The following is a 71794-nucleotide window of genomic DNA, read 5'->3' as shown; positions in this document are numbered from 1 at the left end:
ATCTTACGGAAGATCAAATAAAACTTGTTTTCCCTTCACTTTAGCTAAAGAAATGACATGTCTAAAATTGATCTTAATCCAAAATGTACATTCCAGGGATAAGTCTTGCCCATTTTAAAGTGTTTTCTGGTGCAATTAAGAGACATACTTAAGATAGGGATTAATCCTGATGGTTCAGTTTAGTGTTCTTTTTTAAAGAGAGTACACAGAAGAAACCATAATGTTCCCCAGCACCATCGCCGTCACTGCCTCGCTCCTTCCAGCAAGTGATAATGTAAGGCTAAAAGGAGTTCCAATATGCGATGGACTGAATGTTTGTGTCCTCCAAAAATTCGTATCCTGAAGTCCTATCCTCCAGGGAGATTGTACCTGGAGGTGGGGCCTTTGGGAGGTAATTAGATTTAGATGAGGTCATGAGGATGGGGCCCCCATGATGTGGTCAGTGTCCTTAAAAGAAGAGGAAGAGAGACTGGTACTCTGATTCACTGGCACTCTCTCTCTCTCTCTCCCCCTCCACCCTGCCACCTCTCTCCCTGCCATGTGAGGACACAGCAAGAAGGTGGCCATCTGAAAGCCAGAAAGTGGACCTTGACCAGGAACTGAATCTGCCTTGATCTTGGACTTCCCAGCCTCCAGAACTGTAAGAAAAGAGATGTTTTCTCTTTAAGCCATCCAGTCTATGGTATTTTGTTATGGCAGCCTGAGCTGACTAAGACACAAGGTCTCCAAATCAAGTTTTGGTTCTTAATGGGCACTTTGCCAGTAGGCCACAATTTCTTCTTATGTTGACATGAAGAAGATATCAGTGTCTGGAGCCAAGAGGCTAGAGATGTCCTGTCTCATCCAGAAGGACAGGAGCTGGTCGCTCTTCATCATCCCAGAGGGCGAAGCATCCATTGCATCACCTCTGGGCTGTGCCCTCGGCTCTAGCGACCACTAGTTGTTACTTTGGTAGGCCCAATAGCTCTTGGACTAATACAGTGGCAGTCAGTCTAAACAAAAAGTATCAAGGCCTCTGCTCTGCCCTCGGTAATATACAAATAGAACAGCCATAGTCTCACCTTCAGTCATTTTAGAGACTCGCTGGGGAGAGTGAGGGCATCCTTAGGCTATTAGGCCTGGCTCAGGCCCCCACAGTACCTAGCCCTCTGATCCACCAGATCTACTTGCTCATCAGCATGGAGCATGAGAAAAATCCAACCATTTCTGCCCTTAATGTGAATGTCCTCGGTAACTCTGCCATGGTGACAGAAGGATCCCAGATGGGGTGGATGAAGAATGTTTCCCCAGCAGTCCCTGTTGGCTGTTTTTCATGGAGCTCTGTCAGCTGTGGCCCATCCCAGTGGTTCCTCCATTCTCCTGTGTGCAGCTGTCCTCAGCTGCAGTGCCCAAGAGCTGGCAGCAACTCCTGGCAATGAGGTCTGTTCTCCCGAGAGTCCTGTCCTATTCATCCTCATGCCTCTGGTCCCTGGAACCACTTCAATGTCTTGGAACTGGGCTTCACTGAATGCTGTTAGCATGCCACCAATGGGTAGCTCCCAGTGGGGTCCCCACGGAAACTCCATGGAGGGAGCTGGGCTGTCACCTTCAGTCTCCCACCAGCACCAAGCACAATTCACTAGCTCAACCCTCCAACCGGTTCAGCAATCTCCTCCAGTGCTCACTGCTTCAAGTAATGGCAGCACTAAGCCAGCAGCTGGTCCAGAGACTTCTCCTCTCTTCCTTCATATTCAACTGAACCAAGACTTCTGTTCTATTGTAGGTCGAAATTCCACCTTCTTTCCATTCTCACTGGCCTTAATTAGACTATTGGTCTATATTCTAACTGTCCTCTCTGACTCCAGCCTTTAGCATCACTAATTTGTCTTCTACCTTATTTATCAGTTCCTCCCCATGCTCAACAATTTTTGGTGGTTCCCTGTTATCAACCGTTTTAAGCCCAAACATCTTAGTAAGACACTTAAGACACCACACCATCAGGACCCGACCCAACATTCCTGAGTCACCTGTCACTGTACTCAACCTTACACCTTGCATTCAGATCTCACTGAAATATTCATTATATGTATTCTGGAATTCACCACGTACGTCCCTGCAGGGTTCCCTCTCCTGGGAAGGCTCAATCTTACAACTATGAACATATTTATTTAAGTTCCAGCTAAAAAGCTACATCTTTTCGTTAGCCTTTCCACCATCTTCTCAATCCGAATTCATACTCTGTTTTCCAAGTTCCTGTGACATTTTATTAATTAATAGGATGACCCTATATTCCAGTTTGCTTGGGATGGTCCCAGTTTATACCTGATGTTCCTGCTTGTATATTAATTGTTCCCTCATTTTGCTCTCAAAAATGTCCAGATTAGGACAATAAATTATGCAGTCATTCCACGTATATAATCCTTGTATTCTAAAACCTTGTATTCTAATTACTTATTTACTCATTTGTGTCCCTGCCTCCTTGTCTTTAGGTCTGAAGTCAGGGATAGCACCTCTCTCAAAGTTGCCTTTCCCCAGGGTTCAGCAGTGCTTATCACGTAGTAGATGCTCAATGTTATTTATTTAAAGTGCATCTTAGTTCTGCCTCAAAGGATGAGGATGCTTTGAAAAGGCAGAGAGTAGAGACATTTTTAAGATGATTATAGTGATATTAGGGATAATGTTAAGAGATTCCATTGCAGAAAATATTAGTTAATTCCAAGCCCATCCCATATGTGACAGGTGGATTTTCTGAGCTGCTGAACACAGAATTCATGGCAAGTTTTCAAATGTGAAAGCAGGGCTGTGGCTGCAGTTGCTCCTAAGAGCTGAGCATCCCCAGAGAGGAGGCTGAGTGGTATGCATGCAGATTTACCCAAGGGTGCGCCTGTAGAGTTAAGTAGACTCGGTGAATCCGAGGCTATGAAACAGCACTTCCAGACTACTCTTATCCCACACTAAATCCATCAGGAAGTGAGCATCATTGGACCAGATGTCCATTTGGTATGGATATTTGAAAAGTTAAGTCTGAAATGTCCCCAAACCAGTTATTTCCAACTTAGAATAGCTCTGAAGGGTCATCCCAGCTTCAGAACTTTCCACAGCGTTGGCAACGGCTTCTTTTAGGACTGCATCACCCCTGGCTGTCTCCCCCTGCCTAATCTCATGCTTCCTGCCCTCCGAAGCACTGCCTAATAAATCTCCTTCACACTAACCATTTCAGCATCTGCTTCCAAGGAACCCAACTTACAACACTGGTCAAATAAACAAAAGACAAGATCCGTGATTTCAAGACACCGTTTAGCCAAAACGATCAAATATACCCACAGAAATGAATAACAGTTTAAGACAGATTGTAGCTCATAAGACCCTTCAAGGTAAACACAGTGTCCCATTCTTATGTCCAATGCCCAGCAGCAGTCATGGATCCAAATGCTGTTTGCTGAACAGATAGACAGATGGCGGGATGGCAAATGAAAAACATAATTACCATACATGTGAAAGTCTGTGAGTTCAGAGGAGCACAGGTCGCTGTGGAGTTTGGTTCCTGGGAAAGTCTTCACTAAGGAAGGGCCATGTAAGTAAGGTATGGATACACAGCAGGGAGACAGAAACACAACCTGATACCCAGGAGAGAGATAACATAGAATCAAGACCAGATGAAGAAGAAGAAAATCTGGGTGGCTGCCTGGATTGCCTATTGTAAGAGGCACTATAATATCATCAGAGATATAACCAGCTGTGCATGTCCATACTTCTCTCCAGGGTGGTATTAGATGTGATTGGAAGTAAAACTCTTATGAACTATGAGGAGGAAACCCCAAAGGTGCACTCTCAAATAACAACCCATGGCCACCTAACTTCCTTCTGAGAAGGCAGGGCTGGGTGAGCACAGGTTTGTGGTGAGAATGGAACTGCTGATGTTAAAGATGTTAAAAGAGGATGGGGGCACCCCCGGTGTTCCTCTTCTCTGATCTTCCCCTAGTCAGCCGTCAGCCTCTCCCATAAATATAAATGTTAAACAGACATTTCAAGAATAATGGTGTAACAGGATGTCAATTAATGGGCCTGCTCTGGGCACCGACATGTCTCAGCTCAGCCCTGCATCTAGAGATAAGCAGTAAGGAGGAAAAAAAGAGAAAGATATTCCAGGTTTTTGTGATGGCATCCGTTAATGTAACTAAATGCTATTAGAAGCTATTTGCATTTTTGCAAGTTCCTTAAGTGTACAACTGCTGCAGTTGTGTGTGTGAGTGTGTGTGTCTGTGTGGTTGTGTGTGTGTGTGTGTGTGTGTGTGTGTGTGTGTGCCTGTGCTGGAGAGACAGAGGGAAGGCTCTCACTGTAAATCCAGTGATGTTGAGACACCATGGGAAGCAGGTCAATGACCCCTGAGCCTGGCTCCCAACCCTCAGGAGCAAGACTCTTAAACCTTCTAGAGGAATGGATAAAGAAGATGCGGTACATATATACAATGGAATATTACACAGCCATAAAAAAGAATGAAATAATGACATTTGCAGTAACATGGATGGACCTAGAGACTATCATACTAAGTGAAGTAAGTCAGAAAGAGAAAGACAAATATAATATGATATCGTTTGTATGTGGAATCTAAAAAATGGGTACAAATGAACTTATCTACAAAACAGAAATAGAGTTACAGATATATAAAACAAACTTATGGTTACCAGGGGGTAAGAGGAGGAGGGATAAATTGGGGGATTGGGATTGACATGTACACACTACTATAACTAAAATAGATAACTAATAAGGACCTACTGTATAGCACAGGGCACTCTACTCAATACTCTGTAATGGCCTATATGGGAAAAGAATCTAAAAAAGAGTGGAAATATGTATATGTATAACAGATTCACTTTGTTGTACACCTGAAACTCATGCAACATTGTAAATCAACTATACTCCAATAAAAATTTTAAATAAAAATAACAAATGAAAGTCTCCCTTTGACTCACCTGGCAGGCAAATGGATAAAAATGGAAATCATCAGGGCAGGGGCGTGTTTAGGTGAGGATCACAGCACTCTCTGGGGAAAATGGCTGACAATGGGGGATGGGTAGTTTTAAATACAGCAAGACATGCACTGGGATTGTTCTCTTGACTAGTCTCTAGAGGTTGATGCTGGTGGCCTGGGGTTGCTCCGAGTCTCAGTGCTCACAAAGAGCACAGAGCTTTTCAGTCCCCTTAGTTCAAGGCTGTAAAGGTAGAAGGCAGTTTCCACTCTTGCCTTCACCTGCTGGAGCACAGAATGAAAGTGTAACGAGGCCACAAGAACGCAGAGGTCATAGGTAGCTCCTTGTGACCCGGAGCCCCAGTGTCACCGCAGGACTCTGGGGACAGGATTATCACAGAGACAATAAAACTGCTTGATGAGGTTAGGGCCACTGTGGACGAGAACAAGATGGGCAAATCCAGATGGACATTATTGAGCTCATATGAGACCCCAGGAGCTCCAAAGGACAGAAGGAAGGTGTGAGGGGTTGGAATACCCAAAGTTTTGAGGAGAAGATTAAGTCAAAGAAATACTGCTTTGGGGCTTCCCTGGTGGCGCAGTGGTTAAGAATCCGCCTGCCAATGCAGGGGACACGGGTTCCAGCCCAGGTCCGGGAAGATCCCACATACCACGGAGCAGCTAAGCCTGCGCACCACAGCTACTGAAGCCCGTGCACTCTAGGGCCCACATGCCGCAACTACTGAGTCTGCGTGCTGCAACTACTGAAGCCTGCGTGCCTAGAGCCCGTGCTCCGCAACAAAAGAAGCCACCGCAATGAGAAGCCTGCGAACCGCAACGAGAAGCCTGCGCACCGCAACAAAGAGTAGCCCCTGCTCGCCACAACTAGAGAAAGCCCACGCACAGCAATGAAGACCCAAAGTAGCCAAGAAAAACCAAAGAGAAATACTGCTTTGTTTCAAATAAGATGACTCTACCGTACACACCCAACACCAGATGGTGGTTCTTGGGAAACACAGGTGTGTGTACATGACTGGACTTACTGAGCTTACAAGGAGGACACATTCATATCTGCACAGCTGGCAATCCCAGATGACTGCTCATGGCTTGAGGGGCTTCTTAGAGAGAAGTAGACGGCTGGCTCGTTGTGGGTCTGCTCATCAGCAAGGCTTGGAGAGGCATTTCGTTGCTTTTCCCATCCTGGGGTTTCTGGTCCTGATGGCATCTGGAATAACTGGCCTGATGCAGAAGTGAAAGTAGAAACTTTCTACTTTCTAAGAAGGCAGAGTAAATGGGTGTTGATGTGATCAGAGATTCTGTGGATTAAGGGAAAGTCCCAGGACATAAAAACATTTCTTCCACATGAGCCTGTGCCAGATATCTGAGAACGTGCCATTAGAGCCATGCTCTGTTGGTCTTTAACGTTGTTGGTGACACACTGGCGTATTTTTCTGGGTGAAGGGTTGCTTCTTAGATACACTTGAGCTTATTTTTCCATTTAATTATTAAAATAGATACTGCAACCACATGGTGCGACATTAAATACATAACTTTTTAGTTCAGTTATGTACATAAAATGTCACCCTCCTACTCCTGTCCTTCATCGTTCAGTTGCTGCCTATATCCTTGTACCACCATGTTATTAGTGTTCTGTGTATCCTTCTAGAGTTACTTTTTGCACAGATGAGCAATATATTGATAAGTAAATATTCTCACCTCCCCTTTTCACCCAAAAGTAACATATTATAAAACTTTGCTTTGTCTTCTTTTGGGGGTTTTGTTTGTTTAATTTTTTGTTTTATTTTTGTGTGTTGTTTTTAAGTTAAAAATTTTTTACTTAAAAAGTGATTGTCTTTGACATCCTTCCATATCAGAAGTTTTCTTATTATTTAAACAGTTGGATGGTATTCAATTGTATGCATATACCATCATTTTTAAAGTAGTTCCTTATCACTGTAATTTAGGTTGTACAGAATATTTTGCTATTGCAAATAACTTGGCAAGAATTCTATTTTTTCTCTCTTTTCTACACCACTGCAGTGACAGCAGTGGTATGGACACATAAAACTGGAGAAAAAAGCTCGTGTGATCCTAAAATCAGCACAAAAATGGTGGGGACAATTCTCAGTATTTTTTCTCTTGCCACTTTGCCCCTAGGGAGGCCCCATCACATGGAACTGTGTGACAACATGGGGGTATACGAAAACTCTTAGAAAACCTATATTTCTTGTCAAAGGAAACAAGGCAAGAAGCGCATCAAATTGGGGGCTGGGGTAATTTTATAGAGAAGAGAGCTGGAGAAGCAGCCACCATAATTCTGTGTAGGAACCATTACAAACCCCAAGCTCACTTTTGAACGGCACACATGTGGAACCGATCCAAAGAAGCATAGTGAAGACTTTGAGAAATGAACTATGATATAAAGACTGACTAAGTCCCAGACTAAACTCTGAGTGGTACATGCCTGCACAGATTCATCAAACTGATGTTGGATCTACCACCGCTAAGTAGGTAACACTGAACCTGCAGTCTGAACACAATCAGGTTGATTGCCTGTTAAAACAAAAAATAAATAAATAAACATTCTCCAGAGGATTTTAACAGGACTCAGATTTTCACAACATACTATTCAATGTGTTCACGGGATACAATCTAAAATTACTCAACATGCCAACAATGAGGAAAATATGGCCAAGGCTCAAGAAAAGACAATTTGTCTATGCCAACCCTGGGAATACCTAGATATTGGAATGATCAGACAGAAACATTAAAGCAATATTATAACCACACTCCATGAGATATGGATATATACTTTTGACAAGAATATAAAGACAGACATTCTCATCAGAGAAAAACTACTTTTTAGTGTACAACTAAAAGATATTATATCTGAAATAAAGAATTCACTCAATAGCAGAGTGAAGATGACAAAGGAAAAAGTGAGTGAATCTGAAGGAGATCAATAGTGATTTTCCAATCTGAAGAAGAGAGAAAAAACAAATTTTCAAACAAATAAATTTAGCTTTAGGAACTTGTGAGATGATATCAAAAGTTTAACATTCATGTCACTGGAGTCCCAAAATGAGAAGAGACATATTGGTACAGAAACAATATTTGAAGAAATAAGGGTGAAAACTTTCCAAATTTTGTGGAAGATATAGATTTACAAATCAAAAGTATCAGTGAACCTCAATCAAGAGAAAATCAATGAAAACCAGCAAATCATAACCAAATTGATGAAAAACACATGGTAAGAAAAAAATCTTGAAAACAGCCAGAGAAAAATGACATATTAAGTACAAGAGATGTTAGTCAAATAACTGCAGATTTCTCATCAGGCACCATGGAGACCAGAAGACAATGGAACAGAACCTCTAACGATCTGAAAGAGTTGTCAACTCACCCTTTAAACCCATTGACTATAACCTTCAAGGCAAATAAAAGACATTTTCAGCTTAAGGAAAAGTAAGAATTTGTTAGCAGAGGATCTGCTCTAAAAGAAATGCTGAAGGATGTTCTTCAGCCTAAAAGGAAATGATACCAAAGGGAAACTTAGAACTTCAGGAATGAGGAAAGATAAAGAATAACAGAAATTCTAAAACTCCGGATAAAAATCATGGGCTATTTTTCTTGTCTTAAGTTCTTGAAAATATGTGTTATCATTAAGAGCAAAAATTATGTCATATTGTTTAGTGCCACTGGAATTCTCATACATTGCTGGTAAGAATACAAACAATACAGCCATTTTAGAAAGCCATTTCGCAGTTCCTTATAAAGATAAACATACACTTACCATATAACCCAGCAATCCCATTCCTAAATATTTACCTTAGAGAAATGAAAACTTATGTTTATACAAAAACTTGTATGTAGATGCTTAGAGCAGTTTTATTCATAATCACCAAACTAGAAACAATCCAAATATCCTTCAGTTAGTGAATGGATAAACAGAGTTACATCCACACAATAGAAAATAGTCTACAATTTGTATGACCTTCTGAAAAAGGCAAAACTATACAGATGGAGAACAGTGTGTCAAGGGTCAGGGGTTGAGAAAAAATTTGACCATAAAAGGGCAGCTCAAGGGAATTTGGGGGAGTGATAGAAATATTCTGTACCTTGATCATGGTGGTGATTACATGACTTTATACATTTCTCAAAACTCAGAACTGAACACCAAACAAGTTCATTATTCTCGATGTAAATTTATAAATATTTTTTTTAAATTTAGCAGTCTGTTAATTTCTTCAATTCCACATGTCCCTTCCTTAGGTAAACATACATATTTCTAAAAGCTGAATGCAAATGGGATTCTTGCATATTTCAATATTTACAAATTCACCAAGCAGGCTTACTTTTAAAAAGAATCTTAGTGTGTATTCTTTCGTGAGGTAAACTCATTGCATCTGATATGCACTATTATCTACGTAAACCAGAGTTTTGAATTTCATCATCTGCTTAAAGTGAGGTGAATCTGCAACTGTGATGATCTCCCAGGATATTCTTTTTTTCTATACAGTTCTAATCAAGAACAGGTGGGTTAAGTTATTCTCACAGCCTTTCCAATACCACGACAGGAAGAAAAAAAAAAGAGAGCAGTCCTAGGCAGTTCGAGTCCCCAGGACCAGCCACTTGAGAAACCCACATTCTCTGCCTTAATGAAGAGGACACCAGGAGACAGGGCTCCGGTGCCTGGTTGCACCAGGACTTGCCCTTTCTTAGACTGTGCTCACAGCTAAAAGTCACTGGGTCTTGAGCCCCTTTGAGCTGGATCACGGTCACATCCCTCCTCTCATCCTGCCAGTCCTAATGTCAAGTGCAAACAGCAACACCATGAGAAGGAAGAAGTCGTCTTTGTCTCAGCCTGGCTTAATGATGTATGACAGAGATGACACCTGTTCAACAAACCAGGTAAACTTTGTGCACCTCGTTCTGGCTCCCTCCTCCTCCACAGTTAGCTCAGGTGCTCTGCTCATCAGTTTGCACATCCTGGTCACATTTCCTCAGGCCCCACTTTCCTGAGCTGTGTTTCAGGTTCAGTAGTCTTTCAAAAAATCACAGACAACTCTGGCTTTGCCCTTCTAGGATGGGGTTCCTCACTTTGCTCAGTAACTTTCTGGAAAAACAACGGATGCAAATCTTATCAATCACAGAGCATAACAGGTGCCTGGGAATATAGGCATCCTCTATAACGCAAACCAGTGTGGCTTCTTCTACACACTGAAGTCTCCTTTTGCAAAGAAGCTAATCCACCCCTCTCGCTACACACCGATTTCTCTGGCAACTAAATCCTTATTGGCATATAGTGGAGGTTTTGTCAGGCGAGCAGTCTAAGCAGTCTAGCAGTCACTCTCCTGGGTTCCTAAAATTCCCTGTGCTTTTAATGCAGTGACTCTGGGAGACTGTAAGCTTGAACTTAATTGCTGGGTATCAAAACCAGTCCTGGGAGCTCCACGCTCCTGACGCACCATTTCCTCCTCTTTCTATAGCATACAGATGCTTCTGCTTATCTCCCAGCTTCATCCAGCACTCCCCACCTTTACAGAAGGTGAAGGTAGTGCCATAGCTCAACCCAAGGGGAGGATGTTCTTACATAAAGCGTGCATTTAGTAACTAAGAAGAAATAGACTGTGATATGAGTGTCCTCTCATATTACCAACATACACCAAGAGTTTTTCTTTTTCTGGGGCGCTCACTGCAACTTGAAAAGATCCATGGATACGGCTAGATTTTTAAAATAAAGTTTAAGTCAAATTTAAATTGTTAATTTCCTGATTACTGAGAAGCCAAAGAGTATCCACTAATGAGAAAGAATCCACAGAACACTTTTTCCAATCCATTCTTCATCCTCTGCCAGGCTCACCCTCTGTCAGCTCACCACAACTACTGATCTAGCTGTTGAAGGAAAGTAACAGGTCGGGAGGACTGATAAGCCCCCAGGCCCTGTCTCATTTGGCATGGCAAGCCAGCTCGTCCTTAAGGATTCCATGACTGTACCAGCCATAGGAGTGGAACTGTTTTAAGAACTTTATAGGCCTGTGTCCCTAAGTCTTCATCCCACATCAAATCAAAAAGCTTTAATTTACTCACATCCCACGTTAAATATAATTTCTACGTGGCTATATAAGAGCTAGAAGCAGTTAACTAACTGATATAATGTTTAATAGACATTTAATTAAATGTTCATTAATTTTGATTTTTCCATTTTCTTTTCATATTTTGAAATCAGTACATTTCTTTTTGGTTTCCAAACATTCCCACTGTTCCCTGTACAGCTGGTACTCCTAAGGCACTGACTCTATAGTGCTTAATGGACACAACAGTTTTGCACACGGGAACGCGGGAATGGTGTCTCTGGGCCAAATCCTTGCGACATCCAGCTCAAGATGATTTTACATGTTTGAAAAGAGAAGAAACGCAGGGCCCTAATACCCACTGGCAGTTGGTTTCATTTATATTATTCACTCAATCTTTACAACAGTCTTTTGAGGTTTTAATTATCATCCTCACATAACAGAGGAAAAATAGAGCACAAACCATCTTAGTGACTTGTTCAAGGTCCTACTGCTAGCAAGCGGGCTTTTGAACCCAGGTCTCAGGGCCCCAAAGTCCACAGTTTTCAGCTGAGTCATGACCCCTGCAGGTACTGTGCAAGGTGCTAGAAACACAATGGTGAACCCAATCAGACTTGATCCCTTCCCTTAATGATCTAGAGACCTTACTCATACAAATGGTCTTCAATTTAGCCAATTTGCCTTGGGAAATTTTCCTTCAGGGTTGTTTCATGCATATATCTTGTATAGACCCAGCTTGCAACCTAGATTTTTGAGTAAAGGCTTCTCTGTACTGTCTCACTCCCAAGCAAAATAGCACGTGGCATATAATAAGCATATGTCAAAATAATTCATGCCTCCACTCTTGGGCGTAAGGCAAAGAAACACAAGGGAAAAGTTCCCAAACTATGAAGGATCTGCAACGCAATGATCAATTAAAAAAATGTAAAATGCACGAGCATGCCTTGATACAGATCTGAGTTACAGATACAAAAGATTTAGTTCAAGACTCCTAGAGGAACCCAAGGTAAAGCAATATCCTTTGGAAATGCTGTCATTTGAAAAAATTGTGGTACTCTAAGCATCCAGAGGTTGAGACAGATGTGGGCTTCCAGTTTGAGTGGTGAGAGATGAAGTGTGTCTCGGATATTAATGAAAATCAGATGCCACCCTGTGGCAAGAAATAGAAATTCAGCAAAAAAAAAAAAAAAGAATTTGATTGCTCTGAGAATCAAATACTACTATAGAATTGTGTCCATAAGTAACACAGTCCATCCAAGTGGAGACAGTGTATTCACACGTTAATCCTCAAAACACTTTTTTTTCTCTAATCTATGACATCCTTGCAGACATAATTCTTCACACACACACACACACACACACACACACACACAAACACACAGGACATTTACAAACCTCCTGAACACCCCCCTCCTCCACTCTAATCTACAGGGCCGGTTGTCACCTCCCTAAATCCAGTGCTGATTAACCCCTAAGGCATTGCAAACTCAGTGGGACTCCAGACGTTTGCTAAAAACAATTAACAGTGATTGTTGCTTGAGATGGGAATGCAAAAATAGTAGGAATGCAAAATGGGACGGCCACTTTGGAAAACAGTTTGGTGGTTTCTTACAAAACTAAAATAATCTTACCATATAATTCAGTAATCACTTTTCTTTCAATCCAAAGGAGTTGAAAACTATGTCCGCACAAAAACCTGCACATAGATGTTTATAACAGCTTTATTCATAATTGTCAAAACTTGGAAGCAACCAAGATGTCCTTCAGTAAGTGAATGGACCAAAACAAAACAAAACAAAACAAAACGAAAAAACTGTGGTACAACCCGGCAATGGAATATAATTCAGTGCTAAAAAGAAATGAGCCATTGGGGCTTCCCTGGTGGCGCAGTGGTTGAGAATCTGCCTGCCAATGCAGGGGAAACGGGTTCGAGCCCTGGTCTGGGAAGATCCCACATGCCACAGAGCGACTGGGCCCGTGAGCCGCAACTACTGAGCCTACGCATCTGGAGCCTGTGCTCCGCAACAAGAGAGGCCGCGACAGTGAGAGGCCCGTGCACCGCGATGAAGAGTGCCCCCCCCCCCGCCGCAACTTGAGAAAGCCCTCGCACAGAAACGAAGACCCAACACAACCAAAAATAAATAAATAATCTTAGGAAAAAAAAAAAAAAAGGAATGAGCCATCAAGCCATGAAAAGACATAGAGGAAACTTAAAATGCATATTACTATGTGAAAGCCACTCTGAAAAGATGAAATACTGTATGATTCCAAATATATGACATTCTGGAAAAGTCAGAACTATGGAGAGAGCAAATCGATCAATGGTTGCAGGGGTTAGGAGGAAGTAGGGATGAATAGCAGAGCACATAGGATTTTTAGAGCAGTGAAATGACCCTGCATGACACTATAATGGTGGACACATGTCATTACACGTTTGTTCAAACCCATAAAATGTACAACACCAAGAGTGAACCCCAAGGTAAACTATGATCTTTGAGTGATTATGATGTGTCAATGTAGGTTTATCAATAGTAACAAATGTACCACCCTGGTCAGGGATGTTGATAATGGAGGAGGCTATGTATGTGTAGGGTCAGAAGGTATATGGGAACTCTCTGTACCTCAATTTTACTGTGAACCAAAAACTGTTCTAAAAATTGAAGTATGTATTTTTTAAAAGTTCAGACATACAGACCCTACAATTTTTTTAAATGCCACAGAAAAACCTCATTGTGTCTTCCTATAATTATGTACAATGTGAAAATGAGGGCCTTGCTGCTATCACGTTCCCCAGACTGCAGGCTCTCAATGTGACCTATTTTGTTTCAGGCACTGGACCTGGAGTTCAACACAGACAACAGTCGTCACTCAGAATTTAGAATGACATAGGCAAATTATTTAATTACCATTGCATAGAGATGCAGCAATTAAACACATGTTAAAGACAAGGATGTGAAATACATTTACATGCATCATTTTCCTATACTGAGTTCCTGGATTTTTATATTTTATTTGTAGAGTAGTTTAGGAAGTGAGAAGTAAATATCAGTAAAGCAAAATGATAATGAATGATTCCTTCTGGCAGGTACGCTAAAAGGCCTGTGAAGAGTCTCCTTCTCATCTCATATAAAAGCATGTAACCATACTTTAATTACAGACTTGGAGACTGGATAGAGCCTGTATTAAACAAACATAGACTATTGCAGTTGGAGTAACTATTACAGGTCATCTGACCCAACCCTTTCATTTTCCAGATGAGGAAACTAGACCAGAGAGAGTAAATGATATGTCCAAGATCACTCAAGTTTACCCCACTAGTTAGTGACCACCAGGACTAGTGTCCAAGCCTTTGGACTGCACCCATCTGATATGGTTTAATGGTTAAAATTAACCAGAGCAAATAAATTACTTCATTATATCAACAATAAAAAAATTATTCTAATATTAGTATTCACTATAAGGTAATTATACACTTTTCAAATTTGGCTTTTAGAAACTTGCTGATCTTAGAAACAAAAGAATTATAGAGGCCAAGGTTGAAATACAAGATAGCATCAATAAACAAAGATTTTCGACCTAAGTCAAATCAGCAAAAATAGTCTCTTCAGAATAGGAAGCGGGATCAAATGAAGCATGACAGTAGGAATCTAAGAACATTTGCAAATGAGTGCTCTTGGCAACCCTAGCTCACTGGAACACCAAGAGGCTTAGAACCCCATGTTCCATGCTGTGTGAAGGGAGTTTTTCTATGATGAATAACAGGATCAGGGTTTGGTCCAGTATTACCATCTAGAACATCCCAGCTGTTCTTCCCAGTACAGTTATCATCTCAGTGTCATTAATCATAATCTTCTTAATGTGTAATTTACCCAGATCTCATTCGTATCATGAGTTTGAGGGGAAACATGAGAGGGAGACATACAACAGGCCCTCAGCCCCAGGCCCCTGCCTAAAGACTGTGAACTGACCATAGAGGTTAATTATTATGGACATAAAGTAATCCATAGATAAGACCACTGGAAGTGCTAGAAAATAAGCAAGAACCAAAGGAAGCTGCTAGCACTTGGGTCTTATCAGCTTCCAGGCTGGTGAAGTTCTTTTAGTCCTGGGCCAAGGCAGTTGAAATTTGGGCACTGCTTTGAGTCCCCAGATACTTCTGTTGTCAAGGACTTTCACTACTGAAAGTGGTTTCTACCAAAAGCAATCTACAGATTCAATGCAATCCCTATCAAATTACCAATGGCATTTCTCACAGAATTAGAACAAAAAATTTTACAATTTATATGGAAACACAAAAGACACCAAATAGCCAAAGCAATCTTGAGAAAGAAACACGGAGTTGGAGGAATCAGTTTCCCTGACTTCAGACTATACTACAAAGCTACAGTAATGAAGACAGTATGGTACTGGCACAAAAACAGAAATATAGATCAATGGAACAGGATAGAAAGCCCAGAGATAAGCCCACACACCTATGGTCACGTAATACATGACAAATGGGGCATGAATATACAATGGAGAAAAAACAGTCCCTTCAATAAGTGGTGCTGGGAAAACTGGACAGCTACATGTAAAAGAATGAAGTTAGAACACTACCTAACACCATACACAAAAATAAACTCAAAATGGATTAAAGACCTAAATGTAAGGCCAGACACTATAAAACTCTTAGAGGAAAACATAGGCAGAACACTCTTTGACATAAACCGCAGCAAGATCTTTTTTGATCCACCTCCCAGAGTAATGAAAATAAAAACAAAAATAAACAAATGGGATCTAATTAAACTTAAAAGCTTTTGCACAGCAAAGGAAACCATAAACAAAACAAAAAGACAGCCCTCAGAATGGGAGAAAATATTAGCAAACGAAGCAACTGACAAGGGATTAATCTCCAAAATATACAAACAGCTCATGCAGCTCAATATCAAAAAAACCAAATAACCCAAACAAAAAATGGGAGGAAGATCTAAATAGACATTTCTCCAAAGAAAACATACAGATAGCCAAGAGGAACATGAAAAGATGCTCAACATTGTTAATTATTAGAGAAATGCAAATCAAACCTACAATGAGGTTATCACCTCACACCAGTCAGAATAGCCATCACCAAAAATGTCTACAAATAATAAATGCTGGAGAGGGTGTGGAGAAAACGTAACCCTCCTACAGTGTTGGTGGGAATGTAAACTGGTACAGCCACTGTGGAGAACAATATGAAGGTCCCTTAAAAAACTAAAAATAGACCTACCATATGACCCAGCAATCCCACTCCTAGGCATATTTCCAGAGAAAACCATAATTCGAAAGGATGCATGCACCCTGGTGTTCACTGCAGTGTTATTTACAATAACCAGGACATGGAAGCAACCTAAATGTCCATCAACAGAGGAATGGATAAAGAAGATGTGGTACATATATACAATGGAATATTACTCAACCATAAAAATGAACAAAATAGTGTCATTTGCAGAGACGTGGGTGGACCTAGAGATTGTCATTCAGAGTGAAGTAAGTCAGAAATAGAAAAACAAATATCGTATAGTATCGCTTATATGTGAAATCTAGAAAAATGGTACAGATGAACTTATTGGCAAAGCAGAAATAAAGTCATAGATGTAGACAACAAACGTATGGTTACCAAGGGGGGAAGGGGGGGTGGGACGAATTGGGAGATTGGGATTGACATATATACACTACTATATATAAAATAGATAACTAATGAGAACTTACTGTTTAGCACAGGGAACTCTACTCAATGATCTGTGGTGACCAAATGGGAAGGAAATCTAAAAAAGAGCGGATATATGTATACGTATAACTGATTCACTTTGCTGTGCAGCAGAAACTAACACATTGTAAAGCAACTATACTCCAATTTATAAAAGTGGTTTCTATAAAGCAACACCCACTAAAACTTTGTGAAGCCCAGCATTACAGAAAAAAAAATGGCATATGGGTGGTATCCATAATTATTTTCATTAAAATTTGTACATTATTTTATTCCAAACTTTACACAGATACAATCAGGCAAAGGGAGAAGATTTGCTGCAGTATTTCACTCACCTGATTGCATGAAGTTCAAAATATGAATGTTGAGATATATGTTTGTCACCTGTCAACCCAACTAGAGGCATCCTCTAAAAGCATATTCTCACTACTCAGCAGAAGCCAGAATCTATATCTACACGCCCACAGACAATAGGAGCAAAGGCTCCCAAGACCACTCTTCATTTATTCTTTTTTTTTTTTCCTTCATTGACTATAGATTTATTGTTTTCCAAGTCCTGGCAAGTTAAATGTCTGAGTTTTAAAATTATGTATGTATGTATTTAAATTTTTATTTTGAACCAAAACAAAATTATGCAGAATAATGTAATAGACATCTATGTAGTCACTGTCAAAACTGAACATATGTTAACAGTTTACCTTATTTGTTTCACACTTTTTAAAAAAGATGAAAAAAATCACAAATATTTGGAAAGACTTCCCTCATTCCTTCATTTCCAGTTGCTTTTAAAAACTTAATTCTGTCTCTGAGATTATCCATGTTAATCTACATGGCTCAAATGCTTTCATTTAAATTGTTGTATAGTATCCCAGTGTATGAGTAAATCAGTTTATTATTTATTCTCCCAACAAGCTCAATTTTTTGTGTTATTATCAAGGCTGAAGTGAATATACTTGTATGTATTGCCTTATGCCCAAAGTGAGTTTCTTTAGTGTAGAATTCTAGGCGTGATATTGTTGGATTTCCAAGATGAAGATCTATACCTTTTCTGTTTGGTTTATTTCTAAATTTCATGTAGTCTTCGTTGCTAGTGAAAATATCTTTTAAAGACTGTATTTTTAGATTGGTAAAAAGGGAATAATAGGAATGTTGGAATAATAACTGATTTCTGTTTATTAATCTTGTATCTAACAACATTTCTCAACTCATTATTATTATTATTATCTTATTATTATTTTTTTTTGCGGTACGTGGGCCTTTCACTGTTGTGGCCTCTCGTGTTGCGGAGCACAGGCTCCGGACGCGTAGGCTCAACGGCCATAGCTCACAGACCCAGCCGCTCCACGGCATGTGGGATCTTCCCGGACCGCGGCACGAACCCACTTCCCCCGCATCGGCAGGCGGACTCTCAACCACTGCGCCACCAGGGAAGCCCTCAACTCATTATTTTAACAGTTTATCTAATAGTTCTGACTTTTCTATGTGATTTTCATCTGTAAATAATTTTTATTTCTTGGCTGTACGTATACTGTTTTCTTGTACTGGCTAGTGCAAGAAACTCTGGTACAGTGTCTAATAGGAACAGTGTAGAAGCATTCTTGTTTTGTTCCTGATTTTATGAGAATGTTTCTTACACTTAACCATTTGGTAAGATGTTGGTTATCATTTCTTGGTATATTTCTTATATCGGGTTAAGACAGTCCTATTTTATTTTACCAAAACTTTGTATGATGAATGTTTGTTGAAACTTACCAAAAAGTTGGTAAGATTGGGGATTCTTTTGACCATATGTTACTTTTCTCCTTTAATTTAATGTGCAGGAGATAGTTAACATAGCAGACTTGAAGCTGCTATCTTTAGAAGAACCTGCTTGCAACGATGGGCTCCTGCTAAGGTGTGAGAACTTGACTGCTGAAACATTCTCTAACGGGTATAGATGTTTCACTGTGGCTAGGTTGTTTGTATATTGTGATTTATGGTGAGCACCTGATTTCTTTCTCGGAGGCTAGAATTTGGGTACTTGAGGGCAGAGAATGCCTGTGTGACCAGACCCCCAGTAAAAACCCTAATTTCTGAGTCTCAAATGGGCTTTTCCAAAAGGCTTCATTTTTCTTCCTGGAGAAAGAAGCATACTCAAGTGTGTCTCTTCCTGGGCTGGGAAGGGGAAGCGTAGGAAGCCTGTGTATTGATTTCTCCAGACCTCACCTATATCTTTTTCCCTTACTGAACCATCTAGCTGTATATTCTTACTGTGTTGTTTATAATAAATCTTAGCTGTGATTACAACTGCCTCTGAGCCCTGTGATTGCATCATCTCATCTTGGGGGACCCCTGAAACACTCAATAATGCAGTAATAATGTACACTGATAGATATTCTGTGTTAAACTGTTCTTACATTCTTGGAATAAATCCTGTTTCGGCATGATGTATTTTTTTATATTTATTTATTTATTTAAGTTTTGGCTGCATTGGGTCTTAGTTGCGTCATGCAGGATCTTTCGTTGGGGCGCGCGGGCTCTTCATTGCGGCGCGCAGGCTTCTCTCTAGTTGCTGCGCCCGGGCTTAGTTGCCCCGCCGCACATGGGATCTTAGTTCCCCCACCAGCAATCAAACCTGCATCCCCTGCATTGAAAAGTGGATTCTTCCCTCCACCAGGGAAGTCCCTGGGCATGATGTATTTTTTAATTGCTTGATTCAGTTTGCTAAATTTCAGCTGAAATTTTGCATCTATATTTATAAGTGAGAACCGTCTGTAATATTCCTTTCTTTCACTTTCCTTCTCTGGTTTTTCTATCATGGTCACATTGATCTCAGCAGCTTTGTAAATCTGGCTTATAAAACCACTTGAGTTTGGACTTCCCTAGTTGCACAGTGGTTAAGAATCTACCTGGCAATGCAGGGGACACGGGTTCGAGTCCTAGTCCGGGAAGACCCCACATGCCACGGAGCAACTAAGCCTGTGCACCACAACTACTGAGCCTGTGCCCTAGAGCCCGCGAGCCACAACTACTGAGCCCACGTGCCACAACTACTGAGCCTGCACGCCTAGAGCCTGTGCTCTGCAACAAGAGAAGCCACAGCAATGAGAAGCCCGTGCACTGCAACCAAGAGTAGCCCCCGCTCGCCGCAACTAGAGAAAGCCTGCGCGCAGCATCGAAGACCCAACACAGCCAAAAATAAATAAATAGATTTATTTTAAAAAACAAACACTTGAGTTTGAAGAAAGGAGAAAAAAAGATGAAGAATTACTCTAACCAGTATTAAGTTTCATTATATAGCTATAGTAGTAAATAATCTTTCTCTTTTTTGTGTTTTATTCTTTGATTTATGTTTTTATATTATTGTTTTATTTTTAAATAGTTTTTTTTTATTTTCAATATTCCATTATCTGAATTTCTGGTGGATATATTCCAGTTGTTTGTCATGATTATTGACTTTAGCTTTCATTGGTTTGTAATTGTAGATTGCAAACTCATCTTTGGCAAGGCTTACCTTCCTAAATTGTTTTACCTATTTTACTGCTACTTCATACTTTTAGCTGTTTGTTGTGGGAGGATTTTCAGTTTATCTGAGTCTTCCACATTGCAGAAACCGGAAATCAAACCCAACATTATTTGCTTATCTGCTGTTGATGTTAGAGGTAACTTGGCAAGGCTGCTCACCTGATCTTCTGAGAGAGCACTGCTTGTTCTCCAGCAGTTTTTGTGGGTTCTGATCCATCTGCTTCCACATTAGGCCAGACTTTCAAGTCATGCATCCCCTGGCAAAACATGCCATATTTTCCAAACTGTGAAACGGTTGGTCCTCCCACAGACACTGCCTTTCCTGGCCCAACACATCCCAAATAGTCAGGGCCACTTGGGCATTCCTGGGCCAGTCAGGGTATTTCACAGGCAGATTTAGCCATTCATTCCAGTTCCATCTCATACTAAATGCCTTGTAGGAGGGTCTCACTGGCAAGGCCAGAGGCTTCCCTTCTGCAAAAACTTGGCAAGTAACGTAGAGGTCAGAACGTGTTTTTTGGTACAGTCCTGAAAACTTCCACACTGGGTCTTCTAGAACAGCTTTCTAACTCTTTTGTTCTCTCTTCCTTTCCAAACTTCCTGTGTTAAACTGCACACTGATGTCCAGGTCACAACGGTAGATGTAGTGAAACTTCTCCGCTTCCCCCATGCCCCGCTCCACCCACCCCAGGCAAGAGCAACACCTAAGGCTGAAAGCAGGATGCTGGGCAGACTCCAGGACTGAACTCCTTCATTTATTCTTTTTAAACCACCTGTTCTCTTAAAGGAAGCCACCAAAAGCCAGGGTGACAATGACAAAGAACCCAGGTGTCCACAATGCCTCTGTCGCTCTGGGTTTCATGTGGGATCTGCTTTGTAGTAAGTGATTTCAGTAGTAAGTCCTTGATAACAGAAATTCACGAGAACTCTAAGGCAATGCCTGGACTTCAACTGCCTTGGGTCAGAGACCCAAACATCTCCAGTATGATCTTGATTTTATAGTTTTTCTTTTCACATAGGACTTTCAGATGACAGCAGACACAGGCTGGGCTATCCTTCCTAAGGTGGCACTTGTGTCCTCTCAGCAGTGGTGCTGGTGGCTCTCCCCAGCTGTCCCACCTGCTATAGAAAGTGAAAGATCACGGCTGCCACGTGTAAATAAAAACATGAGCAAAGGTTTTCTTAAAGAAGCCATGTCAACAGGAAACTAAAGTGGAATTCTAAACCGTGGATATGCCATCGCATATCCACCCCTTCACAAAAGGGGGCTTACGTGTTCCCCAAAGTAAAGTTACTTTTAGGAGGAAAGGCTAGAGAAATGAGTAAGCTTGGAAGTATTCTCGAATTTTATAAATGTATTGGGGAGTCCACATTTTAAACAATGTATCTGACCCGGGACTCCTGATGAAACTTCCTTGGTTCCCACTAGAACACCAGGGTAGCTCGGATGCTCTATAAATCATTTAACTTCTTGATAGATAGCCAGTTTGCTTCCAGATTTGACTTTTGTGAACAAGCCTGGGACGGGCATTTCTGATTACTTGCCTGATTATTGTCTTAGGTGGCTATGGGAATATTCTGTCAGGTCTATTAGGAACGGCGCTTGGAGGGCAAGCAGCTGAACCTGGGGGAGGTGGGGTTTAGCAAGGAATCAGAAGAGGCAAGAGTAAACGGGAGGGGAGACAAACCAGGGACAAAGAGGGCAAGAGCAAGGAGAGACAACCTGGGAATTTGTAAATGACTGTCACTGCTTTTACATCACACCTACCCAAGTCGAATGGATGACTCCTCCTCACCTCTTGGCTATCTTCATAGTTTTCTGACCACTCCAGTCTCTCCTGGTCCCCATTTCTCTCCTCACTATTAAATGTAAGCATTGCACATGGTTCTTGTCCTGCCCTGTTCATGAGATCAAGACCTCAGGGTCTCATATGTCCATTAGCTGTTCTCTTTCTCTTTACTCCCTGAATCTGGCACTGCCATATGCAGGTTGGCCTATTCTTAAAGTCAATAAGCACTGGGGAGCCCTGGAAGGTTTTGAGCAAGTGAGTAACATGGTGAGTAGCATGGTAAGGGAGTAGCACGGTAAGGGAGTAGCACGGTAAGGGAGTAGCAGGGTAAGGAAGTAGCAGGGTAAGGGAGTAGCACGGTAAGGGAGTAGCACGGTAAGGGAGTAGCACGGTAAGGGAGTAGCAGGGTAAGTGAGTAGCACGGTAAGGGAGTAGCACGGTAAGGGAGTAGCACGGTAAGGGAGTAGCAGGGTAAGTGAGTAGCACGGTAAGGGAGTAGCAAGGTAAGTGAGTAGCACGGTAAGGGAGTAGCATGGTAAGGGAGTAGCAGGGTAAGGGAGTAGCAGGATAAGGGAGTAGCAGGGTAAGGGAGTAGCAGGATAAGGGAGTAGCAGGGTAAGGGAGTAGCACAGTAAGGGAGTAATAACGTAAGTAACATGGTAAGCCTCCGGCAGGAGGGGCCAAAGTCTCTTGGGGTTAGGAGAACAGTAGCTGAGATCTGGGAGATCTCCAGCCAGCACCTGAACACCTAGATCTGGAGCTCAGGAGAGAGGTGGGAGCACTATCTCCCACATCTGGGAATCATCTTTCCAGGGGGGCCAGGTGAAGCTGTGAGGGCAGATCAGCACCAAGAGGGGTGGAGAGCCAGGAGTTCCAAAGGCAAAACCTTCCCAAGCAGCCATCCTTAGGAGGCCCGGAAAGCAACAAAGAAGGTAGTCAGGGTGTGGCCTGAAGAAGGGCGAGGAACCAACACCAAGCGGGGGGGAGGTGGGAGGTGAAGAGAAAGCTCTGGCCAAGAGCTCAGCTCACGTCGAGCATGCCCAGGGAGGAGGGGGACCGAGGGGAGCCCAACGGCTCTAGAGACGAGGCACTTCCTCCACCACCTGCTCCTCCTGCCAGCCAGGTTTTCCTGCCGACGCGGCCACTGCCCTCAGCCAGCCCATCCTCACCTTGCCCTGCAGCCGCGCCCCGCCCCAAGCTCCACTGTACACGCTCATCAGCCACGCTCACGCTGTTCCAGTGTCCCCTGCCTTCCCCTCAGTCACCTCTCTTCTGGGCAACTTCACTGTGACACAAATCGACCATCTCCCGGCCTCCTTGGTATCCCACCTCCACTCCGTCCTGTTACTTCTGCCAGATGACTCTTCCGAAAGCTGAGCTCCAGTCGTGGAGTCCTCCACTCAGAGACCCTTAATGACTCCCCATTACCCACCGATTCAAGGTCAGATGACGGTCAAAGCTCACCTTTGCAGCTCGGCACCGAGGTTTCTCCTACAAGGCCTTTATGGCTCAACCCAGCTGTTCTCCCGAACTCTTAGGCCATGCATGCATTCTGCCTTAGACCAGAGCCAAGCCTTCATTTCTCTGTAAGCAGTACTAGCCCCCCTCCACCCCTCCCAGGGGCCGTGTCTATCTCTTGGACAACACTGGGCTTCTTAGATGCTTCTCGGAGGTGTCTGTTGCATTTAGGTCACTCGAGCGGGCAGAAGTGGAGTCTCTCCCCGAAGAGGTGAGAACTGGAACAGAATGGAGCGCTTGGCCCGGGAGGAAAGGGAAGCCCTTCCCTTCATGGATTTTCTGGGCTGGAATTTAAAGAGTGTGGATGGGCTGGAAAGGGCTCCTAAGTGATGAAGATGGTCTCTGTCGTAGGACGAACCAGGAGCTCCAGAACTAGAGGGGACCCCGGGTCGAAGACAAAAAGTGCGGCCAGCATCTCTTTCACTCAGTGAAACTTCAGCGAATATCACACACCAAGCCCCATGCTATGTGCCCATAGTAGTGGACAGGTAAGCTGGCTCTTCAAAAAGAAAGAGCCCGGATTTATAGCACTGGCCCATTTCTGTGGTGTAAACATCCCTACCACTGCTGATTTCAAGCTACCAGCGTGACATGACCGAATTCGAAGCTGGGAAAAAATGAGCCCAGTCAGCTCCGGGGAGCTGGTGCAGGACAAGACGGCACACCAACAGTGGGGACAGAGCTGGGGATTGGATGGACTAGTAAGTGTCTCGTGGAGCCTGGTCTAAAGGTTATCAAGTTACTGTTTTACATCCACGGCCACCTCCACTACCATCTTGGTGGGTCTTGATTTGATGTCTTCCCTTATATTCTTCTATTAGACTGTATGGCCTGAAAGGGTGGGAACACCACTGACACTTGGCTCGTGTCCCCAGGGCGCCAGGCACGGTGCTCTGCTCGCGGGAGGCGCTCTGGACTTGCTGGCAGGTGGACTCCGTGGGGCAGGGAGAGAAATCTGCTGAATGGGTACATACGCACTGGATGCCCTCCAGCCCGGAGCGGAGGCAATCAACAAGCCACAAGGCAGCTTTGAGAAGCACAGTGCTGGCCTTTGGTAAAAGTGCAAAGCAGGAAGTTTACCTAAAGCCTTCTCCACTCTCTGATCAGCACCGCTGCCCACCTCCTGGCACCGCTGCCCATGGCTGGTTCTCAAGCCTGACCTCAACCCTGACTCCCCACCCTCACTAAAGTCTTTGGTGGTTATGCTGAAAGCAGGCGCTCTGACCTCCCAAACTGTGATGAGTCAAGAGCTGTCCCTGGCTTTTCAAAGGGGTCCGAGACACCCCAGCCCCATTCTCAACTCCAGAATAGGTCTAGTTCCTGGTTTAAGCTGTGCTCTTTAGGAAGTATGGGTGGATTCTGGTCCCCCTCGGGGTCTTCCGTGTAGAGGGACCCTGATTAAGCCTCCATAAAGGGATGAGAGAGGGAAAACAGGCACGAGCGTGCCAGGCACCAGGGCTGGACATCCCAGGTGCTGGCAGCCTCTCACACTCATGATCCCACAAGGACAGAAGAGCTGCCACCCTCCCCAGCAGAGTGAGCAAAGCCATGGAGGCTCCCAGCCCTGCTCCATCATCTCTCGTGACCATCCCTGGCCACCTGCTTCCATTTTGATAAGAGGGCTGAGGGGCACTTCCCATCGAAGCCATAGATCCTGGTCCTTAATGCACCAGACTGCAGGAGGCACAAGCTCCATGAATTAGGTTCCTTTTCTCCATCCACTTCCCTCTTATTTCAACATCCCCACCAAAGAGCCCACAACACTTCAAAGATCAAGGCTTTATTTTCTGTAGCTCCAGTGTCACAACTGTAGCAGCATATCAGAAATATCCCCACACAGAAACACACATTTCTCCCCTTCTTCCAGGAACTGGTGACAATCAAGAGGCAGAAACCATGATATTTACGACAGGAATTTAAGAAAGGACACTGGCCCACCCTAGCAACATACATCGCGCGTCTCGCAGGTGGGAAGCAGCAGTACATTTGTATTGAACGGGCACAATCATCCTTAAATAAAGTTAAATAAAACCTTAATGGCATAACAACGTGTTGCCAGTGCAGCCTTGGGGGGGGGGGGACTTTGGAGGACAGCTCTTGGAACAAGACATCAGCATTTAAAAAAAAAGAAAAGAAAAAGAAACCACACAAAAGGATGCAGGCCAGTATCTAGCGAGTTTCCATCCAAAGTTAAGAAAAAAAAGTCATGGCTTGAAGATTTATCCCATTTGGAAAAAAATCAATGTTTTAATTCTAAAAAGTAAAACTCAGATGTATGAGGGGTTGGGTCACAAATCATGGTCTGGACAGAAGTCACTGTTATTGAGTATTGTACTCAAGTGGCATTGCTGGGCGGCAGATGACGCCCCAATGACACCGAAGACACCAGTGACCAAGTTTGTGCCGTGACTGACTACGTTAGGTTGGTCATCGCCAGGGCTGGGGGATGGGGAGAACATGTTCCTATTTCGTTCTTGGCCAAGTCAAAGTCACAGTCAACTGGGCTGCAGTACGCATGGGGCAGCAAGACAAGCTTTGGAGCTCAGGGTGAGGCGGGGGGCGGTGGTTACCTCCCCCAGAATTCAAGACCACTTCTAGTTGTTTAGCGCTTCACAACTTTCAAAGCTTTTTCAGATACATCGCTCGTTCAGCCTCTGGAAGACCCAGTGGGGAAGGCAGGACAGGTGGCATCACCCCCATTTCCCAGCCGATCCCTACACACTGGGAAAGGAAAGCCAGGATCAGACCTTCCGACTCTGAAATCTGGACTCTATCTCTCCTGACCCAAAGGAGTTCTCCCTGAGAAGTGAGCCGTTTCTTTCCTCAATACCATCGAAAAACAAAATCCCATAAGAAATAAGGAATATTTTGCAGCAGTGTGGTGTATCTGAAGTGGACAAAAAGGGGTGGTTGGATAATTATTTTAGAATTCAATCTAGATTTTCTTCCATCTGCAAAATGTTAACACTGACGGGGTATATGTTTAGAGATGTCAACACTTCCCCCAGCAGTTTGGTCTCCGTGGGCTTCTGGCATCCCTGAGTGGGGATGCAACTGCAACGGAGCGGGGAAGCTCGCTGCAACTGATTTCCACCGGGGGATGGGGGTGGGCTAACTCCGAGGTGGGACAGGTCAGCAGGCAGGCCCCCAGCCCCTGCTCATCGGGGCACGTGTGGGAGCTGCCTGACATGGGTTTCTGCTGTCCTGGACCTGCAAACTACTCCCAGAGGCACAGCACACGATGTTCTGAGATGCCAAAGTCCCAGCACCACCTGAGTTCATCCCAGGAGTCACGGCATCCGAAGGAGCCCGGGTCTGAGCCTCAGTGAGAATGCAAGACATGGACCGTGCCTAAGGCGAAGGGCGAAAGGCGAAGGGCAAAGGGTCAAGGTCAGGACCAGGCCGACCAGAAGGAAAACACACACGTACTTCCTGCTCATTTTGAAAGACAGCTCTAAAGGAAACTGTGAAGCCACTGGGTCTTCCCTCGGAGAGAGGCCTGGGAAGGCTTGGCTGGAGGAAACAGGCTTGCGTTTGCTCTCAGGGATAATCTGGCTCAGATAGGCCATTTCAGGAAACAAGGCATCGTGTTCCCAGCTGGCGTGGATCAAGCAAGGCTATAAAGATGGTTCGAGAGGCGTCCTGACTGAGCACGAGGGCCCGGGTCCCTTGCACAGCGGGGCTGGGGAGCCTGGCCTGTCCCTGCGCGGTGAGAGGCTCTTAAGGTGGAAATTTGTGATGGGCAGGTGTACAGACAAATGCCGTAGATATGCTTGCTGTGTTTTGTAAAACCCCTAAAACTGCACAGGGAAACACAAGAGATCAGGAGATTTAGTCAAACACACACACAGACGAGGATACCTGAAGTGCCTGGGTTAAGACTGTTGGAGAATTAAGTCCTAGGATCAAGGTAGGATTTATCACACATGCCCGCCCAACAAGTGGCCAAGCATTGGCATTTCAAGGGCTTTTAAGTGCTGGCCCCGCGAGGCATACATTCACGTCACCCACAAGGGAAGGAAATGGTTTCAGTAAGTGTAAGACCAGCCACCCTAATTCCACTGGGGCCACTGTGCTCCAGTGTGAGCCGTGCTGCCGCCCAGTACGTGTGCATGAGGGCGAGCACACAGCAAGAGGAAAAGCCCCAGGGCCAGATCTTTGGTCCTGGAATTTCTAGGAAAAGACCAAGGGAAAAGGCACATGAAGGTGACTGATTGAGTAAGGAAAAAAAAAAAAAAGTAGCTAAAAGTATTATATCATTATTTTGACTTGTTTTTCAACGTACCATTTTCCCCTATGAAAAGAAAATTCAAAATATAAACCTTATATTTATTATTTTACATTCAAGTGGAACTTCCATCTGGGGGGGCTCAACACAATTTTAGGCCACGTGGAGCAACGTATTACTTTGGTGCCTTTTGACTTAACCCGATGGAAGAATTCAGCTATTTTTTTTAAACAGCTTTATATTCCCAGCTGTAACACTTGCTTGTACACACACACAGGCACACACGCAAATCCCAAAACTTCTACATAGAAAAATAAAGGATAAACATTATCCATCTATGTGATACTGTGTACTGGAACTTCTATATACATAATTTTTTTTTCCTCTTTAATGTTTTCAGTCACTGCACATTTTCTTCCCTCCTGGGTGATCTACGTACGATTCTAGGGGAGGAGATGCTATACTGAAGCAGAAAGGCTACATCGCTCTCGGGGGCGGGAGGCGGGGGGGGGGGGAGGAAGAGAAAAAGCACTTTCTCGCTCCCCTGTCAGTCTTTCGACACGTTCTACCACCTGGGATGTCCCTGCGGACGGACGGCCGTCGTGTAAGCGGCTGTCCCGTCCTCTCCTCTCTCTAAGGCGTCAAAGAGCAGATCCTGCCAACACCCTGCCCCAGGAATCTTGGTGTGAGGGCAGGGGAAGGGCAGCAGTCAGGGAAAGTCTTTGCACCATCAAAGATTCTGGCATCACTTCCCACAGCCCGTTCCTTTAGTACGGAGTTCGATTCTCTAGCTTGTGCTTGGTGAGGAAGTACTTGAAGAACTCGTAGACGGACCAGGAGATGGCAGTGGACGGCATCTGGTAGATGACGCGGGCCTGCACGCCCTTGAAGTAGCCCGGCAGGCCGTTGAGCTGGTACACCGTCCGGAAGGCGTTGGCCATGCCCGACAGCCGGCCGCTGACGTTGGCCAGGTTGAGGGCCATGTTCTCCTGAGTGTTGAGGAGGGTTTTACAAACGTCCAGAGGGGTGGTAGCGGCTGCAGCCAGGGCCCCGGCCAGCCCGCCTGAGATGATGTGGGACTGCGGGTTGTAGCCCCGGTACGGGTTGATCTGCTCCTGCAGGAACTCATAGGTGATGAAGTGGATGGACTGGAAGGGAACGTTCATGGTCAGCTGCGTGGTGTAACTCCGGTAGAAGGCCCCCAAGCCCTCCGTCCCCCACACGGTCCGGATGCAGCTGAGGGCCGACCGGTGCGGCGAGTCGTACATCTGCAAGCGCTGCTTCACAACTGTGGGCGGGTCCCGGGTGGTTGGGTTTAGCCCCACCCCAGGTCGGAGTGAGATGGGAAGCCAAGCCATAAAGAGAAACAAGCAAGTTTAGACACATGGGTAACAGGGCACAGAGAGCTAGCACACACCCAGCCCCAGCCCGAGAAACCACCGAGGGCCAGCTCCAGGGCATCCCGTTTAAACACTTGCCTCCGGGATCCAGGGCCAGGAGGTGGCTGTTTCCTGACGTTTCTCCTGCCTGACTCTTGGTTGACGTGGCCCCCAAACCAGGCAGCCACTTCAGACGAGACTCCCCGAGCTGAGCCCCCAGGCCCTAGCTGCCTCGGGCTTCACACACGCTGAGAAATCTAAACCCTGCTCCTGGCTCCTCGGCCCTCTTCCGTCCCAGTACGTCTATTGGACACAGGTCCCGTCTTTTATTCTCAGTGGTCTGTACCTCTGACAGTGTTTTTAGCTTCTGGGTCTTAGTGCTCTTGGAAGAGACACTAGAATGATATCAGCCCAAGCTCAATGGCAAACTCCAGTGAGGACCCTGGCTTTATTAATACAAAAGTAACTGGCGGGTCAAAGGACATGGGGCAAATACTTAGAATTTTAATTGTCCCCACGCATTGCAAGATAAACACGTACAGTGTGCTTTACTTTTAAAGAAATAAAGTCCTTAAAACGATATAATGTCAAGGAGAGGAGGGTGGAGTTGAACCTCATTTTTCTCTCCTTCAAAAAAAGTAGAAATAAAATTCTTGCCTGGTTGACATGGGCTAACTTACTGCTCATTGATATGAATTGCCTTAAACACACAGAAAAAGCAGCCCACCTCCCAATCTGACCCATACATCCCTGAAAGTCAGAACAAGTTTCCTATCTGCTAAGGCATGGGAGGCAGTTGACAGCAAATAAATTGTAACCTTAAACCAGACAAACTTATAATGCAAGATTTAAAATGCTGCACTTTTTAACCTCTGATCCTCCCTTCTAGCAAGGGACCATTTTCAGATAGAGGAGGAAAAGGGAGAGAGTCCTACATCTCACACAGAGAATAACCCAGCTGAAGGTATGCCCAGCACTGGGTCCAAAACCTCCTCACCATTCAGACCCAAGTTGGCTGAGGACGCGAGGATACTGAAAAAGCTGACAGAACTCGTCTGAACAGCTAAGAATTGCTTTATAATGCTCCCAAAATTCCAAAGGAAAAAAAAAAAGAAGGTAACGTGGGAGAAGACAGCTACAACAAAATGGCCAAATATTAATTTATGAAGTAGAGCGATACACACATGGGGGTTCACCATACTCTTCTCCCTACATTCGCCTGTTTGGAATTTTCCATAATAATTTCAAATTTCTTTTAAAAAAGCAAATTGAACATAAGTCCATAAGCCCTAATGAATGGCCTCTGACAGGTTCCTTCTAAATTCGTCTATGGTTGATAATGGTTAACGAGGGCCCAGTGGGGTGTGTGTGTGTGTGCACATGTGTACGCATGTGAGCACACACAGGTTTCAGAGTAGTGCAAACGCACACAAAAGAATTGGCAGGAGAGCCTGTTAAGCAGATATCCTGTCTCTACCCCCAGATATTCTGGTTTAGTAGGTCTGGGGTGGAACCTGAGAATCACCATGTTTAACATGCTCCCAGGAGACACTGATGCTACTGGTCTGTGTAGCTCTGTTTAAGCGAACAGGAATCCCAGAGCTCAAATGCTCACGTGCCTTCTCGAGGCCTTTGAGAACATGGTACGAATTCTCCTGCTTATTCCGACTGGGGACCAGGAGTTCCCTTGCCCGACCTTCTGTCCCCACCCCCCAACTTTGCTCCGGCCCCTCTGCGCATCCCCTACTGCCACTCCCTGGGACCATGAAACATTACCTTCTGCTGGATTCATTACCGCATCGTGGAGCAGGGTGGCCATACTCCCAGCTAGCCCTGCAAAACAAACTCCAGAAAATTACCCTCTGGGACCAGGGGTTCTGAGGAAGTTCCTGGAACTCTGGACCTTGCTTTCTAAGAAGCAAAACTCACTACCAACTCCACCCAGGTGAGCACTGACTCTTAAAACCCTAAAGTGATCATGGAAAATACTGGATAAAAATGAGGAAGGTAACACAGGCACCGTTACTCACATTTCAATACTGCAGAACCTCATTTTCCCTAGGAAAAGGCTAGACCTGCCAACACTGGATGCTACCAGAAAACACACTTGGTGGCTTTTTCCACCACAGAGATTTTAATTCTCTCTCATCTCTGGCCTTTGTCTACAGATTAACCCACTCTGCCCTTACGCTGGGGGCAATGGAAGGGGATGATGTCATGTATACAGCAGAGACGGGGGTGGGGGCGGGGAGAGAGAAATCTTTGAGAAAATTCCTTAATAAAATCCAGGCGTTTTTTAAAGCAAATGGCCAAGGGCAAAGGGCGTCAGGGAGATCTGCATATGGCAGATTTCCAGGGTGAGTCTGCAAAGTGATGACGTGTCTCAGAAATGGCCGAGCCCATCTGAGGGTCTCCTCTGGCCTGGCTTCAAGAACCAGGAACTTCGAAAGCCAGATTCCAGCCTGGAATTTTGCATTTGGCTCTGGGTTTCCTCCCTCTGTGGGTGACACTGCCCAGTAATTAAGATAACTGCTAAAAGGTGGGAAGAATGAGGGACACAGGCTAACGGCTTCACAAATGCATATCTATCCCCCTCCCTCCCTCCCTCCCACACGCTTAGGATCATCCCCAGAAAGGTCAAAACGCGACCAAAGCACACACCACAGTGAAGCAATAACAGTGCTGGGTAGAACTTGACATAAACTGGGCTCCGTTCAAAACCGCCTTCAAGGGGCTCAGAGACCAAGGAGCTAAAAAGGCAGTTTCAGCAAAAGGAGGGCCCTGAGGCCACGAACTTGAGGACAGCATCAAGAGTGCAGATCTTGGTGACGGTCCGGACAAATGCAACTAGGGGCCGATTTTGAAAAAGCAAAACCAATGTCTGCAAACCAGCCAGGTTGGAGTCATTATTACCAGGGTTTGCTGATGGGAGGGATGCTTTCTGGTTCTGAGTAGCACAAAAAAGAGAAGGGGTAGAAAGTTGTTGCCAGTCACATCTACCTCTCTGTTGCTGAAAAATAAATTTGTTAAAGTAAGTTCTCCTTATGCCACTAGCCAGAGTCTCGCTCCAAACCCAAACAGAAACCAACAAAAGCCAAACCCACAGGAGGCGAAAATAACCCACTTGGCAGGACCCAGTAAGACAAGCCTATAAAACAGTTGCCTGCGGCCAGCTCAGGCCACCCCCCACCCTCCTGGTTCCCTCAAAACAACAAAAGAAAACGATTTCAGCCCTTGCTTGCAGAGAGATGCAACAGACGGAAGAGAACGGGGGCGAAATTCCCAAATCCCCAGAAGCTTAGGTGGGAAAGGTCCTCTGCGCAGGAGCAAATCCTTTGTCAGCCATAAAACTTCTTGACCTTTTAAAGCTTAGTTAGATCTTGACGTTGTAGAGACCTGTTGGGCCAGTTTTTAAATAGTCTCAAAGAAGCTGTCCAGATAACCTTTTTTTTTTTTTTTTTTTTTTGGAATCCAGCATTCAAAAGTTTTGTTTCTATTCAGGGTTGTTTGTTTTTTTGTTTCTTTTTTTCTCCCCTAGATCTGATCATTACTTGAATTTTTTTTTTTTTAAAAAAAAGCAAAAAGGCAAAACCCACTCAACAATGAAACACCTCTGTCACTGATTCTCCCTGGGCTTCAGAGAGCGAAGGAGGGGAATGAAAAAAAGTGCGTGCGTGTGTGTGTGTGCGTGTGTTTGGGTGTGTGTGCACACACAAATCTAGAGTCCTTGATTCATGAGCAAGCGTGGCGGAGATGAGGCATCAGGCTGCTGGGTCACAGGGAGGAGAACCCTGGGGAAGGGTCTGTTGAAGGAGAGACCTTTCTAACTCCAGACAAATGCTTGCAAATACCGTTGGCTAGGTGGCTGTTCCCTTGGTGGTGGAAAACGGCATTTAAAGTCCTTTTCATGTTTTCGTAGCAGGCAAAATACAGGGCGTGGGCCGGCCCCGCGCCCATCATCATCACGTTGAGGCCTCGCAAGGGCCTCCAGAAGCCTTCAGTCCGTATGATTTTCTTGAGGGCTCCGTAGACGCTTGTGTAATGGGCCTTGGGATCTGGATTCAAACTCTGCATTCGTGTCTGGGGGAGGGCGAGAGAAGAAAAGAGTGGGGTTAATGAGGCTGGTCAGGAGCGAGAGGAAGACCCAGGGAGAGAGTGAGAAAATAACAGGCCATTTTTATAGATTCACAGGATTTCTGGGTGAAGAAAACTTTTATTCTTCTCCTTTCTGGAGTAATCCCCCACCCCTACACACACACACACACACACACACACACACACACACACACACACACACACACACACACACACACACACACACACACACACACACACACACACACACACACACACACACACACACACACACACACACACACACACACACGTTCACATGGATTTCATTATGCCCAGCAAAGGCGGTAAAAATGAGGGGCAGGATTTGGAGTAGGAACACCTGCCCGGCCACTGGGAAGCTGTGTGACTTCTGATGAATTCCTTAACCTCTCTGGGCCTCGGGATTTGGCACCAGAGACCAGTTTCCACGGATCGGGGTGGGGGGGATGGTTTCAGGATGATTCAAGCGCATTACATTTCTTGTGCACTTTATTTCTATTATTATTACATTGTAATATATAATGAAATAATTCTACAACTCACCGTAATGCAGAACCAGTGGGAGCCCTGAGCTTGTTTTCCTGTAACTAGACGGTCCCATCTGGGGGTGATGAGACCGCCTCAGCCCCACCTCAGATCATCAGGCATTAGATTCTCATAAGAAGCGCGCAACCTAGGTCCCTCGCATGTGCAGTTCACACATAGGGGTCGTGCTCCTATGAGAATCTAATGCCGCTGCTTATCTGACAGGAGGCGGAGCTCAGGCAGTGACGCAAGTGATGGGAAGTGGCTGTAAATACAGATGGAGCTTCACTCACTCACCTGCTGCTCACCTCCTGCTGTGTGGCCCAGGGGGTGGGGACCCCTGAAATAGAAGTATCATTATTATCCAGGGGTTCCCACTCTGGTTCTAAAGTCTTCTGTGCCCTCACTTATCTGAGACCTCTGTGTTGTGGAAGCTCCATTCAGCCCCAACCATAAATCTCCCTGGAATCCTCCATCACCCACCCCCTCATCTCCTCTAAATGCATTTTACGTTTCGTCTATACAAGTTAGCACTGAACTAGATGGTCTTGTTCTTAACTTCTTCCTATGTATAGTCTTGCCCCCTGGAGGCAAAGACCAACTTTCCCCATCTCTGTCATCCCCATCACATTCCCCAGGCACTTGAGTAGGTGTGATGGTGAATCTTATATGCCAACAACCCGGCGAGGCCACGGTACCCATGCTGGCTCCAATTATGGCCAAACACTAGTCTACATGTTGCTGTGAATGCATTTTATAGTTGAGATTACCATTTAAAGTCAGTAGACTGTGAGTAAAGCAGATTACCCTCCGTTGTGTGGGTGTACCTCGTCTAATCAGGTGAAGGCCTGAAGAGAAAAGAAACTAATGTCCCCCAAAGAAGAAAGACTTCTGCCTCCAGTCTTTGGTTGTAACATCAACTCTTCCCTGGGTCTCCAGCTGGCCTGGCCTGAAGATTTTGGACTTGCCAGTCTCCACAATCATGTGAACCAATTTCTCTCTCTCTCTCTCTCTCTCTCTCTCTCTCTCACACACACACACACACACACACTCGCACACACACACACATATACACATTATTGGCTCTGTTTCTCTGAAGAGCCCTGACCAGTACAGTAGATAAGAAATATTTGTGGGTAACTGTACCACACTGGCTCAGTCCTGCAAAAGCAGCATTCCCTCCTCCACTCCCCTCCACCCAACACACAGAGTCTAGAGCAGAGGGTCTCCAAACTTTTGTAGGAATACCCTTTTACCTCTAAACAAAATCATAAAGAAACTAATATATAAAATAAAAGAGCTTCTCTGACTGGAAATGCGACAAAAAGTTCTGTCCCCTCCTCTCACTCCTCAAGGCAGAAATCCCCCCGACCAGGAACCCCAGGGCTCAGAGGAACAGCATGAAAACCAAATTAGTGGTGGTTTTATTTTTTGGGCCTGCGGCGCGGCACGCGGAATCTTAGTTCCTTGACCAGGGATCGAACCCATGCCTCCTGAACTGGAAACGTGCAGCCTTAACCACTGGACCACCAGGGAAGTCCCAGGACACCTTTAATGCTTTTAAAAAAAAAAAAAGTAAAGACTACTTCTGACTATAAAATTGGTCTTTAAGTTCAATTTAGCTTTATTAAATACGACTTTCCCCTCTTTTCTTCTACCACAGACTGGTGAAAATGCCCCCTGACTCAGCCAGAGGAAGCCGCCAGACACCTGGGTCCCACATTCCCAGGGGGGGAGTGGACAGGGTCAGTGTCCCTGTACCTTTTTGTTTAAGTGTTTTCTATTCTAACCCGTTTCAAAAGGATTTTAGGCAACTTGATAATAGAGGACACATTATAAGCAAACAAGACCAGAGGAAGAAGTGGGTGAGTGTGCCAACCAGAAGGGTCGCTGACTCATGGCTACAAAGCCTGTGCTTTGTTCCTAAGGGCACTGCTGGCCAGAGAAAATAAAGTACACGAAACGCAAAGTGCTCCCTTTGGAAGAGACAAAACTGGTGCTCCAGGGACGGCAGAGGTCCTCTAGCACTAAATTCTAATGGATATTTGAAATTGCTCAAGCTTTAGAGCAAATGAAGCTTCATATTTCGCCTGGCTTTCTCTTGTCACTGCCCCCGATAAAAATCAGGAGCCTGATGCAGGAGATGGTACAACCAGGTGGCCGAGAAGGCAAGTTCTGCTCTCAGACAGAACTGATTCCATCACTTACGGTGTGACCCTGGACAAGGCAGGGGTCCTAAGTTTCAGCTTCCTCTTTTGAGAGAAGGAGTGAGAAAATTAAATGTCTGTTACTATCCTTACGGTTAATAACAATAAAGGATTCGTCAAGAGGCTAAGTAATATGGTTCTAGTACCTGGTCTTCCAGACCGTTCTAAGCTCCGTGGAGCAGGGGTTGTGTCTGTCTGAGTCACAGCACATCTCCAATGCCTATTACAGTGTCTAACTCACAGTGGGGGACCAATAAATGTTTGCTGAATGAACGGATACGCAAACACACACACATGCAACTTAGGATACCAACGAGGGTGAGGCCGTACTATGTCCCTTATTCACCTCCCCTAAATATAAGCATGCTTTCCCGTAATGACCTGTCCCTCCCATCACCCTTTATATCTAGAGCTCTCCTTACTGATGAAAAGTTCACATTTGGCTGCATTTCTCAAGCCCAGAGTGTGAGTCTCTGAGCCACAAGAGGACCAGAGGCAGCCTGTCCCTGGGGGCCTAGCTGGGGCCTGTCACTAGGAAGTGGCTCCTGCCAGGCCCATTCCCAGAGGAGAGACCCGCCTTGGGGAAGGTCTGCAGCAGCTGCCTGTGCCGCCTCCTCCTGGTTTCTGGCCTGGGGTGGCAAGACCAGCCTATGGAGGACAGCCTTCCTCGGTCCCAGCAGCCCCTCGCAAGCAGGGGTGTGGCAGTGCGAGAGAACACACAGGACTGGAGTGAGACACGGGTTCCTGGCCCTCGCTGGCTCTGACAGGGTCAAGTGGCCTTGGTTGTGGCATCTCACCTCTCTGGTCCCCAGTGCCCTCAACCGTAAAGCAAAGGGGAGGATCCAAACAGTGGCTAATTATCAGAGTCACTTGGGAAATGTCTAAAAATACCTGTCTGGGCACCACCCCAACACATATTGATTTAAAACTTTTTTTAATTGAAGTATAGTTGATTTACAATGTCATGTTAGTTTCAGGTGTACAGCAAAGTGATTCAGTTCTCTCTCTCTCTCTATATATATATATATACACACACACATGTATGTATATACGTGTATATATATGTATTATTTTTCAGATTCTTTTCCCTTACAGGGAAAAGAATTTTATTTTCCTTATTACAAAATATTGGGTATAGTTCCCTGTGTTTTACAGGAGGTCCCTGTTGGTTATCTATTTTATACATGGTAATGTGCATATGTTACTCCCAAATTCCTAATTAACCCACCTTTCCCCTTTGGTAACCATAACTTTGCTATGTCTGTGGGTCGATTACTGTCCTGTAAATAAGTTCACTGGTATCTTTTGTTAAAAATTTTTAGATTTCACATATAAGTGATATCCTATGATTATTCGTCTTCCTCTGTCTGGCTTAGTTTTTTTTTTAATTCCCCAGATGACCCGGATCCTCACTCACACTTTCGGAGAACTGCTAAATAAAGGCCCCTTCTAGGGCTTCCCTGGTGGCGCAGTGGTCGAGAGTCCGCCTGCCGATGCAGGGGACACGGGTTCGTGCCCCGGTCCGGGGAGATCCCACGTGCCACGGAGCGGCTGGGCCCGTGAGCCATGGCCGCTGAGCCTGCGCGTCTGGAGCCTGTGCTCCGCAACGGGAGAGGCCACAACAGTGAGAGGCCCGCGTACCGCAAAAAAAAAAAAATTAAAAAAAATAAAGGCCCCTTCTAGGCCCCAACGCTTTCTAATGACGTTCTTCACCCGGCCCCGGCAGTAATCAACACAGCTTTGGTCGCCTGAGGAGCGGTGAGGGCTGTGTGGGAGGGCGGTGTATGTGGAGAGGCGAAGGTAGGGAGTAGTGGGCGCACGGTGGCAGGGCTTTAGAGCCGGCCGAGCCGACATTGCTGGTCTGCACCATCCCCGCTCTGGGACCTCAAGCAGGTTCCTTAATCTTGGGGTATGGAAAAATCCCCCAGAGAGCTGTTGGCAGACTGTGAGGTAACCTCAGGAAACGCCTGGCTTGGAGTGCAGTCAACGATAATTGTCCCCCCTCCTACCTGCCCCCTATATATGGGAAGGCACGGCGGGCAGGGGGCGGAGGGCACGGGTGGTCTCTGCCTTACACAGCTGCTCACGTCAGCCGGCTCACGGAGACTTACAAGGGAAATTTGGGGTTGAGTTCTCACCTCCCCCCTCTTTATAGGAGGGGTGAGGCAGTTGGAATAAATAAATTTTGAACCAAAACATATCATCCTATGGAAAAGGACAGCTGGACTTCAGTGGACTTCTCTGTTCTCGGGGAGGTGGGCTACCCAGGTGGGCAGGCCATATTCAATGACCCCCGCCCGGAACAGAAGCAAGTGGCCCATGAGCGCTGAGGACCCAGGAAGCCCCCTCTCAGCCCACGTCAACCACCATGGCCAGGCTTGGGGCCAGCGCCTCCTTGGTCCTGCAGCACCTTCATTTCTCCAATCTGCCTGCAGGGGGCACCCACTCGGGGTCGGGAGCCAGGAGACAAGAGGAAATAAACAAGGAAAGTGTGAAGTAAGAGGAGAATGATACGGACTGTCAGAAAGAGCTCAGAAAAGGGGGCAGGACTGACCCATCTGTACCGTTACGTAAGGTCATGAAAGCATCCTCAGAAGGGAGCCTGAGAGAAGCTGAAGGTGGGCAGGTGAGAGTGAGGCTGCAGGGACCAGGGTTGGAGAGGAGATAATCAATAGAGTCTCTTTTTTTTCTTTTTCTGTGACACTGCCCATAAAATGTACAACTGAGGGCTGGGCATTTTCTATCTACCTGTGGACTAGAGAAGAAGAAAAAGTTAGGGGTGAGTGGGAACCACCCAAGTGTCCATCGATAGATGAATGGACAAGCAGAATGTGGTCCACCCGCACAGTGGAATATTATTCACCTTAAAAGTGAAGGAAATTCTGACTTGTGCTATGACATGGGTGAACCCTGAGGACATGATGCTAAGTGAAATAAGGCAATCACAGAAAGACACATAGTGTATGATTCCACTTATAAGAGGTCCTAGAGACCTCTAATTCATAGAGACAGAAAGTAGAATGATGGTTGCCAGGAGTTGCGGGGGAGTGGATACGGGGAGTTATTGTTTAAAGGGTAGGATTTGGAGTTTGCAAGATGTAGAGTTCTGGGACTTCCCTGGCGGTCCAGTGGTTAAGACTCTGTGCTTCCATTGCAGGGGGCACAACCCCTGGGCCTGGTCAGGGAACTAAAATCCTGCAAGCCACGCGGCCACAAAAAATTTTTTTAATTAAAAAAAAAAAAGATGTAGCGTTTTGTGGATGGATGGTGGTGATGGCAGCACAACAGTATAAACATACTTAACGCCACTTATCAGGACATTTAAAAATGGTTAAGATGGTACATTTGATGTTATGTGTATTTTACCACAATTAAAAAAAAAGGTGTGAGGGTGGAGAGAAGGAAAAAGAAAATGAATGAATGAAGATGCACAGAGAAAAAGCAGAAATTAAGATCAAATAAAACAAAAAAACAAGAAAATGGAGACAGAATTTCACCAACTGCCATTCATGTCCTGAGTTTCGGTTCCTACCTAGCTGTCCAGCTCTCCTGTTTATAATAAATTCCCATTCTTTGCACTTTAATTCTCCCCTCTTGGAAATTCATAATGTACATTAATTAGCACAATAAACTCTGGGAAGTCCTTCAGGAAAGCAGACTGTTGAGCTCTGTTTCAAGGCACTTTTTCAAGGTTTGTCTTTGGCAATTGGAAGCCTCGTCTCACTGAATAATCAGTCACACCTTGCAGAACTCACTTGAGAAGACACAGCGGCAGCCAGTGGCACGGACCCTGGAAGCAGGAAGTGCAGAGATCAGCTCTAGGAGTCAGAGGGACCCCCCGGAGCAGCCCCTGCAGAGCATGGGCTGCAGGGAACAGCCTGGAAGACTAGGCCTGGTGGGGGGTCGTGCGAGGCACAAATGAGCAGGACGAGCCCCGTGTGGCACGTGATGGAGCCTTTTACTCCACGTCAACTCGCATAACTGCCGTTGCTCTCAAAGGGACGGGATGGAGGATAGTGCATGGGCCCCAAGAGCAGGAGACCTGGGTCTCTGGCCTGGTTCTGCCACTCACTGCCTCACCTAAGCAATCCCCCCCCACCCCCCCCTTACCCCCCTCCCCCAGCTCTAGAACAGTAATTCTACAGGAGGGATCCAAATTTTAAACGAACTCCATCAAGACCGGAATGGAGGGGTCAAGCCCCTTCCTCAAATTCTCCCCTAAGAAGACAAAACAGGACAAGCCTACCTTGTAGGTCTGTACTCTCTCTTTCTTTTTTTTCTTTTTCTTTTTTTTTTTAACCGCGCCTGCAGTGGAAGCACAGAGTCTCAACCACTAGACCACCAGGGAAGTCCTGGCCTGTTCTCGCACTGAGAGGGCGGGGAGGGAGTGGAAAATGTGTGTTCCGCCCCAGGTAAGCTCGAAGGATGGAAGGATCGGATCGTATAACAGGAGCTGCAAGGGCTGGGCAGAGAGCACATCTAGCTTATTAGCACCTGCCTTTTCTGCTGGGAAACTCGAGCCCAGAATGGAAAAGGGACTTGCCCAAGGGCACATGGATAAGCAGTCACGGATCTGGGCCCACCAGAAAGAAGAGGGCAAGCTGAGTCCGGCAGGGAGTCCTCAGACCTCCCCAGGGATCCTGCAGAGGCCAAGCCAGCCTGGCCCCAGCCACTGCGGCGTCACTTGGCCACTGTCCTCCCACCTGACCTGGACACGGCTGGGGATTCCCAATCTTTCTTTCCAAATTTCTCAAAAATAAAAACCAAGTAATAAGATTAAAAAAAAAACTTCCCATGACAAGTGGCACTTTCAAGACCAGAAAAAGATAGTGTGAAATCTACTCATCCATCCATTCAAATGCATTTGCCATGATCCTCCCCTGAGGCAGGTGTGATGGGGAGGGAGACGGGGAGGGGCGTGCATGGGGCTCCCAGTTCAGGGTGTGAATGAACAAACATCACATGGGCAGCCACAGCTCCCACAGAGGGAACAAGGCTGCGCTCCAGAGGGTCGCCCAGGAATCTCGGCTCCAGACTTCCTCCCAGAGAAAGGAAATAAGGTTCAAGCACCGAGAAAGTGCTAGGAAAATGCCAAACAACGTTAGCATCTGCCGCCAGTGGCTGCTTCAGAATTAGAAGTCAGGTTGGCGAGTTGAATTCCCTCCCATCTGCCAACTGTTTCCAAGTAGCACTGACATCACTAAGTCGAACCACAGTAAAATGCCTACGCTGGATGGCAGGGCCTGCCCCCAGCCCCCTCCCTATTTTCCAAGCCCCATAGCCACGCACCCATGGGTGCAAGGCCTGCCTGGCAGCGCGTTTCCACCCGCAGCCCATCCCTGACACTGTGTGCAGCTGCACTGGGGTCTGTCTGCTGCTCACGCTACAGCTCCCGTGCACAGCCGCCCAGAGGAGACACGGCCGCCCAAGAACCGGTTCACACGTGGTCCAGGAGGGAGAGGCTTTTTCTGGCATAGTGCTTTGTGGGGAAAGGACTGCCTTCCGGAGCAAAGCCACAGACCTCATCGAGGGCTTGGAAAGCCCTCATCGCACCTTCCAGAAGCCTCAGGAGGGACATACAACAGACGAAGAAACCCGAACCACATCAAGGGAGCCAACGCACAGTAAACCTTTCAGCGCTCCGAGTTCAAAATGGCCAGCATCTTGACTCAGACAGGACTCACGAACTCATGGTGCTCACGACAGGGGACGGACTCCTGGTGGGCCTTCCAGCGATCACGCCCTGGCCCTTTGAAAGCTCGCGCGGAAATCATAAAAAATGAGGCATGAGGACAGCATCTAGCATCACCCCCGCACCACATTAACCAGGAACGGAGCAATGCAGAAAATCCTCTAGGGGAACCATGCCGTTCGCGGCACTCTGAGGCACATCAAAGTGTATTCCCAGGTTCAAAATTCCAAATCGTGTCTTTTTATATCTCCCAAGTTGGCAAAAGTATATCCATAAGGAGAATATACTGTGTCTCTGATTTTTAATCAGAAGGAAAATTTAGGAGCCAGCAAGAGAAAATGAGTCCTCAAAAGCAGTCCTTGCCTCTCCCCACCGGCAAAAAAGGGGGGTCTGTTGGGAGAACGGCTGTACATTGGAGCAGGAAGACGGGTGGTGCACGGGAGGACCAGGCCTTTGCATTCTGAAAGCCCCTGTTGAGAACCCCTATATGAAAGCAGCCAAAGGGCCAGCTCTTGGAGAACCAGGCAGAAAAGGTGAACAGAAAAGAGATGAGAGGGGGGCTTCCCTGGTGGCACAGCGGTTGAGAGTCCGCCTGCCGATGCAGGGGACACGGATTCGTGCCCCGGTCCGGGAAGATCCCACATGCCGCGGAGCGGCTGGGCCCGTGAGCCATGGCCGCCAAGCCTGCCCGTCCGGAGCCTGTGCTCCGCAACGGGAGAGGCCACAACAGTGAGAGGCCCGCGTATGGCAAAAAAAAAAAAAAAAGAGAGAGAAAAGAGAAAGAGATGAGAGGGGTGAGACCACACCTCCAGCTAAATCAGGCCTGTGTCAATGTCCCTGCCTCGCCTACAGAAAGCCCCAGACCTCCCAGGGTTTTCAGGTGGCCCCGATGTTGGGGGAGGGTGGGAGGAAGTGGGTTCACACATGGGAGAGCAAACCTTCAAGCCCGCTCTGCCTTTTCACTTATTTCCCACGGGGTCCAATGTTCACAAAAGTCACATTTGCTCTTCTCATCAGACCAGCCACCGTCAGACGTTCCTGATTACCTGCTGCCTCGGTGGTGCTGGGCCTGGACTGCAAAGGATCCCTGCCATCTGTCATTCATGCTCTCCGGATGCAACCCTGAAACCTTCAGGCCCATTAAGGGTGTGCTTAGGGGGCATTGCTATTTCTAGGGACAAAAGGACTAAGTGATGACATCACTTATATGTGGAATCTAAGAAATAGTACAAGTGAATTTATTTGCAAAACAGAAACTGACTCACAGACACAGAAAACAAACTTATGGTTACCAAAGGGGAAAGGGGAAAAGAGGGATAAATAGCAGTATGGGATTAACAGATACACACTACTATATATCAAATAGATAAACAACAAGGACCCACTGTATAGCACAGGGAACTATATTCAATATCTTGTAAAAACCTATATAATGGAAAAGAATCTGAAAAAATATATATATATTGCTGTACACCTGAAACTACCACAATATTGTAAATCAACTATACTTCAATTTTTTTTTTTTTTTTTAAAAAGGACTAAGTGAAGAGCTTCCACGATGCAGTCAGTAGAAAACACATATTCCACCAAGACAACCCAAACCAAGTTCCTCAGCCTCCCAGGGAAAAAGCCACAGCACCAAACACCACTTCTCCTGGGAACAGGCCACAGACCCCAGAGCATATCCAACCCAGAAAGGGTGGCAGAAAAGGGCCATTTGAGCTGCACCTGGAAAGGGGGATGGTATTTCAACTGGCAAGAAATGGAGCTGTCATTACAGTCCCTTCCACACTATTTGCCTTTTTGACTAGGTGCACGTGTGACTTTGACTGAAAAAAAAAAAAGCAAACAGAGCAGAGAAAGGAAGAGAACATTCGGGCTGAGGGGGATGTGAATGTGCTGGTGGGTCTGGGAAACGGAGGAGTTCTGGCTGGAGGGCGTATGTGCAGGGGATGCAGCAGTAAGGTGTGCACGGAGAGGGAGGGCGGCTGAACTCCAGGAGGCTCTGTCTGAATAGGTTGCTAAGGTGTTTGGAATTTACTTTACAGTCAAGTGTTCTCCATGGTTACGCCCCGCACTTGACAAAGCAGCTACAAAGAGCAGCACGGTAAGCAAGAAGGCTGGGATCTCCCGCATCTGGGAGGAGGGACCAGGCCTGTGCAACAGAAGCCCTCCCCATGGGGTCCCATTACGGGCCAGCGGCTGGCTCCCAAGCTGCAAGGTCACTGTAACAGCACAGCCACGGAGTCTGCCTTCCCACCCACAGGCAGCAGCTCACAGCCTCCTCGCCTGTGGCTCCAAGGATGCCATTCCCACATTGCTTTATCATAGGAGCCAAACCTGCTCACTCCTCCCCTTCTCTAGAAAATTCTATAGCAGGAGGGAGGGATGAAAGAATCCACCTGGCTCAGGCCCCAGGTACCTAGGACACACTCAGAGTACCTAGTTGGTGGCCCGCCCAAAGGATTAAATGATCTCTGCTCTACAGGTGGGCAAATTCCCAAGATTCCAGGTAACAGGGTTGGAATTTCATGGGTGGGATTGGAGACCTCACTGGGAGACAGAGAGGGCGGGAGAGCACTGGGTGGAGAGGAAGCCTGGACCACTGGTCACTCTGACCCACCTTGCTTGGCTCCAGTAAGACGAGCCAGGGCTGGACTCCTATGTTCAAGTCCCACATCTAGCATGAAGGACTATGTGGCCTTAGGCAAACTGCCTTACTTCTCTCAGCCCCAATGCCAATACCCACAAAATAAATATAATAAATAAATAGGGTTTCCCTGGTGGCGCAGTGGTTGAGAGTCCGCCTGCCGATGCAGGGGACACGGGTTCGTGCCCCGGTCCGGGAAGATCCCACATGCCATGGAGCGGCTGGGCCCGTGAGCCATGGCCGCTGAGCCTGCGCGTCCGGAGCCTGTGCTCCGCAAGGGGAGAGGCCACAACAGTGAGAGGCCCGCATACCGCAAAATAATAATAAATATAATAAAATATTTATAATAATAATGTATTATATATAATATAATAAATAAAATAATTATAATAAAGTTAGATAGCAGCTAACTATCCCCGTTTTACAAACAAGGAAACTGAGGCAAGGGGGGATAAGCGACTTGCCCCAAGGTCACAGAGTACAGACAGGACCGGAAGCCACACGGTCTGGCTCCAGGACTGCACCATTAGCCTGCACCAGGCTACAGGACCTCTCATGGAAAGGTAGACTGGAAGGGTCACCTGTGACCTCCAGCTTCTCCCTGGTCTCTGATGTGCCCTGCTTCTATGACTGCTAAGTCACGTGTACACCACCTCACGTGCCGGACCTTTTAAAGAGGGAGTAGCCCTGATGCGTCAAAGTCACCTAAATCCTTGCTGCTTAAGTCCATGCAGGTCCTGGGGAGGGGGGCGGGGGTGTCTCTGTCCAGGTGGTACTTAGAGTCAGTCACAGAGACCCATCCCCTGGAGGTCACACAGCATCACTGTTTCCCAACTCTGGCTGTCAGCCTGGACACGGGGCTCAAACAGAGCTGGGTAATAGAACCCGGTTCAATACCAACCCACCTCGGTCCTGGAAAAGAGCTCACCCACCCAGGTGGGCAGGAAGGGCATCCTGACCCACGAACACCCCCGGCACTCTATCAGAATGCAAAGGCTGAGATTGAATACTCCAATGGTCAGGCTGCTTTCAATGAAGAATGTCACTCACCTGGCCTCCCCGGGGCCTCCCCTGACTCAGCAGCTTTGTCTATGTCACTGGCTTAAAAACACCCCACCTACAAGTAAGGAAAAGGCGTCAGAGGCAGCACTGGAGAAACACCTCACTCTCCAAAGTGTTCTGTTTTCCTGGCATCTGGGGAAACTCACTGAAGCATTACAGAACCGCACTGAAGAGCAGGCTTAATACGAGGGTCCACGTGGAAGCGCCCAGGGAACACACGAGGTCCCCCACCCCGGAGCACCAGCGCATCTCCTGCATGCAGGAGAAGCAGAGTCCGGACAGCCCTGCTACCTACTTCAGCCCCCCCAAGCTCCAGCAACATCTGTTTTGTTTTGCATGGGGTGGAGGGGCTCCTCCCTCTGGGCTTCTGTTTGATGTCAGAGTTTTCCCACCCATCCAGCCCTCCCCCAACTCTGCTTAGCTGACGAGGAAACGGTTGGATGACTTGCCCAAGCTCCCAGAGTTAAGTCGCCACTGCACTAAGACTGGACAGCACTCCGACTCCCGGACCCCGCCCACTTGACCATCCTTCAACAGTACTTTGCTAAAAATCCCAATCATGGAATCTCAAAGAAACCTCGTTCGATCACCCACCCACCCAATGCTCAGACAGTTCCTGGGGTTTGAAGTTCATCCATTCACTCCACCGTCACATACTGAGCTCCTACAACATGCCAGACGCCATTATTAGGACCTGGGGACACAAAGATGGCCCCGTCCTCAACCACGTCACTATGTTTGAGCTGTACACATTAAGTTACTAAAATTCTCTGCCCTTCAGTTCCCTCATCAGTGAAAACCCCTACCTCACGTGCTTCCTGCGATGAATAAGTGAGCAAACACGAGCACATCGACCACCTAGCACTGTAGAGGAGGTAAATGTTAGCATCACTGCAACTTTTTGTAGAAGGGCTCCAGCGAGTATGATCCCTAAACTACCACCTGTGTTAATACAAATGGCTTTGAAATATCATTAAGAACTACCACCAAAACTAGCTTAATCTTGCCTAGAAGGTGAGGGTATTTTTCCCTGCTTGCTCATAAAATGGCTGTTTGGCACAAAGGATCTCATTACAGGTTTGAACGGAATCATTAGACTACAGAATAGGATAGGCCATAAACCACACAACAGAGCTCAGGGTCCTGGAAGGAAGCTACCAGCCACAGGGCACTGGGGACTCCAGGCCACAATTGCTACAATCTCATAATAAAGGGACAGGAATGGAACCCCTACTCCAATCCCCTCTGACCAAGAAAGAGGCTGGACAAACCTGGAGCAGCCCTCCAGTTTCCAGTGGAGTCCAGACCCACGACAGTCAGCTGAACAGGCTCTGGGGCCTCACCTGACGTAAATCCCAGCTCTGCTGCTTCCTCTCTTGCACCTTTGCTCCTTTGCACCTTCCGCGAATTACTGAATCTCTCCCAGATGCTTCCCTACCAGAAGCATCCAGCTGCTGGTGCTTCTATTAATCCTTTTTATGGGGGTGAGGGGGAGATAAACAGCAAATTCCTAGGAAGATGTCATGTCACTTTTATTCTAATTCCTTCATAAGATGCTCATTTCCTTGGGGAGGATGCCCCCGGGATCCACCCTGGTTGGAAGCAAGGCCCCCGCAATCACTGCATATTTGGACTAGACGGCCTGACTGATTGTCAGGACTGCCCAGCAGCCCTTTAGTTCGCTGACCCTCCGAACAGAAGAGAAACTGAGGCCCAGGGAGGTGAGGGATCTGCACAAAACAGCCCCTAAGGGTCTCCATCCCTCCCACCCACCCCGCTTGCACAGTCACCTTTCTCTGCTCCCCACTTCTAAATGAATGGAGCCGGCTGCTCACATGATTCCTGATTATGTAACAATCAGGGGAGCTAGAGAGGTGGGGGGAAAATCTAGTGTCAATTTACACGGGTGCAAAGGGTCCAGAGGAAAGCGCTGCAGAAAGTTCACTAAGGGCTCAGGGCAGTTCTGGAGACCTTTACCTGGTGCTTAAGTCCAGGGCTAGGGCCAGGCAGAGCCCTTAAGTGCCAAGGTTCCCTGAAACGGCTGATTGGAACCCACTCCCGTGCAGTCACCACAGTGGTAGTGAAGGCCCTCCCCAGCTCTCAGGGACCCACCACCCTCGGAACTGCAGGGAGGCAGCCAGCTGGGGCCAAAATGAGCTACAGGCCCGGGCACAGGGCGCCCTGCTTGGGGTCTGCTCCCTCTGCCACGTTCCACCTGCGGGTGTGGGCCGACTCTCACGTCCCTCGGATTCCGGGGATAAATCCAAGTGTGTCTCACTTTCCCGAATGGGGGATCTGGGGGATCCCCCCCAAGACGTGCAACTAAACGTGAGCATGACAGAACAGAGAGAGCCCTGTTCCAAGCGTCACAAGACCTCAACTCCCATCCAGCCTGGCTACCAAATCCCTGAGGAACTCCTAGCAATCGGTTCGCCTAGCTGGGCATCAACATGAATTTCCACCAGCAGGTAAACCGAGAGGTGGAAGATTTCCTGCGTTTTGTTCACCCATCTATTACAATTGCAAATATTTGTCCAATGAATAAATGGAGTTAATAGATTATCTCTAAGGAGGTCCTTTTTGGCCTCTAACATTCTAAATCTATAAAACCAGTAAAGAGTCTTTTAAAAAACAAAACGTGTGGGAGGGGAGTGTTTTATCTGGGGGCGGGGGGGGGGGGGGGGGGAGGTAAATCTACATTACTAAACCTTAGGACTACCCGCAGCTTAAAAACACCTGTATTAAAAGAAAAAAAAAAAGGATTCCAGCAGAGGTTAGAACCCTTGTGTGTTGCTGGTGTGCGTGTAAAATGGTGCAGCCCCTACGGAAAACAGTATGGAAGTTCCAAAAAAAATTTTAAATAGAATCATTACACGATCCAGCAATCCCACTGCTGGGTATACATCCAAAAGAATTGAAAGCAGAGTCCCAAAGAGATATCTGTACACCCACGTTCACAGCAGTATTCGTCACAATAGCCAAGGGGTGGAAGCAACCCAAGTGTCCATCCACAGATGAATGAATAAACAAAAGGTGCCATTATCCATGCAACGGAATATTATTCAGCCTCAACAAGGACGGAAATTCTGACACATGCCACAACACAGACGAACCTTGAAGACATCAAGCTAAGTGAAATAAGCCGATCACAAAAAGACAAATACTGGGGGCTTCCCTGGTGGCGCAGTGGTTGAGAGTCCGCCTGCCGATGCAGGGGACGCGGGTTCGTGCCCCGGTCCAGGAGGATCCCACATGCCGCGGAGTGGCTGGGCCCGTGAGCCATGGCCGCTAAGCCTGCGCGTCCGGGGCCTGTGCTCCGCAACGGGAGAGGCCACAACGGTGAGAGGCCCGCGTACCGCAAAAAAAAAAAAAAAAAAAAGACAAATACTGTATGATTCCACTTACATGAGGTATCTGAAATAGTCAAATGCAAAGTGACAGAAAGTAGAATGGTGGTTGCTAGGGGACTGGGGACAATGGGGAGATGCTGTTTAATGGGGACAGAGTTTCAGTTTGCAAAGATGAGAAAAGTTCTGGAGATGGATGGTGGTGACGGTTGTATTATACAATAAATGTCGATATACCACACTACTGAACTGTACTCTGAAAAAAGGGTAAGATGGCGAGTTTTATGTTATGTGTATTTTAACCACAATTCTTAAACAATCTTCAATCTAATCGACAGCTCACTCCGTATGCATTTCAGAAATCACAGTCTGAAATCCTGTCACAATCCAATGGTTCCCTGAGGTTTCTTTGCACAGCTGGGAGAACAATTTTTGTTTTTCTTGTCTGTTTTTGGCGAAGGCGACCAGAGGCTCAAATGCACAGCATAATCGCCTGGACACAGCAACATCCCTGGCTCCAAGGCCTGCCTTGGAAGGAAGTACCTGGAAGTTCAGCCCAGGGGCTCTTGGACGGAAGGCGAAGCTTTCACGTAAGGCAGAAAGGCTTAAGATGCAGAGCTGGGATGCTCACCCTTTTCCACATGCTGGCCCCTGGCCCCAATGATGCAGTGTGTCCCTGTCTAATACACCCTTGGCCTGTGTCAGCCCAAAAGATATCATGCCAGGAAGATATCATACCCCACCTGCTCAGGCATGGAGGTAGCTCTCAAAAACCAGCCAAACGTTTGTATGTGAGAGACTGGGTGATGATGCCGGTGTTTCCAAGGCCCTACCTTGCCATCAGAGCCAGGGAGCTGTGGGTGACAGCCCTCCTGGATCCACCCTGGACAGGCTCAGGGAGCCAGGCACCTCGCGAGTCCCGTGCACGGTTCCCAAGTCAAGTGCGGTCCTGCCAGCTTCTGCAAGACTGGCTTCCACGTCCGCCAGAGAAGCCATACCTTCTAAAGCAAGCCCCACTATGAGCCTGTTATCCACAGGAAAAAAAGCCTTTTCAAAGCTGCCCTGTCACCAGCCTTCTCTTGCTCATTCCTCTACTTATAATTATATCAGGTGATGCGTCTGCATGCCTGTCTCCCATTAAAGTCTGAGAGAAACACGAAGGAAGGGGCAGCCTCATCTGTTGTGATCTCAGCGCCCCAGCACTGTGCTTTGACACTCCATAACGATAGTCAAGGACTCAGAGGTACGCTGCATTTCATCCACAGGCGTACACAAAGCAAGCACGTTAAGCCCCAGATATACTCTCCTCCCCAAACAGCTATCTATCTGCTTACTGCGGATCTATGTCCCACAGTGTGACGCATCTCACATTTGCTGGGATCTAACACACAGGATAAGAGCCCAGGATATAAGCCCTAGGAGAGCCAGGCTCCAGAGTTCACGGAACACTAGAGGGCTAAGCATGGGCCCTGGGTAAATGTCCCAGATGTGTCCGAAGCCAGATTTCCCACAAATGCTGCTGTCAGATCATCTCCAAAATGCTGGGTGATTTACGTGTAGGCGGGGCCAGGTCACAGCTGGAGGGGATGTTCTTCTGCTTCCTTCATATACCAGACAATAACAAAGATGACAAAACACCAGAAACACCAGGCTCGATGTTCTAAGGGTCTCAGGGGAAAGACACCAAAGGTAGCATCCTGAAGACTCGCCTCTCAGCCTCCAAAATCCACTTGCATGTATAATACGACTTTTTGCACGTACAAATTATTTCCTAAGTTTTGGGGGAGCTATTTGTAAGTTTCGCTGGATGCCTAAGAGAATGGCAGGAACCTTCAATCCTGGGTGAGATTTCATGCCGTTGAAAACCCTCATCCTGGAAACAGAGCTCAAGTGTATGATTTAAACCAAAGTCAACTGATGAGAAGGGTTTCCAGGGGGAGAGAAGAAGATGGGTGCCGGGGATGAGAGTGAGTGGCCAGACCGCAGGAGTCTCACGTTGGTAAAACTAGGTCATTCGACCAACAAATTCTCCCTACGACATAAACAAGGCGCTGCTAGGGGTGCTGGGGATGGGGGCAGGCAGTGAGTCCTTGCCTTCAAGGAGGTTAGAGTCTAGTAGGTGAGGGGAAGAGCAAACCAAAACTCATACAAATAGGGACTTCCCTGGTGGTCCAGCGGTGAAAATTCCGCGCTTCCAACGCAGGGGGCCCGGGGTTCGATCCCTGATCAGGGAACTAGATCCCGCATGCCGCAACTAAGAGCCCACATGTCGCAACTAAAGATCCTGCATGTTGCAACTAAAAAACAAAAAAAAGCTCCCGCACGCCTCAATGAAGATCCCACGAAGATCCCACGTGTTGCAACTAAAGACCCGGTGCAGCCAAATAAATAAATATATAAGTTTTTTTTTAAGTCATACAAATAAAAACTTTCAAACTCTAAATGTCCTGAAGCAAGGGAGAAGGTGAAGGTGCTGAGACAGTAAAGGCAGGGATCCTAGTTTAGATTTGGGGTGGGGTTCTGGAAGTGACTTCGAAGCAGGGACCGGAAGCCTGGGGGGAGCCACGCAGGTGAAGCATGGGAGAAGGGGGCCACCTGGGGGCACGGGTAGTGGCAGGTGGGATGTGAACAGAGGCCCCAAGAAAGGTGTTGTCATTGCAGCCAGCTGGGTACCAGGAGCACAGCACAGAGCCCATGTGGAGCCCTGAAAAGAGGACAGTACTTTGACCCTCCATGGGATGTTTCAGTCTCTTTGGTCCCGACCTCACAAGCCGTGGGGAGTGATGGGGTTCCCATCACCGTGCGGGGAATGGCTGCTGCAAGCCTCTCAATGTGGCAATGCTGGGTGACCGTGGCCATGCCGGGTGACCCCTCGATGACTCAGCTTCCTGGTAGTGAGCTCATGAAAGGTCCTCGGCAGGAAGGACTCAGAGAGCTATAAACAGAGCCTTCCAGAAGCATCTGCTACAAGGCTCTCCTTGCTTCTAGGGTGGGGCTGTGGCCATTCAGCATTTCTGGAATAGTGTGAATGAATCGTTTGCAGTCTTTCAGTGCTGTAGTTGGAGGTTTCAAGTAATTTAAATAAATGATCATTTCTCGGCAGGTACTCTGGGAAACAGGGGCCCCAAATGGTAGTTGGGCATCTAGCTCTTTTCCTCCTTGGGCATTCTAGCCCTGGGAGAATTCCAGAGCTGAGGGCCGTGGGCAGGGGTGGTCTTCCTAGCTTCCTCCTTCAAGCAGAAGTGCTTGCAAGTCTATATGTTACATTCCAAGTCAAAAGACAGTGCTCAGAGTTATACAGCCCATGCAAATAAGGAGTGGAAATTTTAGAACAGGAAGCTTCCTAAGAAACCATATAGTTTTAGTTCCATCTTGCCATTCCACAGATGGAGAAACTGAGACTCAGATGAAGTGACGTGTTTTCCCAGGGTCACTCAGTTGGTGGGCTTTTGGTCATCAGGAGCTAATTGTAACTCACCCTAAAATGGAAATTAAATGTTCTGTGTGTGTATCCAGAGAAAGAATCCGTTTCGCCTTGATTCTCCTCATATCATCCCCCTGCCCTCCACGTTCAAGTTCTGGGCTGACAAAGCTTCTTCCTGTCCCTTCAACTCAGAGAGGATCAGAAATCTGTTTCCAACTTAAAAGCAACTTCTAGTAAAAGCCCAGCTTTGTAGTTAACTTTCATTTTTTAGGGTCTGAAAGAGAATTTCAGAAACTTTCTTGTGATTAGATTATCAGAAAATTCAAAAGAACCTTGGAAGAGACATTCACGGGAAGGTTAAAATGAGAATTCTTACCCCAGGTCAGGGGAAGCACCACTGTCCAGCCCAATCTCAGGAGCCTGTGGAGGGAACAGTGCTAATTCCAAGGATAAACAGAACCACCTAAAACTGTACCCACACAGACCCCATTGTGACAAACTGCAGTATTAACTCCTTCCCTACCTCCTTCTGAAACTTGAAAGACTTTTTTGGAGGCAAAGAAGGAACTAGGAGTCACTCCAACTTGTCCATGTATTCCTCATTGTTATTCTATTGTTTTTACAATGAAAAGTCATTTCTAAAGCTGATTTAAATCATCTTGCTTTATGTATTTTTTTTTTTTTTTTTTGCTGTACGCGGGCCTCTCACTCTTGTGGCCTCTCCCGTTGCGGAGCACAGGCTCCGGACGCGCAGGCTCAGCGGCCATGGCTCACAGACCCAGCCGCTCGGCGGCATGTGGGATCTTCCCGGACCGGGGCACGAACCCGTGTCCCCTGCATCGGCAGGCGGACTCTCAACCACTGCGCCACCAGGGAAGCCCTTGCTTTATGTATTTAAAAAAATTGAACTATAGTTGATTTACAACTTTGTGTTAGTTTCAGGTGTACAGCAAAGTGATTCAGATAGATACACACACACACACACACACACACACACAATTCTTTTTCAGATTCTTTTCCATTATAGGTTATTACAAGATATTGAATATAGTTCCCTGTGCTATACAGTAGGTCCTTGTTGTTTATCTGTTTTATATACAGCAGTGTGCAGCTGTTAATCCCAAACTCCTAATTTATCCCTCCCCCACCCCCTTTCCCCTTTGGTAACTGTAAATCTGTTTTCTTCGTCTATGAGTCTGTTTCTGTTTTGTAAATAAGTTCATTTGTGTTATTTTTTTAGATTCCACATGTAAGTGACATATGATATATGTCTTTCTCTGTCTGAGTTAATGATGGGGATATTCTCAGTACTCTAAGGACTAGCTATAAATCTTTAGTCATTTTTGAAATAAATTTAACGCTTCACGCTTCCTGGCATAAATACACGTTCATTAATTCAATGATTGCCTGAGAAGCCAAGATTTAAGGAAAAACAATTTTTAGTGTAAAAAGAGAACTCTCTAGTCTCTCTTTCATATTTTAGATTTTTAACCCTTTCACTGACAACTCCTATCCCAACGGGGCATTTTCTATGGCGTAACGTCCACCAGATCAATCCTTTGCTTCTATCCCGACTGTTTCTCCTGGAGAACAGCTCAGCATTGTCTATCGACACTGAAAAAGGCCCACACACGTCCTCCTTCAAAACACCCAGAAGATTTAGTAACAAAGACCTCCTGTGCCACGGGAATCCGCAGACACAGAAAGGGAGGGCTGGCCTTGGGGTCGGCTGGCTCTTGCCCATGTCACTGGACCAGTGTTTTGGAGAAGCAGGACTCAGATTTTAGAAGCTGTGAGATCCAGGAGCTTCTGTCTAAACCTGGACTAGTACAGGCACCAGGAGGAAAAGCCTCAAGAGTCCAGCTTCCAGCCTTTATTAGAATCACTGGAGGTTGATGGATAAGCCCCAGGAACTGAACCCTCTGCATTTATAGGAGGATCCACCGGAGAGAGAAGGGCTCAAAGGAAAGAGAGGGCAGGAAATAAATGTCCAGCTATTCAGCTGCCTTTAAAAAGTGACAAGGAGGGCTTCCCTGGTGGCGCAGTGGTTGAGAGTCCGCCTGTCAATGCAGGGGACACGGGTTCGTGCCCCGGTCCGCAGAGCGTCTAGGCCCGTGAGCCATGGCCGCTGAGCCTGCGCGTCTGGAGCCTGTGCTCCACAACCGGAGAGGCCACAACAGTGAGAGGCCCGCGTACCGCAAAAAAAAAAAAAAAAAAAAGTGACAAGGAATGAGATAGGAATCTGAGTGTCAAGAACAGGGCCCTGTATGGGGCTCCAGGTCAACCTCTGTCCTTCAGAAAGCAAAGTGGTCACCTACACTGTGTGTCATGTCTCTCAGGTCACCCTACAAACAGTGACCTGGGCTGAAAAGGTTACTCAGGCAAACCCTAAACCTCGACAAGTCACGTGACTATTTAATTTTTAGCCACTTGTCCGGCTGCTGCTCCAGCTGGCGTTTGCCAGTCATGTCATCCATCAATTACGAACCAATTATGAGCAGAAATGCCTTTGACATGACAGCTTTCCTCCCTTCTTCTGGGTTTTCACCCTCCTCTGGTCCTCAGCTCTGCAGTGAAAGTTCTCATCCAGGGACGAGGCTGGGCCTCCTGGATGCCACCGGGCAGTCACTCGGAGGCGAAACAGTGAATTAAAATTTCAGAACAGGGTGGGGAGAGAAGAAGAATTTCAGAATGCGGGGCAGGTCCCACGTGGAGGCCCCAGTGTGACCCCAAACCACAAAAACTTTCTCAGCTGATTCTGTGGTCAGACGGCTCAGAGCAGAAGCCCAAAATCAGAGTGTCAGGGGAGGGGTGCCTTGGGGACAGGCCATGACATTCTAGGGGACAGGGAATCGTACAGCCCTGTTCTAACATCTACTTCTCCTTCAGTCTAGATACAGATATGTTGAGACATTATTTCTTCGAGGGGCCCTTTCCTGACTGCTCCTGAGGTTCGGTTTCCATGAGAAGAGGCTCATCGCCCCCTCCGGAAATGATTCATTGATAGCTCTGTCCTCCTGGCAGACGGGGGACTGCTGTGGGGTGACCTCGGAGGTGTCGAGCCCCCCAGCTCCCAGCGCCCAGCACATGTGGTCCCACCCACATGCTCCCACGCCTGAATTAATTTAGTTATTCAATGAAGTCCAGGGGATGAAGCTGCACTTTTACAAATGCCTTTTAACTCTTTCTCGGTAGAGATGTTTCTATGAATCATGCTAATGCAAGCCAACATTTAGCAAACAAGCCGTGGAAAGAGTGACTAAGGAAGGAGACTTGGTTCTATAGTCAATGACACACCCCAGGTTCGTCCTTCCACCCTCACACTCAAGTACACACACACCAGCATCCTCTTTCCTTTAGAAAGGCTTCCCGGGACTTCCCCAGCAGCCCAGTGGGTAAGACTCTGCACTCCCAGTGCAGGAGGCCTGGGTTCGATCCCTGGTCGGGGAACTAGATCCTGCATGAATGTCACAACTAAGAGTCCACATGCTGCAACTAAAAGATCCCGCATGCCGCAAGGAAGAGCCGGTGCAGCATGAATGAATGAATGAATGAATGAATAAATAAATAAATACTTTAAAAAAAGAAAGGCTTCCCCCCGTTTCTCTACTCTGACTTCTTAGATCTGATCATCTGCCAACCACCCACTCCTTTAATCCAGGCTGGAGACAGCCCCAGGACACCCATGGGACCACCTCTATTCCAGGGGAGCAGAGTACCCCACTGCAAGCCAGAGGCAGGGCCCTGCATGTTCCCATCCCCAGCAAGCCAGCCAGCAAGCTTCCTGCGGGCTGCCAGCGCCCACTCTCCACCTCCACCCTCCACACTGGCTGTCAGGCCCAGGGCAAAGCAATGAGCAAGCAAAACCCTCCGTGTCGGCAGTGCGAGGAAAGGAGGACCAGGGACCCCGAGACAAAGGCATCTGTGTCCTACCTCCTTCCCCTCTTACTTTTCACGGTCAGCGGCCATGAACAACCAAGGCAAACAGAGATGGGAGGGACCAAGGTAGGTAAGAGCATCAACAGACACACAGAGACACACTGCAGGGTGATCAGCCACCTTCCCTGGTCCCCAGCCTCACACGCCTGCCACTCAAAGAGGCAGACTCACCTGAAGAGTGAAATGGAGCCTCTAAGGCGATAACCCCACGGAGATGAACGGGGCCCTCACTCCCTGAAGTCGGCCTTAATCACTGGCCTTAATCACCGTAGCCAGCCGTATGCGGCCCCGCTCGTCACTGGTCCTACATCATCAATTTTAAATGTATTTCTGAGCACGCCCCAGAGTATAATTGGCTCTTCGTCATTACCCAGCTCAAGAGGTGGCAGCAGCCGGCCACCCTGGTCTTTATTCAACAGATGGGAGACACTGTGTGTAAGGAGAGAGGTTAAGTGCCCAAGGCCATGCAGCTGTAGCAAATCCTGCAGTGGCTGGAACCAGAGCCTGTATTTTCCATTCCAACGAGCTAACCCTACCCCTTTAACAGGATCCCAGTTTGATAATAAATACCACAACCTGGCACCTGCAGAGAGCTTTATACTTTTTAAATGGTATAAAGGTTTGTTCACTGCAAACCGGGCTGTATTTTCTTACTAGATGTATTAAGTAGACCTGAAACGGAGGCACGACAGGCATTGTTACTCTGCCCTATTTAAGATGAGGACACTGCAGCCCTAGCAGACCGAGGAACTATGAGGTAATGCTCTTCCCAACAGGTCATTTTCCGGCTGTGTTCTGGAAAGGAATCCTCAGGCCAGTCCAAATTCAAATTACTATATTGAGTCCAACGTTGACACACTGCTGAAATGAGAGCTGCAACTTGCTCCAGAGAGAGAAGCCAGACAGAGCCAAAAATATCCTATGGCAATAACCATTTGTCATCATCCGCTTGCCCTGCATACTAGAGTACTTGACCCAGGAACTCCTACCTATACGTTAGAGCCCCGTGTTCCATGCCACACTTTGATTTCCTGCTGGTGTTCCCTCAACTCCAATTCCTCCCTCCCAAGAATGCAGCTGAGGCCCCATCATCTCCTCTCAGAACCCAGCTCAAGGGCTCTGCCATCATTAACATCTGAGTCTGCACCCCAGCACCTCACTTGCTTGCTCCTACCTGATTCCTTTCCTCAACTCTGGTACAGCAGAAAGAGGCCCAAGTTTCAGGGCATGTTATTGTTCTGAAGCTCAGTTTTCTCATCTATGAAATGAGAAACTGCACATGCCTTTTCCTATCTTCAAAGGAGAGCTAAGGGCTTCCCTGGTGGTGCAGCGGTTGAGAGTCCCCCTGCCGATGCAGGGCACACGGGTTCGTGCCCCGGTCTGGGAAGATCCCACATGCCGCGGAGCGGCTGGGCCCGTGAGCCATGGCCGCTGAGGCTGCGCATCCGGAGCCTGTGCTCTGCAACGGGAGAGGCCACAACAGTGAGAGGCCCGCATACCGCAAAAAAAAAAAAAAAAAAAAAAAAAAAAAGGAGATCTAGGAGGATCAAGGGACAGAATATAGGTTGAAACGATACAAAAATACTGTAATATACAATTACAATAGCAACATACAAGCATAACCAGGCATTCAAGAAATAACCCTTTCAGAAATGATATTACGAGCTAATATTAAAGGAGTGCTTTCCACGTCCCTGACGCTCTTCTTGACACTAGGTGTATCATAATTCTCATAGCAACACGCTGAGTGAGTACTATTTTATCCCCATTTCACAGATGAGAAAAATAAGGCACAGAGAGTTTTCAGTAACTTGTCCAGGCACCAGCCTAGGGAGTCTAGCCCCAGAGCCCGTGCTGTTAACTTGAAGGGCTCTTAATCATTAAGCACATTGCCTCTGATATGATCTGTCATTAGCTGGGCCTGTCAAGGTTTACAAAAGCCGCCCTCAAACATGATCCCACCTGAGCTTCTCAACAGCCCTGTCAAGTAGGTAAACAGATGATGTTAGTCCAGGTGACTAATAGCAGTCCATGAGACAAGGAGACACTGGCCCAGAGAAATGACTCGTCCAGGTTTCAAAGCTGGCGCATGGCAGGACTGGGACTTAAATTCATGGGGCCAGCCCCAACCCCTCCTAGTTCAGTGCCCTTTCTAGGGGCTTCAACACCAGCACCAGTCTGACAGACACGCCCCCCTTCCCAGCCCCTGCCCACGGCAGCATCTCCAGGGAACAAAGGCTGTCGCTACAATGAGAGATCCATCAGGGGCTTTCGCCACCGGACCTCACGGTACCGTGGCTTTCTGAGTCTCTCGCAGGATGTGTGTGATGAATCCGGAGGCCGCTGGCCTCAGAGGACGTCCTCTCCATGACACGAAGCGGCAGTCCCTTCACCTGACCCACGGTGGCCAGACATTTCTTAAACCTGTTATGCAACTCTTGCTTCAACCAAGCTGCTGCTGGGATTTCTCTCTATTTCAACATGTTTTGTTTTCTCTTCAGAGACAAAGCACGAATGTGAAACCAAAACACCTCTTAGTGACCAGACAACGGCCCTTCCCGGCAGTCTGGGATTACTGGGAGGGTACGGTGAGGGGATTCTCAAAGGTACCTTCTGGGAACCAATTTCAGCTTCCAGAATGACTAACAACCGCAGGGGTGAGGAAGAAGATGGGGGTGGGGGGGCACGGAGGAACAGTACAACTGAGGGCCAGTGTCTCCCACGGGGACAGGAGCCGATGCAAGAACGCCAGGCAAAGACATCCCAGTGACACTCCCAATCTGACTCCAGACCTTCAAGATGGCAGCCTGGGCCCTCCAGACTCCACACCCCAGCCCTCATGCCCATCTGAAAGCAGAAATCAAGTTGGGCCATTCATCTCCTCAAAAGGAGCCAGCCGGTCCCATCACCTAAGCTCAGGGTCTAATTATAGGGGGCGGGCTCTGGAAATAGGGGCCAGGACTTCCTTTTGTTGCCCGGGGTAGGAGGGGCCTCAGTTAAGTGTGGAATGAATGAAGTGGCTGGCCAGATGAATTCCTAGCCTTATCAGGGTTTCACTGAGGCTTATGGGTTCTACCACAAGAAAGGGACAGGCAAAAGGGCTGAGAAAGTCTCTTTGTGACCAAGATACAGTAGAGATTCCAAACGCTCAGCAAAACAAAAACTAGCATTTGTTTCATAGCAGGTTTTAAAGCACTTTTTCCCCCACATCTTTTTTAAAACAACTGATTCATTCAACCAAGAGTCACAGAAAACCTTTACGTATCCCCGGTGGCTAAGTCAGAGGGGGAGAAGGTCTAGGTCTTTGCATGCCATGCGAGGTAGTCCAGGTTTTATTCTGAAGGCAACGGGGACAGCTAGGGGAGTGTCAGGTTGGGGGGAGACACCAGTGGATGTGAACTGAGACAATGGGCTGCCCCTCTACCCCCTCAGGCCCCTTGCAGGCTCTGCAGCACCGTGGAGAACAGGCTGGACTTTCCATTCCAATCGGCTAAACTTACCCCTTTAACACGATCCTGGTTTGATAATAAATACCATGGCGTGGCGCCTGCAGAGAGCTTTATGCTTTTTAAACTGTGTTCACTGCAAACCTGGCTGCACTTTCTTCCAAGATCCAGTAAGTAGATCTGAAAGGTGGGCAGGATGGGTATTGCTACTCTTCCCTATTTAAGGAGAGAAAACTGGGAGTGTGCAGGACTAGCTAGGAAGGATTTGTGGGAATTCATTCAACAAATATCAGTACTTAACTGAGCACCTACTGTGTGCCGGGTACTGCTTCTGGCAATAGGAACACACCAGAGAACGAAGGCGTAAAACATTCCTGCCCACTGGGAGCTGACATTCCAATGGAGGGAGACCATAAACAATGTAAATAACATTACAAATATGAAGAAAATAGTAAACAGTATAAATAATAAATATGAGGGAATTCCTTGGCAGTCCAGTGGTTAAGACTCTGCACTTCCATTGCAGGGGGCACAGGTTCGATCCCTGGTCAGGGAACTAAGATTCCACAGGCTGGGTGGCACGGCCAGGAAAATAAATAAATAAATAAGTATGAATTAACAGTATTGTGTGTTATAAGGTAACACATGCTGTGGAGAAAAAGCAGGGCCGGGCAATAGGGGAGTGTGGGTGAGGGGAGGGGAGGGTTTGTTCAACTGTGACTCCGTGATCAGGGATGTCTGCCATGTACAGGTGACAGCTGCTGAGTCCCCTGAACCAAGGTAGAAGCAGTAGGAGGGAGAAGAAAACAAATTAAGAGGTATTACAGATGCAGGAGTGGACAGGTCTTGGAAGCGTACGGGGAGAAGGGGAAGGGGGGCAGAGGTGGGGGAAAAGCTGAAGACCATCCCCAATTTTCTGAGGGAGGGGGCCCAGGCCAAAGGGCAGGCCAGAGGGGAGGGCAGGACGTCCATGATGGACACCAAGACAGCCAAATGGACATGTCTTCAAGGCAACTGTTTATCTAGCTCCTAGAGAGTCTGGACCAGAGACACAGAGATGCCATCTGCGAGTTATCAGGACCCAAGCAGAAATGGAGACGTGTCCCGAGGAAAGAAAAGAAGGTAGAGGGCAGAATTCTGAGGAAGACCAGCAGGCTGCCTGTCGTCAGAGGGGCCAGGAAAACGATGGCTGGATTTATTAGGCCAGGAGATCACTGGCACCCTAATGCCAGCAGAGCGACGGGCGCAAAAACCCAGAGAGGGTCGGGGGGTGACGGGGGGGGAGACTGAATGTCAACCATCCTTCTCTAACATTTGTTATTTTAAGGGCACGTGGGCTCAAGGTGAGCTGCCTGGGGTTGGTTCGTTATTTAAGATGGGAGAAGTACGGACTGGACGTAGAAATGCTTCTAAGAAGGAACCCATGGTGGGGTGGGGCTGGGAGGGGGTATGCTAAGGATACTGGAACCGGGTTACTCATGAGACAGCTGACCACAATAACTACCCCCATGACCTTTATTGAGAACTTCAATAAGCAAGAGCTTCACATATGTCACCCCACTTAATTCTTTCAACAACCCTGTAAGGTAGGTCTTGGGATTCACATCCACACTCTGCAGACAAGGAAACTGAGCTTAGAGAGGCCAAGTAAGGCGGCCCAGGTGGAGAGCCAGGATTCAAATCCAGGTGTATGGGGTGGTCCCTACACGTCACCCTTCCCCCGCTGATTCCCCTTACAGGAAGGAAGGACCCTCTTACCTTAAGATAGGAGGAGGGAGGGGCGGGAGACGGCAGGCTAGTTGGAAGGACTGTCACAGGAGAGCCTGACTGGGGGCCTGGTTCCTCTATAAACAGGGAGCGAGATGCCACACTGAGGCTGGGAGAAGGAGGGGTGGGGGTCTGAGAAGCAAGATGCTCTGAAGCAGCTGCTGAGGACAAAAGCAGACCGACCAGAACACGGGAAAGGACAGTAGATGCCATTCTGCTTCGAAAGGGCGTGAAATCCCAAATTGCTCTCGTTCTTGCAACAAAATTATAGTGATCTTTCCTGTCTCCTAGAGATCCTGCCCCTCCCTTCTTTTCCGTCCTCCTTCAGCGGGAGGCGCTTTTCTAAAAGGTGGATTTCGGAGTGGCGTGGAGTCCAGCGAGGAGTCCTCTTGAACTTCTGTCCGGTTGTCTGTGTCATGAACACCCAGGCCGTGTGCTGATGCCCAGGGCTGGGGTCTGCTGGAGGAGTGGGGTCTGCTGGGGGCCCGCAGAGGCCTGGCACACGGGGCAGCAGTGTGGTTTTCTCCCGAAGGGCTCGGCTGCCCAGCGGGTGGTGGGTTGTTAGGGATTAGGTGTGGGCAGGCCAGCGTTGGAAGAACCAAAGGCAGAGAAACTGCGGGCCCGGGAGTGGCTGCAGGGATGGGCTGAGGAAGCCAGGGATGCGCTCAGAGGAGAGAGAGAAGAGACAGGAGCCCTAGCACAGTGTGACCATGAGAAAGCTGTGGCCAGGCTATGAGACGTCTGAACGCACGATTTCAGAGGCGGAAAGGTTCTGGGTCAGGACAAGGCCCCGTGGAGGTAACAGCCCTCGATCTGAGCAACGTAAAGAATGGAGGGATTTGGGTGTTCGTTGGGTGGTGGCCAAGAGGGGACAGTCTCAGGATGATGATGGGATTCAGGGTAGAGGAGTGGTCTATGAGCCAGACGCCAACATTCAGAGAACGAGGGAAAGCGACTGGATCACGTCATTGATGATGACCATGATGAACCTGAGAGCTCCCACCTAGGGGACACTCATACACGGCAGGTTCTGATAAGCGCAGTAAGGACTCAACGCTCACAGCCACCTGGGACATCAGTACCATCTTGTCCTTTTTTTTACAGGTGGGGAAACTGGGCACAGAGGTGGATGAAGAAACTTGCCCCAGGTCACACCCAAGTGGGAAGCAGGACCTAGTCCATGCAGTCAGGCTCAGGGGCCCCCGCCCCTACCCATCCTGCCATCCCAATAGAGCAGGAGGTGAGTGGGGACAGAGAGAGAAGAGGGATGGACACTGGTGGAAGTGGATGGCGGGAGCCTCAAAGGGGAAGGAGCAGTTGATAAGGGGGGTGATGAACAGCCAGAGGGCAGCAGCCCCAAGGCATGTGGTTTGAGGCGATGGGAACCATCTTTTCTTGAGAGGCTTCAGGGAAGTGGGGGTCTCAGGAGAAGAGCACCGGCAGGAGGAAGGAAAACTCAGTGAAGATGTAAGGGAGCCTGTTACACGGAACTTCCATGGGTTCCGACGGGAAAACAAGGGAAGAAGGAAGCAATGGAAAGTTGGTTCAGGTGAGAAAAAGCAGGAAGAAAATTTGTGTCTGCATTTCACAGATAAGAGAACTAGACCTCAGAAAAGCTAAGTGTCCTGCCCAACCGGTTAAGTCCAAGACTGGGACCTGAATTGCCCCAAGATAGTTCTCTGAGGGTGAGAAACTGTGGCCAGAAGGAGCTTGAGGGCAGGTTTGCAGTTAAAGAGACAGTGATCGGATGCAAGTCTCCTATGAAAAATGACGGCAGCAAACATTCCAGGTGGAGGCTGGGAGGGGAGGGCAGACTTTCGGAGAAGCAGAACTCAATGAAGATTAAAAACAAAAAGAAAACTCTCTGAGAAGGAAAGTACCCCTTGGGTACCAGGGGAGAAAAGAGCCAGTTCTGGGGTTCAAGAGGGACTACCAAAGGCTTCCTTGAACACAAGCAAGCCAGTTCATCCAGTGGGTCAGGGAAAGTCAGAAGGGGTCCAGAACCCAAGCCTGTAAAAGAAGAAAAGTGGGACTCAAGTCTGGAGATTGGTCACCGCCCCCAAGAGCGGTGGGATAAAAGTCCTCTTCAATGAAAGGGCCACAGATGGCTAAAAGGTGCCCAACGGAAACCAGGAAACTATGGAAGGCCTACTCCACAGAGCCACGCCCTCCCTTCCACATGACACGCCCCCCCACTTCATGTGCACACCCCCCTACCCCATGTGCACACCCCTGTATGGCTTAAACAATGTAATTGAATCTCCCCAATTAGCCCCAAGTGCCTCCCGCTGTTAAAAAGCTGAGGCCGCCTTGACTGCCAGCTATAATCCTAGGGGCTCCCCTCCAAGCCCTTTGCTCTAGCCTCCCTCTCCCCCACTTCTGGGCAGAGGGGGCCCGCAGCCGGCCGGAAAGTGGCCACATGGGGGCCAAGCGCTGATCTGGGACCGCCTGAGATCCCTTTTCCCACTCCTCCAGCAGACCCCAGCCCTGGGCATCAGCACACGGCCTGGGTGTTCATGACACAGACAACCGGACAGAAGTTCAAGAGGACTCCTCGCTGGACTCCACGCCACTCCGAAATCCACCTTTCAGAAAAGCGCCTCCCGCTGAAGGAGGACGGAAAAGAAGGGAGGGGCGGGATCTCCAGGAGACAGGAAGGATCACTATAATTTTGTTGCAAGAACGAGAGCAATTTGGGATTTCACACCCTTTCAAAGCAGAATGGCATCTACTGGAGGGTACTTGGTTTCGAAAGCACTGGAGTGGGTGGGAGGGACACCGGCAGCTGCCTTCGCCCCCTGCCCCCCACCTCCCCAGAGGACCCTAGCAGTCAGCTTGCACTGCTGGGACCAGGAAGGATGAGCAAAGTCAGAAGTGGAGGAATGCAGAGCCTCCTGGCACCTGCCTGGCTCGCTGCTGCTGCTCGGAGCTCAGCAGGGCCGGCGACAGAAACCCCCAAGGCCAAGCGAGGTTTCTAACTGGCCCGGCAGCCACCAGCTCCTAGAGAGAAGGCTGAGCCTTAACCCGCTCGGCCAGCAGTCAGTGCCCTGCCATCGGGCTGCACCCTGGCGGGGAAGGAGGGCTTCCCCCAGCAGAGCTTGAGGACTGAGTTTCCCTGACAAGCAAAACAAGAGAAGGGCTGTGAAAGGGTCAGCGGAAGTTCCCTCGCTTCAAATCTTTCCTGTTTCCTTCTGCCCCGGCTTTCGCCACCGCAGGACTCAGCATGGTCTGCGAGCGGTGTGCCTAATCTGGTTGGAATTTCCTCCTCCACCCACCTGGCATTCTCCCCACAGCCCTGAGCGCTCCCGATCAGGGGTTCTCACATCCACCCCAAGTGCTGGTCTAGGCGACCACGCCACTGGCCCCTCTGGAGCACCAGGGAGAGGCTCACGGTAGAGGGGCTGCAAAGCCCCAGTTGGAAAGGAGCAAGTCGTGGCTACCCTTTGGCGAGAGCCCTATGGAGGCCCCTCGCTCGCTCCCCTGGGACCAGTACGGGGTCCCAGCAGCCTGGCCCTTTATGGATGAGTGAGTACTCATATGCCACCAGCGCGGGGACAAGTGACAGAGGAAGACACAGGAAAGAGGAGAAAAGTTGCCCAAAGTCTTCCAAATACCCACTTAATAATCACAGGCTGTTGACTGCTGGAGCTCAAGAGGCACTAGTGATTATGAGGTTCAGTGTTTTTCTGACGTTTTTGCCCATAATCCCCAGCCAGAAGTGCACTTTACACAGCCACTCAGGGAACACACACACACACACACACACACACAGCCAAGCAGAATTTCATGGAGCGACACTGCTCCTTACCGCATGCCACACGTGCCCGTGTTTTGTACTCGCACCAATCTGGCTTTTCAAAAATGTTGCTCCCGGGACTTCCCTGGTGGCGCAGTGGTTAAGAATCCGCCTGCCAATGCACGGGACACCGGTTGGAGCCCTGGTCCGCGAAGATCCCACATGCCTCAGAGCAACTAAGCCCGTGCGCCACAACTACTGAGCCTGCGCTCTAGAGCCCGCCAGCCACAACTACTGAGCCCGCGAGCCACAACTACTGAAGCCCATGTGCCGCAACAACTGAAGCCCGCACGCCTAGAGCCCATGCTCCGCAACAAGAGAAGCCACCGCAACGAGAAGCCTGCGTACCGCAACGAAGAGTAGCCCCCGCTCACAGCAACTGGAGAAAGCCCACACGCAGCAACAAAGACCCAATACAGCCCAAAATTAATTATTAATTAGTTTTTTAAAAAAATGTTGCTCCCACTGATGGGTCACCACCCAGTTTGAAAAATGCAGATCATTAAGGTGACATGGTGGGGGGGATGGGACTTCATGGGAAAATGTATGTAATGTTACAGTGGGAAGCATTAGCAAGGCTGACCTATTTGCACTCAATGACCCAACCTAACAGCTCACTGGGCTCAGAAATGAAAGTGACCACCCCTGAGCACCATGGTTCACACTATCTAGGAGAGAAAAACTGGAAAAAGCAGGCCCATCCAACACTCTCACTGAACTTTACAAGAACAGGTTAAAACTGTGTGCCTTATAAAATCAAAGAAAACTTTTTTTTTTTCCCCTTTCAAGATACAACTTACATTGATTTGGCTTCAGGTGTAATACGTAAAGAGGACGAGTGGGGGCTTCGCTGGTGGCGCAGTGGTTGAGAGTCCGCCTGCCGATGCAGGGGACACGGGTTCGTGCCCCGTTCTGGGAAGATCCCACATGCCGCGGAGTGGCTGGGCCCGTGAGCCATGGCCGCTGAGCCTGCGCATCCGGAGCCTGTGCTCCGCAACGGGAGAGGCCACAACAGTGAGAGGCCCGTGTACCACAAAAAAAAAAAAAAAAAAAGAGGACGAGTGTTCTGTGTTCATAGAAAGGGGGACAGGTTAAAAATGGGAAATACTGAACTGGTCCACAGCCTCCGTTTTACTAGTGACAAAACTAAGACACAGAACCGTGCCTAAGGCATGAAACAAGTTAGGGGCCGGGCTTGAACCCCAGCCCAGGGCTCCTGATTCAATTACTCACAGTCTTCATCTTCCCAAATATTTAAGAAGAACACAGTGAAGGTCTCCCCAAGTAGAGCATTCCCGTGACTGAAGCATATCTCATGTTGGACACATGACAACCATGCTGGTCTTGGCACACGTTGGCACTCTGCCACAGCCTCACTGTGGTCACATAGTGGGGCTCATACCACTTAACTCTGTGCCTTTCATCCCTGCTGCAAAGTGAAAAGAGTAATCCAAGAAAGTTGTAGCCAAAAAACAAGAGGGGCTTTAAAGCCAAACCTGCATGCTCAAAACCAGAAGAACCCCTAAGGGTTGTTATTCAGAGCTAGGATTATAATCGCAGAACCAAGAAAACCTTCCTGGTTAGTTAACCCAAGCCTTCATTTTACAGTCAAGCCCCACAGAATGACTTGCCTAGGACAGTAAGACCAGCTCCTTCGATCATACACGCCACGTTAACCTGGTCACAGGTGAAAACCAACCGCTACGGAAAGTAATACTAAGTACACAGTGACAAATGGATCAAAACAGACCAGCGTCCATGGGGCAGAAGGAGGGGCAGGGAGGAAACTAAACACAGATCACAACATTTAAACACGTGAGATTAATGCCTCTTCAGAGTGTCACAGGGAGCTCAAAAGGCATGACTGACTATTCGTAATCCTAAAGATAAGCTAAAATGATGCCCTGAACCAAACTCACAGCAGAGACCAAGGGCCTCAGAAGTGGTACAGGTCTGGTGCCTGCTCAAATAACATCTCCCTGCTCCTAACTTTCCCACACTCTGTCCAAGGCGCCTGAGACAACAACTTCAAACATGGGGAATTTTATTACATGTGAGGGATTCTTTCCTACACAAATGCCACCTGGTATCTGTCCAGGGTCTTTCCTGGAGCAGCTTCGGAAACCTAAAAGACAAGATCTCCCTGTGGCCTCTGTAACCCCGGCAGGCAAGGACCATTCCCTTAATTCCCCACTGGGATGCCGGAGGGAGAGAAGGGGTGATGGCTCAGTCCCAGCAGCACAATATAAGACTTGGGCTCACCTTACTGCCAATGCCCATGGTCTTCTCTCTGGACCCGTGTCTGTCCAGCCCCTGACTGCCAGCTCTGAGAGCTGCCCAGGGCAGGGAAAACCCTCTGCATTAGACATTCTGGCCTTCACGCCACTCACATGGGGCCAGCATCAGCAACAAGATACAGATGCTAACTGGGGAACTCTGCTGGGCCTGCCTTCCAAGATAACTGCCACCCGGAGAGGTCCCCAAATCACCCAAAGCACACTGAGGCTGGAGTCGGAGGATACAGTGGCTCATGAGCCCGGGCAGGCTAATCTGTTCACCTCTCTGTGCCACGGTTTCTTCATCTGTTAATCCCCAGGGTTGCTGTGTGTTTTAGATGAGTTCTGCCCACAAAAGTGCGATGTGTCAGTACTAGTGTTACTCCCCCTCAGCACTCTATCCCCTGGCCATTCGGTATCCTGAACAGGCTGACTGAGGTCAACTCAGGCAAAATCCGCCTGGCTAAAACTGCCTCCTTACAGAAATGCATTTAAAACTACCCGGGAAGTACCGGGCCAACCGAACCTCTATTACACAAACCGTAAGAAAGGCTGTATAGCACACGCTCTCCCTGCCTGCCCGCCTCCCTGCAACAAAATGAGAAGGCAAATGTCACTGCAAGTCTTACTGCCTCTCAGCGGCTCGACAGCCGGAGGGCGGGTGGCCGGGCCGGCCGGCCGGACCGGGGACACGTTCCTCGGCGCGAGCGTGGTTAGCGCTCCCGGCGGCGGGTCCCTCCGGGACAGCGCACGTGTGGGCAGCCTCGGCCACCCGGCACCGGCCGGCGGACGCCGCTCGCCACGGCTTGGACACCGGGAGCGCCAGCTGGAGCCGCAACGACCCGGGACCGCAAACTCTCCGATCGCGTGGCCAGACAGTGGTAAGACTGTGCAAAGCTGCACTGGCCGCCTCCCTCGGGAACCCCGCCGCCACCACCGAGGCCAGCGGCGCTCGCCACTCCTCCTCGCCGGCCGCAGCGCCGCCAGCAGCCCGGGCCGGGAACTCGGCGGGAGCGGCGGAGCGGGGCGCCGGCTGGGGCACCCTCGTGGGCGCGGGGGGTGCCCCCAGGGCCCAGGCGCACAGCGGAAGGAGCTGCGCAGCGCGCTCCTCGGCGCCCCGGCTACGCGCGCCAACTCCCGGTGAGACCCAGGAGATCCGGGGCGCCGCGGCCCCGAGGAGAGCGCGGTTTCGGAGAGCTGCATCCAGGCTGCTCCTGCGCGGGATGCAAACGCACGCGCGCGCGCTCTCCTCTCCGCTCGCTCCGTCCCTAAAGTCCCCTCGCGCCTCACCTTCACTGAGTCTACCGGGTACATGACCGAGTGCTCCAGGATCCCGGCCATCGCTCCGGCTGTCATGTGGATGGATAAGGAGACGCTGGTCGGCAGGTTCTCATAGTCCTCCGACCCGGCGTCCTTGCAGCCGCCGCCGCCGCCGCCATCTCGGCTGTCCCCATCCATCCTGCGCCCTCCAGCCTGGCTCCCTACGCCGCCGCAGCGTAGCTCCATCCGCCGGCTCCGCTGGGCGCGGGAGGCTGCAGGAGGCGGGCGGGGAGGGGGAGGGGGCGAAAAACTTCACTTCTTTAAAGTGGGAACCACCTCCCGGGTGCTGCGGCGCCTGACGCCATGGCGGGCTGGGGTGGAGCAGAGGGGCACCAATCACTGGGAAAGTAGAGGCCGGCCGCGGCCGCACCATTGGTGTGCGGGACAGTGGGGACCCGCCTCCCAGTGTGACGTCACTGCCCAGTGCAAATTTCCAAGCTACCGGATGGGGGCGAAAGGAGACGTTGGGGTGTCCCGGGAAGTTGTCTTACCTCCTGTTGGGGTGGTGCTGCCTGGTTTGGGGCAGTCGCTGGGGAGGGTCAGCCGGACCGTAGGGATTGGGCAATGCTTGAGGCTGGAGGGAGATTCGGAGCAGCGGAAAATCTGCCCCCAGAGCCGGGGATTTTGCAAACAGTATTGCTCAGCAAGCTTTGGCATTCCTCAGGCCTGGAGGGGGGAAGTTGCTGCGAACGTCATTTATGGAGCAGTTATGGTGGCTGGAGGAGGGGAGGGGTGGAGGCACACGTGGAGGTGGAGTGGAATTCTAGAATTGAGGACCCACTGCGCGATATGAGGGGTGCACCTCCTTTCGTGCAGCTCGAGAGCATGTCCCGTGGAGGGAACAAAGTGAAAACTCAAGATGCTGTGCCAGGCTGCTTCGTTGAGGAAAACGGCCACTTACTCGAATTTTTCTGTCTCACTGAAAACACATAATACATAGAGCAAAACTTGTGCCTCCTTATTCTCACCAAGAGGCTAAATCCACCCTGCCCTGGACCGGGCAATAAGTAGTCACCAGGATGGAGCCCTTCTGAGTAGGCGCCTTCAGCACGTTTTCCTGGGGCTGGAGGGACTTTAGAAGCCTGGTCTCACAGTAGGGTGCAAAGTGGCCAAGAGAGTGAAATCGTGCAGGATTGCATCTGCCTATCTTTAAAGACTCTAGTCTTCTCGATCTTAAACTCATCCCAAGCTATCTTCTTAAATAAAGTGTAACCCAGACTGTTTTATTTTAACCTAAATAATATTGTCTTTCTCCATCTGGGGGAAGGGGGAGTAATCAAAAAGTAGGGGAGTAACCTGCCTGTTTATCTAAGGCTCCCTGAAAGCATGGCAACTGCACATCTAAATGTGCATGTTCTGGGCTTAAGATTTGGCTGGAGCTGATCAACTTTTACTGCACCTTATCCAAAGAAGGCTTCTCTGGTCAGAAAAGCTGTGCCTTGAGATATGAAAAGGTGCAGGAGACCCTGAAGATGCTGCACACCCTCTTTGGCCTCACCCTGGTCCCAAGATTTGGGTCATAACAACCCAGGCAGCTCTCTGGGATTTGAGATTCAGTGATGCGAGGGATGTCAATAGAGTCTTCATGGCCAAGGGCACCATTTCCCCAATTTTGGTAGCTGCCAAAAGTTGCTCCCAAGACCGGTGCTAAGGATGGGCTAGGTAGAAACACGCTCTGTATTTAGTAATTGCTGGAGAACAATTTAGTAATTGCTTTTGCCAGAGGTGATTTTGAAGAAACGTTGGTCAAAACCTGTTGATACTCGTGTAAAAATGGATACCCTTTAACCAGTACATATTAACTCATCGTCCCACTTCAGGGAATGTGACACAACTGTCTGAATATGCATGACGCTCTTCAAAGCATTATTCATAGTAATAAATAATTGGAAACAACCAAAATGTTCAACTAGAGAACATTGGCCGAGCAAATTATGATACCTGTATTCATGAAATACTATGGGGCCATTAAAATTGTGGCTACGCAACGACATGGGAAATAATTATGATGCAATGTTATGTGAAAAAACAAAACAAAATTCTATGAACATTACATTCACAAAGATGTAAATATGCAGAGGAAAAGAGTGAAGTGGTTATTGTGATAGTGACATAGGATTAGAGGTATTTTTACTATATTTTTCAGACAAACAATGCTTGTATTGTTTCTATAATTGAAAAAAATGGAAAGAATGAAAATGGATCATTCTTTTTCAGATCTAATCTCCCAACGGATGAGAAACCCCCTGAACTCTGCAATGGTGATAGTGGTGAAGAAAAGTAAGCTTGTGGATGGTTAAGAGGACTCTTGGCACTTGTGAACATGCCCATAATCTTCAGGTACCTAAGACTTTTTTTAAATTTCATTAAACAAACGTTAAGCCAGAAGCATTTAGAAAATCTTTGGAATATTTATTTTGAATATTCAATATTTTTTCTCACCAATATATATGGTGGTTTGGTCCTCAGCGTCCACCTTAAACTTCTCCTTGTACTGTAGTGACCAGAAAATTTGAAACCACATTTCTCAGACTCCTTTGCAACTAGGAGTCTAGCTATAATTTATATTCTGCCAGTTAGGTGAACTAGGGAGATCTGGGAAGTGGAAAGCAGATAGAGACCACCTTCCTGCTGCTTTGAAGTTATACGCTGCCTAGTGAAATCATAGGGTTAGGAGCAGTTGGGGTGGGCAGTGGCTTGCCTGTTACAATAGCATTGCAGGGTCTGGACACCAAGTTCATGAATTTTGAGAGGCAATTGTGGCAGTGGGAGTGGCAGCAGGGATGGTGGCAGCACCATAGCTTCCACAGGTGGCCTTCACCTTTGAGGATGTGGTGGAGGTTCCCTTGGGAAGCCAATTTGGAGGTGTGGGTCTGAGAATCATCTCTGGAGTCCCCACCTAGGTTTCAGCTCTTCCTTCCCATCCAACAATATTCTGTATAGTAGCAAATGGGCATCATAATGAAGGAGGCTTCCCTAGATGTCAGAATGCAGCAGCCAGTCTTAGATCTCTGAGGAAGGCCTGCTTGCAAGGAGGGGTGAGATCCCAGACACCAT

At 47.8% G+C, this 71794-nt stretch overlaps 1 protein-coding gene across 4 annotated transcripts; it reads right to left on the bottom strand.

Annotated features, from left to right (window-relative positions):
• Window positions 1–25327: 25327 nt before the first annotated feature.
• Window positions 25328–69032, bottom strand: SLC25A37 (solute carrier family 25 member 37). 4 transcript variants are annotated; one of them, XM_060155680.1, is made up of 4 exons: window positions 68708–69032; window positions 33022–33250; window positions 30947–31003; window positions 25328–29079 (listed from the first exon to the last, which is right to left on the bottom strand). In XM_060155680.1, the coding sequence occupies exons 1-4, from the start codon at window positions 68921–68923 to the stop codon at window positions 28559–28561; spliced, it is 1023 nt and encodes a 340-aa protein (XP_060011663.1). In that variant the 5' UTR covers window positions 68924–69032; the 3' UTR covers window positions 25328–28558. The 4 variants fall into 4 exon arrangements, with proteins under 4 accessions (XP_060011663.1, XP_060011664.1, XP_060011665.1 ...); XM_060155681.1 differs by lacking the exons at window positions 33022–33250; window positions 68708–69032 and adding an exon at window positions 31832–32936; XM_060155682.1 differs by lacking the exons at window positions 33022–33250; window positions 68708–69032 and adding an exon at window positions 32084–32936.
• Window positions 69033–71794: the final 2762 nt, after the last annotated feature.

The sequence above is a fragment of the Lagenorhynchus albirostris genome, chromosome 7, assembly GCF_949774975.1.
Source record: "Lagenorhynchus albirostris chromosome 7, mLagAlb1.1, whole genome shotgun sequence".
NCBI classification, from domain to species: domain Eukaryota; kingdom Metazoa; phylum Chordata; class Mammalia; order Artiodactyla; family Delphinidae; genus Lagenorhynchus; species Lagenorhynchus albirostris.
Note: the sequence above shows the minus strand (reverse complement) of the source record. Positions and strands in the feature narration are given on the sequence as shown.

Bases quoted from the DNA above. Each gene is read 5' to 3' on its own strand.
- SLC25A37 (XM_060155680.1), bottom strand. From the start codon at position 68,923: ATGGAGCTACGCTGCGGCGGCGTAGGGAGCCAGGCTGGAGGGCGCAGG. The intron at 33,251-68,707 runs GTGAGGCGCGAG...GCCCTCCCCCAG, and splicing joins ACCCGGTAGACTCAGTGAAG to ACACGAATGCAGAGTTTGAA. The intron at 31,004-33,021 runs GTATTTGCAAGC...TTTGTTTTGCAG, and splicing joins GAACAGCCACCTAGCCAACG to GGCTAGCTGGGAGTATGGCC.